Source organism: Bos javanicus, chromosome 16, assembly GCF_032452875.1.
Source record: "Bos javanicus breed banteng chromosome 16, ARS-OSU_banteng_1.0, whole genome shotgun sequence".
NCBI classification, from domain to species: Eukaryota; Metazoa; Chordata; class Mammalia; order Artiodactyla; family Bovidae; genus Bos; species Bos javanicus.
Window position 1 is genome coordinate 79,027,035 of NC_083883.1, and position 65,137 is coordinate 79,092,171.

The 65,137-nt window shown below is 42.1% G+C and overlaps 1 long non-coding RNA gene across 1 annotated transcript; it reads left to right on the forward strand.

Annotated features, from left to right (window-relative positions):
• The first annotated feature begins 35,587 nt into the window (after positions 1 to 35,587).
• On the forward strand, positions 35,588 to 54,483 carry LOC133228207 (uncharacterized). Its single transcript, XR_009730126.1, has 2 exons — positions 35,588 to 35,774; positions 54,182 to 54,483. It is a non-coding gene; the product is annotated as an uncharacterized LOC133228207 (long non-coding RNA).
• The last annotated feature ends 10,654 nt before the right edge of the window (positions 54,484 to 65,137 follow it).

A 65,137-nucleotide genomic window follows, 5' to 3' on the forward strand; every position in this document is an offset into this window, starting at 1 on the left:
TGTGATCAAAGAGTTGTTCACAATATTCCTTCATGTCCATGGGACCAACAGGGGTCTCCTCTTTCATTTCTCGTTTTAGTCATTTATGTCTTCCCTCTTTTTTCTTAGTTTATAAGTTGATCTTTTCAGAGTATCAGCATTTGGTTTAGCGGATTTTGTCTATTGAGTCTTTGTTTCCAATTTTATTGATTTTTTGCTCTAAACGTTACTTCTTTTATTCTACTTGCTTACATCTATATTGCTTTTCTTGCTCGATTTTCCCAAGGTAGAAATCTATGTTATTATTTTCAGATTTCTTTTGTAACATATGCCTTTTATGTCCTAAATTTGTCTTTAAGCACTGATTGGACTGCATACCACAATTTTAGATATATTTTGTTTTCATTTAGTTTTTAAATTTTTTGAACCTTCTTTTCCCACCCTGTGTTATTTAGAAAATGTGTTATTTAATCTTTAAATATTTGGGGGTTTTACAACTACATTATTGTTATTTTTCAACTTTAATTCCATTGAAATCTGAAAGCACCCTTTGCATTATTTCTGTTCTTTTTAATGTCTTAAACTGTGTGTTATGGTTTAAACTGTGTTTTATGGCCTATCTTAATGAATGCTTCATGTGATCTTGAATGTATATTCCATCATTGTTGAATCCAACTGATTGAATGTGCTGCTAAAGTCAACTATGTCATTGGTAATTTTTGCTTTCTAAATCTATTAAAATTGAAAGAAGGATATTAAAGACTCCACCTATTCTTTATAAATTAACCTTATTTCTTTTCACATTTCTATCAATAGTTTTTGTGCTATATATTTTAGTGCTGTGTTGTTAGGATATGCATATTAAGTATTGTATTTTACTCTTGGAAAATTGATTCCTTTAACATTCAGTTCAGTTGCTCAGTTGTATGTAATGGTGCAACCCCATGGACTGCAGCACGCCAGGCCTCCCTGTCCATCACCATCTCCCAGAGCTTGCTCAAACTCATGTCTATTGAGTTGGTGATACCATCCAACCCTCTCATCCTCTGTCACCCCCTTCTCCTCCTGCCTTCAATCTTTCCCAGCATCAGGGTCTTTCCCAATGAGTCAGTTCTTCGCATGAGGTGGCTGAAGTATTGGAGCTTCAGCATCAGTCCTTCCAATGAATATTCAGGACTGATTTCCTTTAGGATGGACTGGTTTGATCTCCTTTCAGTCCAAGGGACTTTCAACAGTCCCTTTAACAGTATGTAACACTTTTCTTTATCCCTGATACTTTTTTCCTTATCCATAATTCTGCTTTATCTGAAGTTAATGTAGTTATTCTAGTTTTCTTTTGATTAGTGTTAGCATGTATCCTTCTCTGTTCCTTTACTTTTAAGCTATCTCTGCCTTTATATTTAAATGAATTCTTTTTAGACAATACTTGCTTTTTAAAAAATTGACTCTGATAGTCTCTGCCTTTGGTATATTTAGGCCATTCACAATTTAAATTTATTAGTATAGTTGAACTGATCACCACCATAATTATAATCTTATATTTATTTCTCCTTGTCCTTTTTTCTCCCCTTTTCTCTTTGCCTTACTGTCTGCTTATTGGAACACTTAATATATTTCTATTTCCTCTATTCTCTTAGCGTTTCAATTTTATTTCTTTTTAAAATTTTATTGGTGCCACTCTAGAGTTTGCAGTATATATTTACAATCTCAGTTCACTTTCAAAAATACTAGTGCTTCACAAGAAATGCAGGCACACTACAACTGAGTATTCACAATTCTCCCAGCCCATTTTGCAAAATTGTGCTGTCATTGCTTATCCATATAATATAATCACCCAATATATTGCTCTTATTAATATGAACAAGTCATTGTCTGTTAGAGCAATTAAAAATCAAAAAAAGAAACTTTTATTTAATTTTATTTATTCCTTCTCTAATGTTCTTCCTTTCATTTTTGAAGATATGTATTTTTTACCTGTATTCTTTTCTTTCTTTCTAAAGGCTTTTTTTTTTTTTTATCTTTCAAGGCAAATCTGTGTGAGCTAAGCTGCTTCAGTTGTGTCCAACTCTTTGTGACCCCATGGCCTGTAGCCCACCAGGCTCCTCTGTCCATGGGATTCTCCAGGCAAGAGTACCGAAGTGGGTTGCCATTTCCTCCTCCAGGGGATCTTCCTGACCCAGGGATCAAATGAGTATCTCTTACATCTCCTGCATTGGCAGGTGGGTGCTTTACCACTGGGCCACCTGAGAAGGCAATTCTGATGACAAATTGTCTCAATTTTTAGTTCTCTAAGAAGTCTGTATTTCTACTTCCCTTTTTAAGGATTTATTTTGCTGGATTCAGATTCCGGGTTAGTTTTTTTTCATCGTTCAATGATTTAAATATTTCATTCTACTCTCTTGTCGCTTGCCTGGTTTCTGATGAGAAGCCTGATGTAGTTATTATCCTTTTCCCTCTGTAAGTGTAGTAGTCTACTGAAGCTGCCATAACAAAGTATCACAGGGCAGCTGCTTTCACAACAGAAAATGACCTTCTCACAGTTCTGGACGCTCTAAGTCCCAGATCAAGGTGCTGGCAGGTCTGATGTCTCCTGAAGCCTCTCTCTTTGGCTTGCAGATGGCCATCCTCTTGCTGTATCCTCACGTGGCCTTTTCTTTCTGCATGTGCATCCTTGGTGTCCCTGTCTCTTCTTAGAAGGGCACTGCTGCTGCTAAGTCGTTTCAGTCGTGTCCGACTCTATGCGACCCCATAGACGGCAGCCCACCAGGCTCTGCCGTCCCTGGGATTCTCCAGGCAAGAACACTGGAGTGGGTTGCCATTTCCTTCTCCATTGCGTGAAAGTGAAAGTGAAGTTGCTCAGTCACGACCGACTCGTAGCGACCCCATGGAATGCAGCCCACCAGGCTCCTCCATCCATGGGATTTTCTAGGCAAGAGTACTGGAGTGGCTTGCCATTGTCATACTAAATTAACTGTAAGTGTGAGTCGCTCTGTCGCGTCCAACTCTGCAACCCCATAGACTGTTGCCCAGCAGGTTCCTCTGTCCATGGAATTCTCTAGGCAAGAATACTGGAGTGGGTTGCCATTTCCTTATCCAGGAGATCTTTCTACACTTAAAACCTCATTTAACTTTAATTTTCTACTAAATGCAGTCACATTGAGCGTTAGGACTTCAGCACATGAATTTTGGAGGGGACACAATTCAGTCGGTAAAAACAAGTAATCCTGGCTTCTTTTAGGATTTTTCTCTTTGTATTTCTGCTGTTTGAATATCATAAGCCTAGATTTAGATAGTTTGCTATTTATTATCTTTAGTGTTGTCAGAGTTTCACACACGTGTGATGTTTTAATCTGTCACTAATTTTGGAATCTTGACCATTCTTACCTTAAACATTTCTTTTTTTTCTTTGCTTCCTCCTTCTTCGCCTCCTCCTCTCTTCCTTTCCTTCTCTTTTTATTTTCCCTTTCTCTCCTTATTGTGGGATTGCAATTGCGTGTGTATCTTTTGTAATTGTAAAGAATTCTTGATTGTATCATCCATATTTTTTATTATATTCTATTTTTTGAAATTCTCTTTCCCCTTTGCATTTTATGTTAGACAGATTCTACAGACGTATCTTCAGGTTCACTGCTTCTGACCACAGCTCTGTTCGGTCTGTGGTGAGCCCAGAAAAGGCATTCTTCATTCGTTAGTTTTTGTAGCATTTCCTTCTGTTTTTTATTGTTTTTAAGTTTTCACCTCTCTGCTCGTATTATCTGTTCTTGCATATTGTCTGTTTTTTCGGTCAGAGCTTTATGATATTAATCATTATTATTTTAAGTTCCTGTCTGATAATTCTGAAGTCTGTATCAAATCTAAGTCTGGTTCTGATGCTTGCTTTGTTCAGACTGTGTTTTCTGCCTTTAGGATGCCTTGTATTTGTTTGTTGAAAGCTGGAGACAGTATATTGTGTGATAGAACTGAGGCAATTAGGCTTTCAGTGTGAGGGTTTATATTATTCTGGCTAGGAACTGAGCTGTTTACTGTTTGCTGTGACTGCAGATGCCAGAGGAGTCAGTATTCTCTAGTTTCTTCATGTTTTTTCCCCTGGTGTTTGGATTTGCCTGAGAACGTCTTCTTGAAGAGTCTGTGTCCTGAAGTTCTTTCCACTGTAACTCATTGTGACTATTCTGCATCCCTATCAAAATGTTGGGAAGGAGAAGTCGTGACAGTTCATCTTATAATTTGATCTTCTGATTAAAGCTGTTATTTAGTGAGGCTGGTCTTCAGAAGGGCTTCTTAGCCTTTCGTGCATGTCTGTCCGTATCTGAAATGGGAAGGACGGGGGAGACCAGAGCTGGGCAGTTGCCCCATTGTAACCATGAGAACCTAGTTGAGTTTTGGACCTTAGACTCACTTGAGTGTGGGAGAGCCCTCACCTGGCCCCTGGAGTTTTTTATCTCATGCTGGCCTACTCTCACCCTCCAGCACTGCTTCAGAATGACCATTTAGTTGTTTCTTCCAGCTGCTGACTCCAAAACCTTCTGAGTCAGGTGTGCTGAGCTCCACTTGCTTTTCTGTGCACACAGGCCTCCACATTTTGGATCGGCAGCCCTGTGATCTCAGCTCTCTGATGAATCTAAACAGGAGTCACTGACTTTTCTGTTCAGCACTCTCATCTTTGTGAGGGAATGATAAGATCTTTGTGTACCGAGCTAAAACCAGAAGTTTCCCCTTATTTATTTTTAATTCTGATTCATGTTTTTATTTTCATATCTTGTATAATTTTCTTAATTTTCCCTTAATTTTGAAATATGAGCTTAGTTTTTAACCTATCAACCTATTAAAATAGGTAATACTTTTTCACCTATTTTGTGAGCATGCCTTTCTGTCATTTTTCTCTTATTAAGGGTATTATCTTGTTTCTTATTCTTTTACCTATAGTGAAATTACTTAGGATTCAAGCACAATTATTTTTGGTTGTTCATTTCTGCTTTCTAAATGTTTAAAAGGGAGAGAATGTGTTGGGATAGCCCTTTTAACTTTATGACCCTGAGATTGTGTTCTATTTTTTTAATGAAGTATTAAACTTTATATGGTATATAAACGTATGGCCCTGGACTTCCTGGGATTTTTTGTCTTTGTTCTCTGCACGTGTTTTCTAGGACTTCTCTTTCCTTTGACCTGTGAACTGGATTGTGTGGCCCATCTGAATTCACCTCTTGAAGCCCTAACACCCACAATGGCCGACTTCAACGCAGGCCCTGTAAGAGGGTGATGAGGGCTAAGCGAGGTCGTGGCTGGTCCTGTGCGAACGGCACTGCTGTGCTCACGCCCAGTGACAGGCACCAAGGCTGTGTCCCCTCCGTGTGCTCTTAGAGGGAAGGCCTGGTGAGGCCCCAGCAAGCCAGGGAGGGGACTCGCATCAGGACTGAACTGTCCCAGCGTCTCCATCTTGGGTTCCAGCCTCCAGAAAACAATCCCGTCGTTAAGCCACTCTGTCTCTGGCATTTAGTTACGGCAGCCCCAGCTGACTCATACGGCCCCTCATCCACGTCCTAGTCAATTTATGTTCTGTCCCTGTGACTTTCTCCCTGGTGTACGATTTTGTCTTGGAGGAGAGATTTGGAGAGTTAGTTTTGGGGACATCATAGGGCCTGTGCTGCTTTTGTTTCTGCATGTCTTATTCACAAAACCCCGCACATTTTTCAACACTACTAAAATGGGCCCATCACACTTTTCAGTGGGTAGCTTTGGCCATTTGGGGCTCTCCAATTTTCATATTTTTCTGATACTCAGTTGCTTCTTTTTCATGCATATTACCTGGGTCCCTCCCTATCCCCTACCCCCAGTCTAGTTAATATGTTTGTTTTGACAGTCAACTTGGAAACAAAAAATGATACCACCACTCCTGTTTTCCCAGAATTCATTTTTTTTTAAAAAGAAACACTGGAAATTCATTTTTACTAGATTTGATATTTATATCTGTGGATACTCTAAAATTGAATATTAAATATCATTTCTAAGCACAGATCAAAAGAAGTAGACATTAATAGGTTCTAGGAGTTTTTACACTAAACTTATTTTAAGATGGTTATCAAAACTATTAAAATACTTTCATCAAAGTGTTCTTGATGTTTTCAGTACTATATGAAAAGAAAATATTTCATTATCTCAATGATGGCATGATGTAGCAGTCCAGACTATTTAAATTTCAAGGGACAGAAATTTAACTCAAGCTGGCATAATAGAAAGATTTCTGGGCTCAGGAAACCACGTTGATTTTCCTTATTGTGAGCTAGGTCCCTGTAGGGATCTTAGAGAAGGAGACCAGAGACAAAATACAAAGAGGACTCTCCCTCTTGTATACATTTGCCTTTCCTTGACTTTCTGTACTCAGAATAAATTTTCTTGATATAATAAAAGACGGCTAGCAGTTCCCAATTTACATCTTTCTGAGAAAACACTCAGAGGAAGTTCCTTTATCTCCAACTCTAAATAAAACAATGCTGGAGAAACACTCTCTTGGCCTGGATTGAGTCACCTGCCCGTGCTGAACACTCACCGAACAAAGAAGGCCAATGCTTTGGTTAGGCCTGGATCAGGGGTCCAAACCTGTGTCTATGGAGGAAAGGTATTGCAGGTCGATTTAGCACCACAACCATAGACAGAGAGGAATAGGTTTTGGACAGGGACAGTTTCCGAATAGAACTAGGCATGACTGAGTTTTCAGCCAGCAACTAAACATGATGAATTTGAGATTAACATACTAATTGTACATGGAAAGAATCTGTTAGGACTCAGGACCTGCTGGAGGTTAAATTCTAGTGGTGACCAAAGTGATACAGTGCTCACCAAATCTGATTCCAAAACTTCACTAACTACAATGGAATTCATCATGATGTTTGGATAATTTGCAGAAGCTGCAAACCTTGAGGGGGCATAACTGGTGTGCTTGTGGAGATAGTGTTCATTTTTACATTCATCAGCAGAGATTGATATTTATTCATTGAAGTATAAATACAGCAATAATGGGCACATCTTAAATATACAGGTTAATAAGTCTTGACAAACATAACTCAAACTTCAACCAAAATACCCAGGGTTTCTACAACCCAGATGGAGTCCCTTCTGCCTCAGTCCTTTCAGTTCCGGTTGTGAGAGCAACGACTCCTGCAGTTTCCATCACCATCGACTCGTTTTGCCTGTTTCTGAACTTCTGTACCAGTGCAGTTATATGTAAGCACTATTTCGTGTTGGATTCTTTCTCTCAACAGAATTCTTTTGAGATATATGCATATTATTCTGGGTCAGTTGTTGACTCATTTTTATTCCCCAGTGGCTCAGTGGTGAAGAGTGTGCCTGCAGTGCAGGAGACACAGGAGACATGGGTTTGATCCCTGGGTCAGGAAGATCCCCTGGAGAGGGCAAGGCAACCCACTCCAGTACTGTTGCCTGGAGAATCCCCAAGGACAGAGGAGCCTGGCGGGCTGCGGTCCATGGGGTCGCAGAGTCGGACACGACTGAAGCGACTGAGCATGCCTGCATATTCTTATAAATTTTGTTTCTCTATTTTCTAATTGTTGGGTGCAGAAGCTGTTTCCATTTGGGGGCAGGAGCTTTTAATAATACTTCTTGTACATGTCTTTTTGTGGAAAAATGTCTTCACTTTTCCAGGAGTAATATTGCTAGGGCATGTGTATGTTTACTTCATAAGAATCTACCCAACGGTTTCCCAAAGTGTTTATACTCCCACTAGCAATATTTGAAAACTCCAATCGCTTTATATTCTCACCAACATTTCATGTTGCCAGTTCTTTTAATTTAGCCATTCTTGTGAGCATGAAGTATCTCATTTAGTTTTAAATTGTATTTATCTGATAACTAACATTATAGTATACTGTATTGAGTACTTAGTAGCCATTTTATGTCTTTTTTGGGTGTGTCTATTTAATTGCTTTATTTTCTCATGAGTTATTTATTTTAGATATAAGTTCTTTATTAGATATTTGTAATGTGCGTTTTCTTTTGGTGGGTAATGAATTCTTTAAGGTTTCATCAATTTTAAAATGTCTATTTTCAAATGATATTTTTGCTAGGTATAGAATTCTAGTGGATATACTTTCTTTCTTTGACACTTAAAAGATGTTTCTTTGGCTTCTAGCTTTCATTTTTCTGGTGAGAAGTTAGCTATCATTTTTATCATTGTTCACCTAGAGGTGAGGTTTTTTTTTCTCCTCCTCTGATTTCTTCTAAGATTTGCTCTTTATATCTTATTTCCAGAAACTTGATTATGATGTGCCTTTGCATTAGCCAAAAGCGCAGTTACTTCATTCCTTGAACCTCTGAGCTGATATTTTAAGTTGAGGGCACTCCTGGCTGACACTTTTAGGTCCTCTTTTCCACCCTCATTCGGTTCCTCCTCTCCTTCTGGGACTGCAGTTACCTGTGCCAGGCTGCGTGACATCAGCTCACCTGTCTCTGAACCTCGTTTCGTTTTCTTCAGTCTTGTCTTTCTCTTTGCTTCAGCATGAACGTTTCTGTTCGGTGGGTTTTCTTCTAACATCTGTGTCTCGTCTTGGTGATAGCTCACGCTTTCCTGCTCTTTGTGTGTCTCAATTTTTAGATTATATTGTGTATAAAAGCTAGTGGATATTCCCATACAGTTTTGTTCTACTTATTTCATAAAAGGATGCCAGTCTTCCTCTCAGTCTAGGGCTGAGTAAGGGTCTAGGAGAGCAAGTGCCCCGGGGACTGGGTCTGAGCTCTGCTTGGGCCGAGCACACTGACTGGCCATGCCGAACCCCTACAGCACTGCCTCCACTGTTTCTGCGAGTCAGAGCAGAGAGGCAACTGGGTGTCAGAGTTTCATTTTCTTTTGCTCTCTCTGGGTTCAACTCCTCACAGTCTAAGAACCGTGCAGATGTAGGGACTACTGCTCCTTCCCTCCGCTTCTAAGCCCACTGTCCACTGCTCCTGTTCTGGAAAATTCAGGGCTTGCTTAGGACAAGGACTAGTTGGGCCACACAATTTGTCTGGACCCTCACCACTCTTTCAGATCCCTCCAAACCCCACCGGCCTTCATTCCCACAAAGTCTCTTTGTTTATGGAGATTCAGCCCACCACCATCCACGTGTTCTCAAACTTGAGAACTCAGTCTTAGCAGGAGCTGAGGCCCTCTCCTCACTATGAAGGGCTCATTTCTGCCTACAGTTCAGTCTAGCTAGGATTCTCCTCATCCTCTTCTTTAATATACTCATAGCAAAGTATTGTTTTGGTGTTTCTCCAGAAACCTGTGTTTCTTATGATTACCATGGAGTTACCGGTATTTCACATTCTATACCCTAGCTGGAAGCAGAAGTTTGGTGAACAGTATAAAGATTTTAAGAGATCAGAGTGAACTTCAAATACTGCCAATATCACCAAAAATAAAATTTCCTATGTGAAGACACTTTTTTGGATTAATAGTATTAACAGAAAGTTTACAGAATACAGAAAAATTAGAGTAAACCTGGTATAATCCATAATCTCATCTTGCTAATAAATCATTCTTAATATTGTAGTTCAATTCAGTCACTCAGTCATGTCCAACCCTTTGCGACCTCATAGCTGCAGCACACCAGGCTTCCCTGTCCATCACCAACTCCCAAAGCTTGCTCCAACTCTTGTCCGTCGTGTTGGTGATGCCATCCAACCATCTCATCCTCTGCCATCCCCTTCTCCCCCTGCCTTCAATCTTTCCCAGCATCAGGGTCTTTTCCAATGAGTCAGCTCTTTGTATCAAGTGGCCAACATATTGGAGCTTCAGCTTCAGCATCAGTCCTTCCACTGAATATTCAGGACTAATTTCCTATACGTTTGACTGGTTGGATCTCCTTGCAATCCAAGGGACTCTCAAGAGTCTTCTCCAACACCACAGTTCCAAAGCATGAATTCTTCAGCACTCAGCTTCTTAATTTCTTTAATATCTGTAGCAGGTTCATCTAACACAGGCTTCCCTGATAACTCAGCTGGTAGAGAATCCACCTGCAATGCAGGAGACCCCAGTTTGATTCCTGGGTTGGGAAGATCCACTGGAGGAGAGATAGGCTACCCACTCCAGTATTCTTGGGCTTCCCTTGTGGCTCAGCTTGTAAAGAATCCACCTGCAGTGTGCGAGACCTGGGTTCGATCCCTGGGTTGGGAAGATCCCCTGGAGAAGGGAAAGGCTACCCACTCCAGTATTCTGGCCTGGAGAATTCCATGGACTGTATAGTCCATGAGGTCACAAAGAGTCAGACACAACTGAGTGACTTTCACTTTCACTTATCTAATATAAAAACACAGATACATACAGCTACATGTTTATAAAAAGTTGGATTATATTCTTACAATGTTAATATTTATTAAAATTTAGTTCAATTTAATTTGTTTTTATTAAATGTTTTAGTGCAGTTATATTAAAGAACTAAGAATGGAAACATGTGCAGGAGCCAGATCTTAATCTCCAGGATTTTGCCATCTGGTAGGAGATAGATAGGGGGATCCCTCATAGCTCAGTTGGTAAAGAATTCAACTGCAGTGCAGGAGACCCTGGTTCAATTCCTTGGTATGGAAGGGATAGGCTACCCACCCTAGTACTCTTGGGCTTCCCTTATTGCTCAGCCGGTAAAGAATCTGCCTGCAATGCGGGAGACCTGGGTTTGATCCCTGGGTTGGGAAGATACCCTGAAGAAGGGAGAAGCTACCCATTCCAGGATTCTGGCCTGGAGAACTCCATGGACTGTATGATCCATGGGGTCGCAAAGAGTCAGATGTGACTGAGCGACTTTCACTTCACTTCACTTTGGGAGATAGATATGTGTACAACAAAGTATACGACAGCATTTGTCCTTGTCTATCTCAAGGACGTTTGACTAGACTTGATGTCACATTAGGATTCCATGAGCGTGGGTGTGAGTGTTGTATTGTATGTATGTGTGTGTGTGTCTGTGGCTACCTGTGTGGTGAGCAGTTGCTCAGAAGAGGGATGAAGACATTCCAGCTGGAGTGAGTGATGCAGAGGCAGAAACATGGAGCATGCACTCAAGGAGCAGCTGGGGCCCAAAGAGCAGGACGTGACTGAGCACAGATGGGGCAGCGTGCTGGGCCCAGCCTGGCTGCAGGGGGGCATCCAAGGAGGGGCTGGGAGGAACATGGTGGGTGAGAGTGGACAGGAGGCGGGTGGAGGTGGGCTGGGGGGGGACATGGAAGGCCAGCCAGCGATTACAGACCTTAGAATAAAGCCTCTGCGTCCCTAAGGAGACATCTGAAGGGTGTAAGCCCAAGAATCATGTAAATGAATCTGTAACCCAGAGCTGTAGCTATGCTGGCAGTGTGGATGGCGAGGTCAAATGGGAAGAGACCAGCCTGGAGGCAGAGGGGCTCATACTCAGGCTGCCCCATTAGCTGAGGGTGAGGATCAGCAGAAACTGAACTGAGAGGCCATGGGCATGAGGGTTAGGATGTCCTCAGGGGCAGACTGCCTGGTCTATACCCATACACTAGACTGTGACATCGGGAGTCTCATGAGCCTCTCTGTGCCTTGAGGATAATAATAGGGCTGCTCCTCATGGGGTTGTTGGGATAAAGTGAGTTGGTGTCTTTATAGTGTCACTACAGGTGGTGAACAGTGGCTGACACTCAGTCAGAGTTCTGCATTTGCTGAACAAAAAGTGGACAGAACTAAACACATAAGGCAGGAGATATTAAACAAGTCAGATACGGGGCAATCTCAGGAGGTCTGACAGTGTGTGTTGCTTTTTGCAGATCCGGCCACGACCCTAAATTTGCCAGCTTCAGGTGTAGATTGTTGCACTGGGGCATGAGAAGGAGAGCAGAGCATCCATGGTTTAGAGGGAAAAAGTAAGTTCAGCGGAAAATACTGTTTAGATTTGGTTTTGTCTGTTTTTTTAAATCAGTCCTACAAGACCAGGATTGAAGAGACTTGGTGTGAAAATAATTTATATACAAAGCCAGAGGAGCTGGGTGACCCACAAGCTTATGTGGGCATCACTGAGGCTTGGGTTAGTCTGAGTTAATAGACTCGCGATGCTTGCCCTGCACTCAGCCCGAGCCGGACTGCATTCTAAGGTGCAGTGTTAAATTGCCAGCCCCCCGTGAACTCTGGCGTTTACGCTCTGAAACGTAGCCAGAGAACGGGGACACAGTGAGAAAGGACTCACAGCCGCGTCTGTCCCTAGTTCGAGGTCCCGGAGTTTTTGGTCTCTGTGTCCCCACAGCACCTCGCCGCTGCTGCTTGTGTAACGTAACGTACCTCACACTCTGGTGGAGATAATTACACCACTTCCAGTATATCACAGTCCTGTTTTTCATTAGTGAGCACCTACTGTATGCCTGACATAGTCAGGGGTAGTTCACAAAAATTACTGCATTCAGTTCCTATAGCAAACTTAGGTGGAAAGTATCATCAATAATCAGTCATGGAATGGACTGTCTCTGAGTATATAAATATAAGATAAACATAGGACACTAGAACTGAGATGGGCAGTTCAGCTCAGTCGTGTCCGACTCCCTGCGACCCCATGAATTGCAGCACGCCAGGCCTCCCTGTCCATCACCAACTCCCGGAGTTTACTCAAACTCATGCCCATTGAGTCGGTGATGCCATCCAACCATCTCATCCTCTGTCGTCCCCTTCTCCTCCCGCCTTCAATCTTTCCTAGCATTAGGGTCTTTTCCAGTGAGTCAGTTCTTCCCATCAAGTGGCCGTCTGAAAGAGGTAGGGGGCTATATGGGCCTTGTAATTAATACACTTAGATAAAATTTCAATTCGAAGAAAGCTTGATCGTTTGTAGAGGCATAGGAAAAGAAAGCCCGCAGAAATGAGCAAGTCTTGAATTTTCTGGTCCCGGCAGCCCAGGCTCTCATCAAGGGAGAGACGATGGAAAGCTGGCAGCACCGGGCTCCCACTGTTTCTGCTCCCACGACAGAATCAGCTTTTTGGCATAGTGAGTGCGTCCAGATTCTTCCAGGGGTGGGACGCTGTTAAATACCCAGTTCTTTGCACTGCTTCTTTCTGTTTGCGTACTCAACACCGCGTTCTCACCCCACACGAGGAAGAAGCATTGATTGTGAAGGTACTTTCATTGCACTTGACAGCAGTTTTTCCTGAGGAGTCAGTGCACTGTTTCCTGATGAGGTTTTGGCTCTGCGAGCAGCTTGACTGCAGGAGCGCGTTGCTGTGCAGATGGCCAGCACCCGCGTCTGGTCTGGGTGACAGGGGTCCCCCACTGTAAATCGCGAGCCAGCACTCCAGCGCCTGAGCCCATCTTGTGGATGCTTCTGTGCTCATGAATCAGGCTGGCAAGGTCTGCTCACCCCTTGATATGACAGGAGTTAGTCTTCCAAGCAGTAGGCCAGACCACACTGCTGGTTTCTTTTAGATCACATTGATGTGGTGTATACATATATACACATGTATATATATGTATATTATATTTTAAACTTATTGTTTGCTAAATGTTTATTATAGTTGATTTATAATGCTGTGTTAGGTTCAGATGTACAGTGAAGTGAATCAGCTGTACGTATCCACATATCCACTCTTTTAGATTCTTTCCCATACAGCTCATCACAGAGTATTGAGAAGAGTCCCTGTGCTACGCGGTGGTTTCTTGTTAGTTGCCTGTTTTACATATAGTGTGTGTATGTGTCAATCCTGGCTTATCCCACCCCGCCCCCAGCTTTCCCCCGGAAACGCTGTTTGTTTTCTACATCTGTTGCTCTATTTCTACTTTGTAAGTTTATTTGTACCCTTTTTAGATTCCACATGTAGGTGATATCCTATGATATCTGTCTTACTCTGTCCAACTTACTTCCTTCAGTGTGACAATCTATGGGCCCACTCGTGTTGCTGCAATGGCTTATTCCATTCTTTTTCACAGCTGAGTGTATTCCACTGTGTATGTGTACCAGTCTTCTTCATTCATAACTCTGCCAGTGGACATTTAGGTTGCCTCCATGTCCTGGCTGTTGTAAATAGTGCTTCAGTGAGCATGGGGCATGTATGTTTTCAAATTATATTTGTTTTGTTATGTGAAATAAAGCATGATGTACACTCTAAGCTGCATGAGATCCACATCTTTTTTGTTCACCACTGTTTATGGTTGGTGATACCCTGACATGTGTCAGAAGCTTCATGACTGACTAATCAGCACATTTTGCCAAAGAAAAACTGGAGAATGTAAGTGAGCAAGAAGACAACAGACAGGCTCAGATACGTGGAGACAAGACTAGAGACAGCCCTGGCCAGGGGCAGTGAAACGTTTCTGTAAAGAGCTAGTCAATATTCTGGTCTTACCAGCCTGCAATATGGTGTCTGTCACACTGCTCAGTTCTGCGGTAGTGATGTGAAAACTGCCGCAGGTAATATGTAAATGAAAGAGCAGGGCTACATTCCAGTAAAACCTGAAATAGGTAACGGGCCACATTGGGCTCATGGGCTGTAGTTTGCTGACCTCTTATCTAGACTGCTACACTCTGGAGGAAGGATGATGAGATATTGAACCTTATATTCCTAAATGCTAAATACACACTGCATTGGAAGGAACCCAAGGTTGAAGAATGTTGGGGACTATTTATCACATACAATCTCGTATCTACGCACTCCCTTACCTCCTCTCTCCTACCATGAGTAAGTTCCCTCAGAGGGTCCAGAGGGTACTTCACAAAGACATTGAGAAAGGCACCAGGGAGGGTCACTGACATTCTTGAGAGACTGCAGGGCTGTGCTCTGTGGATGGAGGATCTGCTTTGGGGGTGGGCTCTTTACCTCAGGGGTATCGTGGGGGCCTGGAGAGGCCAAGACCAATGTGGAAGCACTTCACTGCCAAGAACGTGATGGCACAGTGACCACAAAGGGAGGTGGGGAGGACATGGCAATCAGAGTTGTGACCTTCAGCAGCCCACCAGGCCCCTCTGTCCATGGGATTCTCCAGACAATCATACTGGAGTGGGTTGTGAATCCCTTCTCCAGGGAATCTTCCCACCCAGACATAGAACCTGGGTCTCCTGCATTGCAGTCAGATTCTTTACCATCTGAACACTAGGGAAGCCCTGTGGTCTTTTATGCTGGCTAGTTAAAAATGCAGGGTCTGAAAGCAAATAATTAAAGTTGGAGAATCACCTCTTGTTATTATATAAAATGGACCATTTGAATAACTTAGACTTCCCAAATCTGGAACGTTAGGCTCTCGTGATTTTGATATCTTAGTTCTCAGGAAAGAAAAGTTTCTACCCGGAGACTCAACAGTGCAGTTGCACTGAGTCGGGAATCGAATTTCCACCTAACGATACTGGGCTCCTCGTGACACTGAAATCACAGGCAAAGAAGGGGAGGTCTCTGCTGGAGTTACTGACTCTGATTACTAAGGAGAAAGTGAATGGTTGAAGCAAAATGGGAGTAGGAAACACTATATCCAGATTCCAGGAGATATTAGGTCAGGAACGTCTTAAGTCGTTGCTTGTTCCTTTTTCTGTAGTAAAATTTAAAAGAACACTGGAGCAACAGAATAAACACAATGCTTATAATTATTCATATCCTGGCAAATAAAGTTGTGTGCACGCTAACAGGTATAGATCTGTTAGGACAGGTATAGACTGGCTGAGGACCAAAGGACAAGGGATAGACAGAACAAGAAAGATATGAACATCATCTGTTTTTGTACACTGAAATTTACAATTGACCATAGCAACTAAGCTATATTTTCCACACAGTTTATATAGAATAATTAAAATTTCCATTTATTAGCCTTTCCCCTACTCTTTTATGTAGTGGTTGCTTTTAGTGGTAAACTTCATCTTTATGTTATAAAATATTCGGGTGGAGGTTTGAGTGAATTAGAAGAGGAATAACATCATTCAGAGATGGGTATGGTAACTTCTGGAACTTTGTATCTGCTCTTTTGGGGGAGATAGAGTTTTTGTTTTTATGAGTGATCATTGCATCTTGCCAGGAAGATGCATGAAGCTGTGGGCTGCTACAGTGGTGTGTGTGCGCTCAGTCGTGTCTGAGTCTCTGCGACCCCACAGACTGTATGTAGCCCACCAGGCTCCCCTGTCCAAGGGATTTCCCAGGCAAGAATACTGGAGTGGGTTGCCATTTCCTTCTCCAGGAGATATTCCTGACCCAGAGATGGAACCCATGCCTCCCGCGTCGCCTGCATTAGCAGGCAGATTCCTTATCACTAGACCATCTGGGAAGTGTTGCTATACGGATGTTTAAATAAAGGTGAGAGAATACATAGGTATGCTGAGGAGCTAAAAAAGTAGATTTTGCTAGTTATCTGTCTGTTGTGTCTTAGCATCAGCTTTACCTTTACTTTACTTTATGAAGCTGGGGTTGGGATTCTGTAAGTTACATTTTCCAGACTACTTTGTAAACCTCTTTCCAGTTGGTTTTTGCCAATGGCAGTCACTGACAGCAGGCAGGACGGAGAGGGAAGAGGAAGAAGGATTTGTGTTCTGTTCTGAGTTCTGACAGCTTTCCGCAGGCAGTCAAGGATCAGATCAGATCAGATCAGTCGCTCAGTAATGTCCGACTCTTTGCGACCCCATGAACTGCAGCACGCCAGGCCTCCCTGTCCATCACCAATTCCCGGAGTTCACTGAGACTCATGTCCATCGAGTCAGTGATGCCATCCAGCCATCTCATCCTCTGTCGTCCCCTTCTCCTCTTGCCCCCAATCCCTCCCAGCATCAGAGTCTTTTCCAATGAGTCAACTCTTCATATGAGGTGGCCAAAGTACTGGAATTTCAGCTTTAGCATCATTCCTTCCAAAGAAATCCCAGGGCTGATCTCCTTCAGAATGGACTGGTTGGATCTCCTTGCAGTCCAAGGGACTCTCAAGAGTCTTCTCCAACGCCACAGTTCAAAAGCATCAGTTCTTCAGCGCTCAGCCTTCTTCACAGTCCAACTCTCACATCCATACATGACCACAGGAAAAACCATAGCCTTGACTAGACAAACCTTTGTTGGCAAAGTAATGTCTCTGCTTTTGAATATGCTATCTAGGTTGGTCATAACTTTCCTTCCAAGGAGTAAGCGTCTTTTAATTTCATGGCTGCAGTCACCATCTGCAGTGATTTTGGAGCCCAGAAAAATAAAGTCTGACACTGTTTCCACATCTTTCCCATGAAGTGATGGGACCAGAAGCCATGATCTTCGTTTTCTGAATGTTGAGCTTTAAGCCAACTTTTTCGCTCTCCTCTTTCACTTTCATCAGGAGGCTTTTTAGTTCCTCTTCACTTTCTGCCATAAGGGTGGTGTCATCTGCATGTCTGAGGTTATTGATATTTCTCCCGGCAATCTTGATTCCAGCTTGTGTTTCTTCCAGTCCAGGGTTTTTCATGATGTACTCTTCATATAAGTTAAATAAACAGGGTGACAATATACAGCCTTGACGTACTCTTTTTCCTATTTGGAACCAGTCTGTTGTTCCATATCCAGTTCTAATTGTTGCTTCCTGACCTCCATACAAATTTCTCAATAGGCAGATCAGGTGGTCTGGTATTGCCATCTCTTTCAGAATTTTCCACAGTTTATTGTGATCCACACAGTCAAGGATAGCTAAGGCCCTATTCTTCAGCCTCACTGCACTCTCATCGGAGAAGGCAATGGCACCCCACTCCAGTACTCTCGCCTGGAAAATCCCATGGATGGAGGAGCCTGGTGGGCTGCAGTCCATGGGGTCGCGAAGAATGGACAGGACTGAGCAACTTCACTTTCACTTTTCACTGTCATGCATTGGAGAAGGAAATGGCAACCCACTCCAGTGTTCTTGCCTGGAGAATCCCAGGGACGGCGGAGCTTGGTGGGCTGCCGTCTATGGGGTCGCACAGGGTCGGATACGACTGAAGTGACAGCAGCAGCAGCACTCTCATAACCGGTTGTGCTAGGCCCCTTCCGGGTTCCAGAACCAGCCGAGTACTCCACTTCCGGTCGTCAGGCACCATTACTGAGCATCGTCACCCCAGGGACAGCTGAGCACCAACTGCGCTGTCCTGCCCGCAGAGGTCTGCGCACCCACCACCAGGTGGCGCAATTCTCTTGGCTCCGCCTCTTAAATGGCGACCCCTGCTTCCTGCCGTTGCTAATGTCTGGGTTAGCTGAGCCCTAGGGGCAGTCCATGGGGTCGCTCAGAGTCGAATACGACTGAGCGACTTCACTTTCACTTTTCACTTTCATGCACTGGAAGAAGGAAATGGCAACCCACTCCAGTGTTCTTGCCTGGGGAATCCCAGGGTCGGGGGAGCCTGGTGGGCTACCGTCTATGGGGTCGCACGGAGTCGGACATGACTGAAGGGACTTAGCAGCAGCAGCAGAGGTAGTAATGCTTCCTGCAGATACTAATAACTGGTGACGCAGCATCCTAACCTTTTAGCCTTTCAACTCTTAGCAGTCAATTCTCTGTATTAAACCCTACTTGCTTGAGATTCCCGGAGAAGGCAGTGGCAACCCACCCCAGTACTCTTGCCTGGAAAATCCCATGGATGGAGGAGCCTGGTGGGCTGCAGTCCATGGGGTCGCTAAGAGTCGGACACGACTGAGCGACTTCACTTTAACTTTTCACTTTAATGCACTGGAGAAGGAAATGGCAACCCACTCCAGTGTTCTTGGCTGGAGAATCCCAGGGAGGGCGGGGCCTGGTGGGCTGCCGTCTATGGGGTTGCACAGAGTCGGATGGGACTGAAGCGACTTAGCAGCAGCAGCAGCAGCTTGAGATTCGTACTATACTTAGCCTCAGTTTTTAACTTGCAGGGCTAGCGCCTGGCTGGTACTCTACTTGAGGACAGGCATTAGCTCTGTTTGGTCTTTGATTCTTGGCTCTTAGCCCAACACTTGACATACTGCTCTGCTGAATAAAGACAAAAGGTGAGGTGCAACAAGTTTTAAACAACATTGGAAGCACTGCCAAGTTGACAGAAGATGGGTTTTCAAGTTGTGTCTGGTTATACTAGAACTGGTGGTTCAGATGGTAAAGAATCTGCCTGCTATGTGTGGGAGACCCAGATTCAATCCTTCAGTTGAGAAGATCCCTTGGAGGAGGCCATGGCAACTCACTCCAGTATTCTTGCCTGGCGAATCCATGGACAGAGGAGCCTGGCAGGCTATAGTAAGTTCAGTTCAATCTCTCAGTCATGTCCAACTCTTTGCGACCCCATGGACTGCAGCATGCCAGGCTTCCCTGTCCATCACCAACTCCCAGAGTTCACTCAAACTCATGTCTATTGAGTCTGTGATACCATCCAACCATCTCATCCTCTGCCATCCCCTTCTATTCCTGCCTTCAATCTTTTCCAGCATCAGGGTCTTTTCCAGTGAGTCAGTTCTTTGCATCAGGTGGCCAAAGTATTGGAGTTTCAGCTTCAGCATCAATCCTTCCATGAATATTCAGGACTGATTTCCTTTAGGATGGACTGGTTAGATCTCCTTGCAGTCCAAGGGTCTTCTCCAACACCACAGTTCAAAAGCATCAATTCTTCGGTGCTCAGCTTTCTTTATAGTCCAACGCTCACATCCATACATGACTACTGGGAAAACCATAGCTTTGACTAGATGGACATTTGTTTGCAAAGTAATGTCTCTGCTTTTTAATATGCTATATAGGCTGGTCATAACTTTCTTCCAAGGAGTAAGTGTCTTTTAATTTCATGGCTGCAGTCACCATCTGCAGTGATTTCAGAGCCCAAGAAAATAAAGTCTGTCACTGTTTGCACTGTTTCCCCATCTATTTCCCATGAAGTGATGGGACCGAATGCCATGATCTTAGTTTTCTGAACGTTGAGTTTTAAGCCAACTTTTTCACTCTCCTCTTTCACTTTCATCAAGAGTGAAAGAGTAAAAATAGTGGACAGCCTGGCGTGCTGCAGTCCATGGGGTCGCAAAGAGTTGGACACGACTGAGACTGAACTATTTCATCAAGTAAAAATAGTACTTTCAACTCACTTTCATCAAGAGGCTCTTGAGTTCTTCTTCACTTTCTGCCTTAAGGGTGGTAACATCTGCGTATCTGAGGTTATTGATATTTCTCCCGGCAATCTTTATTCCAGCTTGTGCTTCTTCCAGCCCAACGTTTCTCATGATGTACTCTGCATAGAAGTTAAATAAGCAGGGTGACAGCATACAGCCTTGATGTACTCCTTTCCCAATCTAGAATCAGTCTGTTCCACGTCCAGTTCTAACTGTTGCTTTTTGACCTGCATACAGGTTTTGCAGGAGGCAGGTAAGGTGGTCTGGTATTCCCATCTCTTGAGGAATTTTCCACAGTTTATTGTGATCCACACAGTCACAGGCTTTGGCATAGTCAATAAAGCAGTAGACATTTTTCTAGAACACCCTTGCTTTTTTGATGATCCAACGGATGTTGGCAATTTGATCTCTGGTTTGTCTGCCTTTTATAAATCCAGCTTGAACATCTGGAAGTTCACAGTTCACATACTGTTGAAGCCTGGCTTGGTAAGTCCATAGAGTTGCAAAGAGTTGAACATTACTGAGTGACTAGCACTTTCATTTTTCATACTAGAAATTAAGATTTCAATCCAACATAAGGATAAAATTTCTATTTCCATTAGCTGAATAAGCTGCCTACAAAACACCAAACTGCCCATTGCTGGAATTATTGAAGCAGAAGTTAAGTGCCACCTTGTTAGAGATGCTGCAGAGGACAGTTCTTTAAAGGTGCTGAAGATTAAACAGCATGATGTTTGGATTACCTTCTAGAACTAAGATTCCATGATCCTTGTCTATGAAATAAGTTCTAGTTCAACTCCAGTATGTTCTTTCTCTTGATAATGACAGACGCTCTTACAGCACAGGAGAATGGTAATCATTTATATATTTATATAGTGCTTGACCATTTGCAAAATGCCTCAGATTCCTGTTCTTTAAATTTCACCAGTTTGTGTGAGTAAAAAGTATAGTAATTATGTTTCAGATGGGAAAACTGAGGCTCTGAAGGTACAGAGCCTTGTTTATCTTTAAAAAAAAGTCAAGATTGTAACTAGAGCTCTGTGTTTGGACTCTTTAAACTCTGTCCTTGTGTGTGTGTGTGTGTGTGTGTGTGTGTGCATATGTGCACACGTGTGTGAGAGAAAACTCAGAGGGCACCAAGATAGACTCTGGAACTTCTGAATCCCTAGAGGCTTTGAACTTTGATTTGTAAAAAATTTTAATGTCACTTTGCAAACGATTATTCCTGTTTCCTAGTACAAAATATATTTTAAAATCTAGCCATTTGCCCAAAATTCCAAGAACAGCTGAGTTTTTAAAAGAATGTTTTCTTTACTAAAAAGCAAATAACCTACTCTGTACTGGTGGAATACCCATTTCTGAAATTTTGAGGTTAGGACTATTCCTGGCTTTTGACCTTTCTTCTGCCTTTGGCTCAGTGGTTCTCTGGGTTTAGTTTTACATGTGAGAACGAGATGGTGTAACCTTCTGATTTTATGTGTGCAAAAACAAAGGAGTGACACCAAGCAAATACTTCTGCTAAAATGTGGAGGTTATGGGAGCATTCTTTGGCACCAGTATCTGGAGAAGTCAGACTTTTCTGACCCCCCAAAACAATGTGGCATTTAAACACTGAATGCACACAAGCGCTTAGTGTTCATTAAAATTAGTAACAGGAAGCACAGAGCTTTGGAAGTCTGCTCGATGCTGAACTCAACACCAGGAGCTTAATATGCATTTGAACTAGGTGTAGTTTTAGGCCCAGGAGACATCTTGTACACTTATAAATATTCTCTGGTTCAGACATACCCTCCTAAATTTAAACACTGAACTACATACGATTATATTTTGTGTATTTACCATGGCAACAAACAAATATAAGCATACACCTCTATTCGGTAACATTTTCTGTGACATTATTAGAATTAATGAGCACTGATTTCAGGGGGAAAAAAAAACAGTAGGCCCAGATCTATTTTCCACTTGCTGGGTAATATTTGAAACTGCTTCTCCTACGTGTGTGCAGTGATGTAACAAATACGCAGCACCGCCCGTCCCCAAGGGCCTCCCTCCGAGGGGCAGGATGACTGGCCTCTCAGGTGGAGCAGGGGTAAGGAAGCCACCTGCCAATGCAGGAGACGTGAGTTCCATCCCTGGGTCAGGAAGATGTGCTGGAGAAGGAAAGGCAGCCCACTCCAGTATTCTTGCTGGGAAAAATCCCATGGATAGACGAGCCTGGTGGGCTGCAGTCCATGGCGTATTAAAGAGCTGGACACAACTGAGCGGCAAAACCAGTACTAAGAGGAGGATGGGTCTCTTGGATGTTCAGTCAGCACCCAGACCAAATCCATGGAATGAACAAAAGATAGAACAGGAGTTAAACCAAAGGCTTGAGAGGTCCCCAATAACTTCTGAGTTATTCTGCCATACTCAAGAAGTTCATCCATCTATTTTCTTAAATTATCAAGCAAATAGCCATTGCCTCTTCCCATTGAAAAGTAAGTGATTTTGGAAGGCTATGCTGGATAACACTGGAGTTATCATTCTAATTCTTCCCATTCTGGAATTACCTTTACATCTTTTACTCATTTTTATATATTGAGTGCCTATTCTTTTTGACACTAAGGTTATGCTATGGGATAAAATAGATCAGGGAGAGGGAAAGAGGCCAAGATGGCAGAGCAGGAAGACCCTGAGCTCGCCTCGTCCCATGGACACACAAAATTACAACTCTTTACAGAGCAGTTATTAACAAAAGTGATGTAAAGACCAGCAGAAGAGATCTTCTATAGCCACAGTTGTAAAGAAGCAGCCACGAGGAGATGAGGAGGCAGGCTGGAAATGCAGTACAGTTGTGACCCAGACCCCTGGATATGTGGCCCACAAATGAGATAAGAGTGTTACTCAGTTGTGTCTTTTTTCCGATTCCATGGTCTATAGCAGCCAGGCTGCTATGTACATGGGATTTCCAGGCAAGAATACTGGAATGGGTAGCCATTCCCCACTTCAGGGGATCTTCCTGACCCAGGGACCAAACCCACGTCTCCTGCATTACAGGCAGATTCTTTACCGCTTGAGCCGTTAGGAAACCCAGACCCTTGGGAAGGTGGCCCACAAAGAAGAGGCTAAGAACAACGGCAGAAGTTCTCCCAAAGAGCCAGAGGTCTGAGCCCCACATCAAGCTCCCCAGTCGGGGCGTCTTGCACCAGGAAGACAGTCCCGGGACACTTGGCTTTGGGTCCAGCAGGGCGTGCTTTCTGAGAGCCGGAGGGCCATGGGAAGTGGAGACCCCACTATTAAATGGCTCAGGATATCTTGTGTGGGGAACTTAGTCTTTCCATTCTCCTTTTTTCTGTAGTAAAATTTAAAAGAAAGCTAGAGCAACAGAATAAATACAGTGCTTCTGATAATCCATATTCTTGAAAGAAAGTTGTATGTCACTCTAACAGGTTCAATCCCTAGGTTGGGAAGAGCCCCTGGAGAAGAGAATGGCAACCCGCTCTGGTATTCTTGCCTGGAAAATTCCATGGACAGAGGAGCCGGGGCTTGGGCTACCATTCACGGGGTTGTGAAGATTCAGACGTGACTGAGTGACCAACAAAAACAACCAATAGGTAAGAACATGACCAGAAAGAGCAAGGAAGAAGTGAGCATCATCTGTGTTCTTGAGACCAGAGTTACAGCTTATGACTGAAGCAGCTAAGCATTTTTTTCTTCATACTATTTCATATATATGAACAAAAATGTCCTTTTTATAACCTGTCCCCTATCTTTTTATGTAATGGTTGCTCTTAGTGGTAAACTTGGTCTTTGTGTTACAGAATAACCAAAACAATCTGGAGAATGAAGAACAAAGCTAGAGATATCACACTCTTGATTTCAAACTACACTACGGCTAAAGAAATCAAATGGTAGTGCAGAAAAACAGATACGTCAATCAGTAGAACAAAGTGGAGAGCCCAGAGAGGAACTCAAGCTTATATAGGCAATGAATCTATGACAAAGAAGGCAAAAATACACAATGGGGAAAGGACAGCCTCTTCAATAATGGTGTTGAACAACTACATGTGTGTGACCCTATGGACTCCAACACACCAGGCTTCCCTGTCCTTCACAATCCACTGGAGCTTGCCCAAACCCATGATCATTAAGTCAGTGAAGCCATCCAGCCATCACATCCTCTGTTGTCCCCTCCTCCTCCTGCCTTCAAGAAGCCATCCAGCCATTGCATCCTCTGTTGTCCCCTTCTCCTGCCTTCAATCTTTCCCAGCATCAGGGTGTATTAAAGTGAGTCAGCTCTTCAAAACAGGTGGCCAAAGTATTAGAGTTTCAGGTTCAGCATCAGTCCTTCCAATGAACATTCAGGACTGATCTCCTTTAGGATGGACTGGTTGGATCTCCTTGCAGTCCAAGGGACTCTCAAGAGTCTACTCCAACACCACAGCTCAAAAGCATCAATTCTTCAGCATCCTGCCTTCTTTATAGTCCAACTCTCACCTGCATACATGACTACTGGAAAAACCATAGCTTTGCCTAGATGAACTTTTGTTGGCAAAGTAATGTCTCTGCTTTTTAATACACTGCCTAGGTCTGTCAGAGCTTTTCTTCCAAGGAGTAAGCGTCTTTTAATTCCATGACTGCAGTCACCATCTGCAGTGATTTTGAAGCCCAAGACAATAAAAACTGTCACTGTTTCCATTATTTCCCCATCTATTTGCCATGAAGTGATGGGACCACATGCCATGATCTTAGGTTTTTGAATGCTGAGTTTTAAGCCAGCTTTTTCACTCTCTGCTTTCACCTTCATCAAGAGGCTGTTTGGTTCCTCTTCACTTTCTGTCATTAGGGTGGCGTCATCTGCATATCAGAGATTCTTGATATTTCTCCCAGCAACCTTGATCCCAGCTTGTGTTTCATCCAGCTCAGCATTTCACGTGATGTACTCTGCATACAAGTTAAATAAGCAGGGTGACAATATACAACCTTGACATACTCCTTTTCTAATTTTGAACCAGTCCATTGTTCCATGTCTGGTTTCTAACTATTGCTTCTTGACCTGCAAACAGATTTCACAGGAGACAGGAAAGCTGGTCGGATATTCCCATCTCTTCAAGAATTTTCCACAGTTTGTTGTGATTCACACAGTCAAAGGCTTTAGCCTAATAAATGAAGCAGAAGTAGAGTGTTTCTAGAATTCTCTTGGTTTTTCTATGATCCCAACCAATGTTGGCAATTTGATCTCTGGTTCCTCTGCCTTTTCTAAAGCCAGCTTGTACATCTGGATGTTCTCGGTTCATGTACTGTTGAAGCCTGGCTTGGAGGATTTTGAACATTACTTTACTAGCATGTGAGATGAGTGCAACTGTGCGGTAGTTCGAGCATTCTTTGGCATTGCCTTTCTTTGGGATGGGAATGAAAACTGACCTTTTCCAGTCCTGTGGCCACTGCTGAGTTTTCCAAATTTGCTGGTACATAGAGTGTAACACTTTAACAGCATCATCTTTAAGGATTTGAAATAGCTCAGCTGGAATTCCATCACCTCCACTAGCTTTGTTTGCAGTGATGCTTCCTAAGGCCTCCTTAATTTCACATTCCAGGATGTGTGGCTCTAGGTGAGTGATCACACAATCATGATTATCCGGGTCATGAAGATCTTTTTGTATAGTTTTTCTGTGTATTCTTGCCACCTCTTCTTAATATCTTCTGCTTCTGTTAGGTCCATACCATTTCTGTCCTTATTGTGCCCATCTTTGCATGAAATGTTCCCTTGGTATCTCTAAGTTTTTAAAGAGATCTCTAGTCCTTCCCATTCTATTGTTTCCCTCTATTTCCTTGCATTGATCACTGAGGAAGGCTTTCTTATCTCTCCTTGCTATTCTTTGGAACTCTATGTTCAGATGGGTATATCTTTCCTTTTCTCTTGCCTTTCATTTGTCTTCTTTTCATAGCTATTTGTAAGGCCTCCTCAGACAAGCATTTTGCCTTTTTGCATTTCTTGGGGATGGTTTTGATCACTGCCTCCTGTACAATTTTATGAATCTCTGTCCAGATTTCTTTGGGCACTCTGTCTATCAGATCTAATCCCTTGAATCTATTGTCACTTCTACTGTATAATCATAAGAAATTTGATTTAGGTCATACATGAATGGCCTAGTGGTTTTCCCTACTTTCTTCAATTTAAGTCTGAATTTGGCAAGAAGGAGTGAACCACAGTCAGCTCCCGGTCTTGCTTTTGCTGACTGTCTAGAGCTTCTCCATCTTCAGCTGCAAAGAATATAATCAATCTGATTTCAGTGTTAACCGTCTGGTAATGGCCATGTATAGAGTCATCTCTTGTGCTGTTGGAAGAGGGTGTTTGCTACAACCAGTGTGGTCTCTTGACAAAACTCTGTTCACCTTTGCCATGCTTCATTTTGTACTTGAAGGCCAAACTTGCCTGTTACTGCAGGTTTTAACTTCCTACTTTTGTATTCCAGTCCCCTCTGATGAAAGAAAGTGAAGTCGCTCAGTCGTGTCCAACTCTTTGCCACCCCATGGACTTTAGCCCACCAGGCTCCTCCATCCATGGAATTTTCTAGGCAAGAGTACTGGAGTGGGTTGCCATTTCCTTCTCCAGGGCATCTTCCCAACTTGGGTCTCCCACATTGCCAGCAGACGCTTTTCCATCTAAGCCACCAGGGAATCCCTCTGTGATGAAAAGGACATCTATTTTTGGTGTTAGTTCTAGAAGGGCTTATACATCTTCATAGAACCATTCACTTTCATTGTCATTAGTGGTCAGGGCATAGACTTGGATTCACTTGTGTGGGATCTTAAACTAATGGGAAACAATCTCAGATACACAGAACAAACAAGTGGTCCCTGGGGGGATGGGGAAACGAGAGAAATGGATGAGGAATATTACGAGGTACAAACTTCCAGTTATAAAATAGTTCACTGCTAGCAGGTACCGATGTGCGAGTTGGCCGAGTGCTGAAGAATTGATGCTTTTGAACTGTCATGGAGATGACTCGTGAGAGTCCCTTGGACTGCAAGAAGATCAAGCCAGTCAATCCTAAGGGAAATCAACCCTGAATATCCATTGGAAAGACCGATGCTGAAGCTGAAGCACCAATACTTTAGCCACATGATGAAAATAGCCAACTCATTGGGAAAGACCCTGATGCTGCATAAGATTGAGGGAAGGAGAAGGAGGTGACAGAGGATGAGATGGTTAGATAGCATCACCAAGTCAGTGGACATGAATTTGAGCAAGCTCTGGGATATAGTGAAGGACAAGGAAGCCTGATGTGCTGCAGTCCATGGGGTCACAAAGAGTCAGACTTATCTTGGCTAGTGAACAACAAAAAATCAAGTGTACATATGGCAGTACAGTCAATAATTATATATTTTATCTAAGATAAGAAGTTTGCTGCACAAGCAGGTTAGACATAACTTGCCATGAGAGGGATATCCTTTGTAATCTTTTCTAAACATATTAACCATAGAAGTCTTCTGATATGAAGCTGTTATTAAGATTCATTTACAAGACATATATATGCTTTGAGGAATGCTGTTCTGGGTTTTATACTTCCTGGTAACACATGACGTCACCCCTAAATGCAGCCCCAGTCAAAGCACTGGCATACCCCACTGAGCAAAGAATGGCTGTAAAGTCCTCACTTGACTTTTTTAGTTGCTGTGGGAGGCAGTTGGCTTTTGAGTGCATGTGACAATGAGTATCAGGAGGAATTCCACATGTGTGAAATCAGTTGAGAATTGGTTCACTCACTTTTCCAGTCTTCAAACCCAAACTGATGGCAGCTATTTTTACTCTGTTTTCACGGTTCTCTGGAGTAAATACATTAGTGATAAAGACAGAGATGAAGTCTAAAATGGGAGACAGCACAATGCTGGATGCCCTATTGGCATTCTCCATCCATCTCCTTAATGCTTCCCTTCTCCTGTTTTTAATTTAGTCTAAAAGAGGAAGTCCTCTATTTTTCAAGGATGAAGCTCCATCTCCTTTAAACCAGAGAAATTTATTTGCTTTTTATGTAATTTTCCTGCTCTTTGAAGCACTTAAGCCATGCTTAATTTAGTATTTCCCATTTTCTTATTGTCAAAATAATGCTGCAAAAAGATGTTACAAAAAGATGTATTTGTCAGTATATAAAGTAAGGACAATATGGTCAAAATCATGTGAAAATTCTTTACAACATTCTTTACAATGTATATGTGGAGCCATGCATAAATAACATTTCTATTTGTAGCCAAAGAAGTTGAATAACAGAGGACTTAAAGGACTTGCTTTAGGTCAAACAGAAATGTGCAATGCACACCTGACCTGCCGCAAGGGAGGGCTGTGACATACAGAACAAAATGATGAGTAATTCACCCTGTGTCCTGCTGTTAAAGCAACACCCGAGCTCCTAATATCAACCAATTAGAGAGCTAGAATATTAAATAATGATTTGTAATTTTAAAAGTGAGGCTTAAGATGGGTCTTTAAATAGGTCATTCCCTTGTCTGCTTTAAAATCTATTCAAGATAATGGAGCCAGCAAATACCAGATTTAAAGGGAACTGTCCCAGAGGCAGAGAAAACAGAATGCTCTAGGGGGACAGCCCGTGGGAGAATGAGAAGAGCATCTCTAGGAAAGAGTGGACGGTGCAGAGGGGGTGCAGCAGCGTTCAGGCAGCACTGTGAGCGTCCGGGGTGCTGTTTGCCATCCTAAGCTCCTGGGATCCTTAACCAACCCTGAGTGCTACATGGCAGAAGTCGTGTAGAAACTTCAGGATTCATTTGGCTTCGTATTGCTTCTTAAAGTGGTGGAACCAAGCTTCTAATATTTGTTCATAGCAGCACAGTGACTTTCCTTTATTGATTTCTTTCAGTATTAGATTTTGTTGCCATTTTGCGTTTTAATATTTTAGCTTTATTCACACATCCAGTTTATTGAATTACAGACACTTAATGCCTTAAGAAAACAGATGGAATCCAGGTCTACTTGACAGTCTGTGAAAGCAGGAAACATATGCTGTAGAGAAAAATCTATCAATAGAGATACATGTCTTCTCCTTTAGATTTATGCTTAAATCACTGATGTCAATATTACAAATACCTTCACAATATTTACTTAGCAGGTTTAGTTCAGCCTGTGAAATTCTGCCAAAAGATCCTCTAGGGGAAGATTTTGAAAATTCTCTTTTATGAGGAATTTCTAATGAAAGCAAAACTTTGTAGGATGGAAGGCAGTTTTGGTCACTAAACTGTTATGGGTGTGTTTTTCTCTGGTTTATGTGAATTAAAAACTGTATAAATGTGCTAAGCTGATGACCCTCTAGAGATGTCCATGTCCTGCTCCTCAGAAGTTTTGACTGTGGTGTGTTACATGGCAAAGGGGGATTTCGGTAGCAGATGAATTAAGGCTGCTGTGCGTGCGTGTGTGCTCAGGTCTGTCCCACTCTTTGCGACCCCGTGGACTGTAGCCACCAGGCTCCCCTGTCCATGGGATTTTCCAGGCAAGATTATGGATTTCTAGTTAGCTAAATTTCTTATAGGTAGATTATACTGGATTATGTGCCTGGGCCCAATGTAATCACAGGGGTCTTTACCTGTGGAAGAGAGGCTGGTGAAGAGGTCCGAGTGATGAGGTGTAGGAAGGACTCAACCTACTGTTGCTGACTTTAAAGATGAAGAAAGAGGGTTAAGAGCAGCCTGCTGAAGCAGAAGAGGAGGATAAAGGAACAGTCCCTTAGGTCTCCAGGATGCAAAGCAGGTCTGCATCACCTTGAGTGTGTTCAGTCACTCAGTCGTGTCTGACTCTGCAACCCCATGGACCATAGCTTGCCAGACTGCTCAATCCTTGGGACTCTCCAGGCAAGAACACTGGAGTGGGTACCCTTTCCCTTCTCCAGGGGACCTTCCCAACCCAGGGGTCGAACCTGGGTCTCCTGCACTGCAGGCAGATTCTTTACCATCCGAGCCACCACAGAAGCCCTCTTAGTCACCTCGGTATGCCTAATGAGACTGCTTCAGTTTTCTGCCCTCAAAATTGTAATAAGATAATAAATGAGTATGTGTTTTAATGGAACTACAATTGACATGTAATGTTAGTATCGCGTGTGCAGCATGGTAGTTCCACATTTAGACATAACAAGGTGATCACCGTGATGTCTAGCACCATCTGCCACCATGTAAAGTCGTTACTATGTTATCGACTATATTCCACGTTCTGTGTTTTACATTCCCATGACTTACTTATAACCAGAAGTTTGTGCCTCTGGATTCCCTTCACCTGTTTTGCCCAAATCTGCCCCCTCTCTGACAACCACCAGTTTGTTCTCTTTATCTATTAATCTATTGCTTTTTATTTTTTAAAATTGTTCATATAAGTGGTATCATATGGTATTTGTCTTTATTTGTCTTATTTCTCTTGGCATAATGCCCTCTAGGTCCATGCATGATGTTGAAACAAGGGAAGATTCATTCTCCTCCATGTCTGAGTAATGCCCCGCTGGGTGTGTGTGCCCTTCGGTGTGTGCCTGTGTGTGTGGGCATCGCCTCTTTATGCATTCATCCCTCAGCGGGCCCTGAGGTTGTTTCCATGTCCTGGCCGCTGTACACAGTGCTGCAGTGAGCATGGGGTGCATATATCCTTTTCAAATTCACGTCTTTGTTTTCTTAGATGAACCCCCAGGAGTGGAGCGTCTGCTCATATGGTAGTGCTCCTTTCATTTGCAAGGGGAACCTCCATACTGTTTTCCAAGTGGCAGGTATGAGATGGGATCTCACCACAGGTTGACTTGCATTTCCCTGATTAGTGATGTTGAACATCTTTTCCTGTGCCTGTTGGCCATCTCTCTGTCTTTGGGAAAACGTTCTGGTCCTCTGCTCATTTTTAATATTGTTTATCTTGGGTATTAAGTTATATGAGTTCTTTGTATATTTTGGGTATTACCCTCTTATCAGACACATTGATTGCAAATATCTTCTCCCATTCAGTAAGTGGCCTTTGTTTTGTTGCAAAAGCAACACCATGCAAACGCTTTTTACCTTGATGTAATCCCATTTGTTTATTTTTGATCTTCTTGCCCTTGACTGTGGAGTCAGATTCAACAAAGTATCGCTAAGACTAACGTCAAAGAGCATCCTGTACCTATGCTTTCTTCTAGTTTTATGGATTCAGGTCCTACATTCAAGTCTTTAATCCATTTTGAGTTCATTTTTGTATATGGTATAAAATAATGGTCCAGATTCATTCTTTTGCATGTAGCTGCCAGTTGTCACTGGAGAAGGAAATGGCAGCCCACTCCAGTGCTCTTGCCTGGAGAATCCCGGGGACGGGGGAGCCCGGTGGGCTGCCATCTCTGGGGCCGCACAGAGTCGGACACGACTGAGCGACGCAGCAGCAGCAGCAGTTGTCACAATGCATTTGTGGAAGAGGGTGTGCTTCCGTATTGTGTGTTCTTGCCTCCTTTGTCATAAATTAATTGTCCGTATAAGGGAGGGTTCTTTTCTGGGCTCTGTATTCTGTTCCGTTGATCTGTGTCTGTTTCCATGCCAGTACCATATTGGTTTGACTACTGTAGCTTTGTATGTAATATAGCTTGAATTCAGAGCATGCGATATCTCCAGTTTCCTACTTCTTTCTCAGGATTGTCTGGCTGTCCGGGATCTTTTGTGATTCTATACAAATATTAGGATTATTTGTTCCACTTCTGTGAAAACGCTATTGACAGAGACTGCATCAACTCGTCATTGTATTTGCTTTGTGTAGTATACATATTTTAACAATATAAATTCTTCCAATCCATTCAGAATCTTATGGTTTTCCAAATGTAAGTCTTTTACCCCCTTAGTTAAATTTATCCTGAGGCATTTTATTCTTCTGAATGCAATTGTAAACAGAGCGATTTTCCTTTCTCTCTCTGGTAGTTTGCTGTTGGTGTATCAAAATGCAACACTTTTCTGTGTGTTACTGCTGTACTCTGACTGTACTGAATTCACTTACTCTAATGGTTTCTTGGTGGTGTCTTTAGGGTTTTCTGTACATAATATGTCATCTGCCAACAGTGTCCGTTTTACTTCTTCCTTCCAGTATGCGTGCTTTTATTTCTTTTTCTTTTATCACTCTGTGGCTTGGACTTCCAATAAGAAGTTAGAAGTGATGGGAGCGGGCAAGCTTGTCTTATTTCTGGTTTTGAAAGAAAAGCTTTCAATTTTTCATTGTTGAGTATGATGGTAGCTGTGGGTTTGTCATAAATGGCCTGTATTATGATGAGATATGTTTCCTCTATACTAACTTTCAGAGTTTTTATCATAAATGGTATTGAATTTTGTGAAATGCTTTTTCTGCATCTATGGATATGCTCATGATTTTTATCATTTTTTTTGCTAATGTGGTATATCCTGTTGATATTCAAGTGTTCAACTCTCCTTGCATTCTTAAATGATATTTTTTATATTATTGAATTCAGTTTGCTAATATTTGTTAGAGGATTTTTCCATCTGTGTTCATCGAGGATATTGGCCTGTAATTTTCTTTGTATTTTTGTAGTATTTTGGCCTATTTTTGGTACCATGGTAATGCTGACCTCATAACGTTAGTCTAGAAGCTTTTCTTTTTCTTCAACTTTCTGGAAGAGTTTGAGGATAGGTATTAACTCTTCTGTTGACCTGGACTTTTGTTTGTTGAGAGTTTTTTGATTACCTATTTAATTTCATAACTAGTAAAAGCGCTATTCAGATTTTCTCTTTCTTAGTCTTAGAAGAGTGTGTGTTTCTAGGACACTTTTCCCCCTAGGCTTTCCAAGTTTGGGGCATATAACGATTTGCAGCAGTCCTGTGATATCTGTATTTCTGTGGTATTAGTTGTAACTTCTGTTTCATGTCTGATTTTAGTTTTTAGTCCTTTTCTTTTTTTTTTCCCCTTGTTCAATCTGTTTAAGGGTTTGCCAATTTTATCTTTTCAAAGAATCAGCTCTTAAGTTTCATTGGTCTTTTCACTTTTTTAGTCTCTGTTTATTTCCATTCTGATATTTTTTATTTCCTTCCTTTGGGCTTTGTCTTTTCATTCTTTTTCTAGTTCCTTTAAATATCAGGTTAGACAGTTTATTAGAGATTCTTCTTCTTTTATAAAGTAGATTTATGTCACTATAAACTTCCCTATTTGAACTGCTTTTGCTGTGTCCTACATACTTTGGAAGGTTGTGTTTTCATTTTTCTTGAGGCTTTTTAAATTTCCTCTTTATGTGTTGATTCGTTGATTATTCAGCAGTATTTCGCTTAGCCTCCATGGGTTTGTGCCTTTTTGAGTTTTCTGCTTGTAGTTGCTTTCTAGTTTTATACTGTTATCGTCATAAAAGGTGCTTGATATAATTTCAGTCTTTTCAAATTTCTTGGGACTTGTATTGCAACCTAATATTTGATCTTTACTTGTGAATGTCTCATGTGTACTTGAATGTGTATTCTGGTGTCTGGGGATGGACTGTTCTGTATGTATACACACACACACATATATGTGTGTGTATATAGATAAAGTTCATTTGGTGTAATATGTCATTTAAGGCTGTGTTAAGTTGCTTCAGTGCCGTCCGACTCTTTGTGACCCTATGGACTGCAGCCAACCAGGCTCCTCTGTCCATAGGATTCTCCAGGCAAGAATACTGGAGAAGGTTGCCATGCCCTCCTCCAGGGGATCTTCTGGACCTGGGGATCAAACCCACATCTCCCGTGGCTCCTGCATTGCAGATGGATTCTTTACCACTGAACCTGGGTAGCCGGCCAGTGTTTCCTTATTAATTTTCTGCCTGGAGAATCTTATCCTTTGCTGTAAATGGGGTATTAAAGTTCCCTACTATTATTGTTTTCAATTTCTCTATGTCTGTTAATATTTCCTTTATACAAGTAGATGTTCCGATATTGAGTGATTGAGTATTTATAATTGTCATGTCTGATTGTTGGATTAATCCATTTACCATTATGTAATGTCCTTTTTTGTCCCTAGTACAGTCTTCGCTTAGAGCCTGTTCTGTCCAAGTATTACTACTCCAATTTCTTTTTGCTTCTATGTGCATGGGATGCTTTCCCCTTGCCTTTATTTTCAGTCCGTATGTGTCTTTGGATTTGTAGTGAATCTTTTAGGCAACATATATATGGTCATGCTTTTCTTTCTTAACCCAGTCAGCCACCCTGTGGTTATTAATTGGACCATTGATTCCATTTATCTGGGCTTCTCAGGTGGCTTAGTGGTAAAGAGTCTGCCTGCCAATGCAGGAGACGTGGATTCAATCCCTGGGTTGGGAAGATCCCCTGGAGAAGGAAATGGCAAACCGATCCAGGATCTTACCTGGGAAATCTCATGAACAGAGGAGCCTTATGGGCTACAGTCCATGGGGTCACAAAGTCAGACATGACTGAGTGACTGAGCATGCATGCACACATTCCATTTACATTTAAATGTGTACTTATTTCCATTTTCTTAACTATTTTCTGGTTGTTTTTGTAATTTTGTCTGTTCCTTTTTTATTTTCTTGCTCTCTTTTTTGATTAATGACTTTCTTTAGTGTGTTTGGATTTCTCTTTATTTTTGTGTATCTGTTATAGATTTTGTGTTTATTGTTTGCATGAGTTTCATGTATAATAATCGATGTATATATTAGTCTATTTCAACCTGAAGTATGAACACATCCTAAAAACATTGCATTTTTATGTCTCCCTCCTTGTATTTTGCATTTTTGATATTATAGTTCACATCTTTATATTTTTGTGTACCCTTTAACTAATCATTGTAGTTACAGCTGATCTGACTGCTTTTGTCTTTTAGCTTTGCAGGCAGTTGATCCACCACCTTTACTGTCTGTTTGCTTTTACTGGTGAGATTTTCCCTTTCATATATTTTATTATTTCTAACTATGGCCTCTTTATTTCTGCTTAAAGAAAACCCTTTAACTTTCTTATATGACCGATTTAGTGGTGATGAGATCATGTAACTGACGCTCTGCTGGAAAACTCCATATATTTCCTTTAAGTCTGTATAATAGCCTTTCTGGATAGACCACTCTTGGTTTAAGTTTTTTATTTTTATTTTCTATTGGAGTATAGTTGATTACCAATGCTGTATTAGTTTCAGGTGTATAGCAAAATGATTCAATTATACACATTCACATACCTATATTTTTTCAGATTCCTTTCCTATTTAATTTATTGCAGAATATTGAGCAGAGTCCCTATACTGTACAGTAGATCCTTGTTGGTTATTTTAAATATAGTAGTCTGTATACGTCAGTCCCAAACTCCTAATTTATCCCTCCTCACCCCCAGTTTTCCCCTTTGGCAGCCATAAGCTTGTTTTCTGAATCTGTGTATTCCTGTTTGTTTGTTTTTTTTCAGGAATAACTCACTCAGGGCTCTTTATTTTATAGCCAAAATGAAATGAATTCTGCCAACAACTTGAGTGAGGTTGAGCCTTTGCATGAGGACACAGCCTACCAACACCTTGATTGTAGCCTGTGAGCCCCTGAGCAGAGGACCCAGTTAAGTCACGCCTAGACCTTTGACCACAGAAACCATGAGATAAAACATGTGTATTGTGTTAAGCTGCTCACTTGTGGTCATTAGTTACACAGCAACAGAAAACTAACACACCTGGGAAGACGGCCCCTCCCAGCAGCAGCTCCGTGCTGGGAAGTCAGTTCTGACCCTCATTCAGTGGGGACCTGACCTTTGTTCTGCAGGCCTTGCTTCAGCTTCACTTTGCTTCCCAGCATGGTGCCCCTTCTGCCAGGCTCCTTGGTCACTCTGCAGCTACTTCTTGATCTCATCTGTGCCGCAGAAGAACCAGGTAAAGTTGCTCAGAAATACTAAATTTTAGTACCTTTCTTTGTCTGACCAAACCACCCTGGCAGATTGACATCACCCCTCCTCGAGTTGGTGAGAGCCACACGAGGGTCATCATTTTCAGAAGTCTGAAACAAAATGGGGTCAGGTTTTCCTCTGCCTTCAGTGTTATCTTTACTTGTTCAATGCACAGAAATCAGGGCACACATTCTGGTAGTCTTTCTCCTTCTTTTCTCTTCCTCTATAATCTCCTTGGGGAGATAAAGGTGAAACCTCCTTCCTGCCCCCTCCTCTCCCAGAAGCACATTCTTTCTTTCATAGAAGAGGCCTTCATTATTACAGAAAGTTTTATTTTCTACTCTAGGGGAGAATTCCATGAATTTGGCAACTCTAGGTTGAATTGGCAGCTCCAGGCTTTGTTTCTGATGTATTAAAGGAGGAGATAAAGATATTAAACTCCCTTGTTCATTTGTTCATTCGTCCACTAAATATTTGTTGAATGTCTGCTCTTTGTTGAGAGTCTGTTACTGGGCTTTATTCACAGGGGACGCGGCCATAAACAAAACAGAAAATACCTATTCTCCTGGAGATTATAGTCACTCAAAAGGAATGCCTGACATTCAAAGTTATTTCTTGCTGCTAATCTTATTTTGCATACTAGAAGCTGGAAATCACTTCATTCTTCCTCTTTGCATCCTTAAAGAAACAATGTATTTGTTTCTTTTGGCTGTGCTGGGTCTTTGTTGCTGCTCGGGTGTCTCCTCTAGCTGTGGCAAGCAGGTGCTACTGTCTAATACAGTGGACGGGCTTCTCATTGCAGCGGCTTCTCTTGTTGAGCATGAGCTCTCGGATGCACAGGCTTCAGTCGCTCTGGGGCACAGGCTCAGTAGTTGTGGCGCATGGCTTTGCTGCTCTGCAGCATGGGGGATCTTGCTGGATCAGGGATCAAACCTGTGTCTCCTGCATTGGCAGGTGGAGTCCTTACCACTGAGCCTCCAGGGAAGCCCTTATTTGCATCTTTGAGTGAAAAAATCCTTCTCTCTACCTCCTCCCCCAGCCAGATCTCAATCAATATGATGGTCTCCTACTCAAAAAGTCAGAGTAAAAAGCACATTAATGGCTTTCAAAATACTGCAATCATTGAAAATGGTTCAGTTCAGTTCAGTCGCTCAGTCGTGTCTGACTGTTTGCGACCCCATAGACTGCAGCACGCAAGGCCTCTCTGTCCATCACCAACCCCCGGAATTTACCCAAACTCATGTCCATCTAGTCGGTGATGCCATCCAACCATCTCATCCTCTGTCGTCCCCTTCTCCTCCCGCCTTCAATCTTTCCCAGCATCAGGGTCTTTTCTGATGAGTCAGTTCTTCACGTCAGGTGGTCAAAGTATTGGAAGTGATTATTCCTTGTAAATTTAGTGTTAGAAAGTGTTTTTTTTAATGTTTTTATTAAAAAATTTTTTTTCATTCTTGTTTCTTTTAATATGTTTTTTTAAATATAAATTTATTTATTTTAATTGGAGGCTAATTACAATATTGTAGTGGTTTTGCCATGCATTGATATGAATCTGCCATGGGTGTATATGTGTTCCCCATCCTGAACCCCCCTCCCACCTCCCTCCCCATCCCATCCCTCTGGGTCATCCCAGTGCACCAGCCCCAAGCATCCTGTATCATGTATCGAACCTGGGCTGGTGATTCATTTCACATATGATAATTTACATGTTTCAATGCCATTCTCCCAAATCATCCCACCCTCTCCCTCTCCCACAGAGTCCAAAAGACTGTTCTATACATCTGTGTCTCTTTTGCTATCTCACATACAGGGTTATCATTACCATCTTTCTACATTCCATATATATGTGTTAGTATACTGTATTGGTGTTTTTCTTTCTGGCTTACTTCACCCTGTATAATAAGCTCCAGTTTCATCCACATCATTGGAACTTATTCAAGTGTATTCTTTTTAATGTCTGAGTAATACTCCATTGTGTATGTGTACCACAGCTTTCTTATCCATTCATCTGCTGATGAACATCTAAGTTGCTTCCATGTCTTGGCTATTATAAACAGTGTTGTGATGAACATTGGGGTACACGTGTCTCTTTCAATTCTGGTTTCCTCGGTGTGTATGCCCAGCAGTGGGATTGCTGGGTCATATGACAGTTCTATTTCCAGTTTTTTAAGGAATCTCCGCACTGTTCTCCATAGTGGCTGTACTAGTTTGCATTCCCACCAACAGTGTAAGAGGGTTCCCTTTTCTCCACACCCTCTCCAGCATTTATTGCTTGTAGACTTTTGGATCGCAGCCACTCTGACTGGCATGAAATGGTACCTCATTGTGGTTTTGATTTGCGTTTCTCTGATAATGAGTGATGTTGAGCATCCTTTCATGTGTTTGTTAGCCATCTGTATGTCTTCTTTGGAGAAATGTCTGTTTAGTTCTTTGGCCCATTTTTTGATTGGGTAGTTTATTTTTCTGGAATTGAGCTGAAGGAGTTGCTTGTATATTTTTGAGATTAATTCTTTGTCAGTTGCTTCGTTTGCTATTTTCTCCCATTCTGAAGGCTGACTTTTCACCTTGCTTATAGTTTCCTTTGTTGTGCAGAAGCTTAAGTTTAATTAGGTCCCATTTGTTTATTTTTGCTTTTATTTCCAATATTCTGGAATATTGGAAGATGGGTCATAGAGGATCCTTCTGTGATTTATGTCCGAGAGTGTTTTGCCTATGTTCTGGAAGTGTTTTCCTATGCTCTGGAAGGTGGAATATCTGGGAGGTGGGTCATAGAGGATCCTTCTGTGATTTATGTCCGAGAGTGTTTTGCTTATGTTCTCTGGAGCTGTTGTGGACAGTGTGGGGTCAGTTCATTTTCAGATAGTTCCTTGATCCAGCTTATACTTCTCAAGATCTGTAGGCCCCTTCCTATGTAGTCGGTGCTAACTATAGAGTTTTAATCTGTTGCACCTGTCACTTCCAAAGCGGTTCCCTCTGTTTGTTTTAACTACTGTTTGCTGGCCTCTTCAGTGTCTAATTTCCGCCCTGACACAAGGGGGCGGTGGTGGTCACTTTTTTAGGCTCACTTGTTCGGTTGTGCTGTGTGGCGGGAGGAACACTGCAAACAAGCATCACCGGCGTGTGTGGGGAGTGCTCGCAGCGTCTCAGCCGCACCGGGTTTGCCCCTGCTCACCGCGTGTGTGCTTTCATGGTCTACACTGCTCAGGCTCTAGGTTGCTCTGCTGGAAACTGTCTGAGGCGGGCCCTGGGTTGCGTGCACTTCCCAGATCTAAGCCGCTCAGCTTCAGGTTCTCAGGTACTCCTCAAAGGCGCAGACTCGGTTGGGTCTGAGTTTTGTGCCCGTCCCAGGTTGCCTGAGCAGCTCAGGCGACCAGGTGCTTGGCGAGCGCAGTCGCCCCCAGGTCGGGGGTGTGTCTTATCACCTCCCCAGTCCCTGCCGCTCGGTTTTCTGGGTGTAAAACCCGCTCACCTTCTCAGGTGTGCCGTGTGTGTCTTCTGGGGAGCTGATCTCTGGCTGCAACCCTCCCGGCAGATGTCGACCATCCAGAATCCCAAGAAGTCTTGGTTAGCAACAAATCCTGCTTGCAGTTTGGTAAAGGATGCCTCTCTGGGGCCACAATTGCCCACTTCCAGCTCTGACTGCCCCTGCCTGCCTGTCTCCGGCCCTGACTGGCCGGTTGGCAGCCGGCTAGCTCTGCTCAGTCCTTTGTTCTGTGAGCGGGCCTGGCAGTGTCTTAGGTTAGGGCTTTTCGCGGGATAGCTATCCCACAGTCTGGGTTGCTACCTCTAGTTAGTTCACTCAGATTGCCCCCGGGGCATTTAGGCCCGGTCCTTACCCTCTGCAATGCAGCCCGCGCCTCCCTGTCCAGCCCCCACTTGCTAGTGGCGGATGCGAGCGTCTGGGCTGCTTCTCAGCTGGGAGTTGCCGTTAGGCACATAATCTGTGGGGGTTTATTATTTATTTATTTATTTTTCCTCCCCGTTACGTTGCCCTCTGAGATTCCAAGACTCGCCCCAGACCTGCCGGTGAGAATGTTTCCTGGTGTTTGGAAACTTCTCCCTTTTTAAAGACTCCCTTCCCTGGACAGATTTCCATCCCTGCCTCTTTTGTCTCTCTTTTTATCTTTTATATTTTGTCCTACCTCCTTTTGAAGACAATGGGCTGCCTTTCTGGGTGCCTGATGTCCTCTGCCAGCATTCAGAAGTTGTTTTGTGGAATTTGCTCAGTGTTCAAATCTGTATTCCTGTTTATAATAAGTTCATTTGTATACTTTTTTTTAGATTCCACATATAAGCAAAATCATACGATGTTCGTCTTTCTCCATCTGACTTCAGGAAATATGATACTTTCTGAGTCTATCCATGTCATTGCAAATGGCATTATTTCATTCTTTTTTATGGCTGAGTAATATTCCAGTAATATTCCACATCTTAATCCATTCCTCTGTTAATGGACATCTAGGTTGCTTCCATGTCTTAGTTATTATAATAGTGCTGCGGTGAACAGCTGGGTACATGTATATTTTCAAATTATGATTCTCTCCAGATATATGCCCAGGAGTGGGATTGCTGGATCATATGATAGCTTTATTTTCAGTTTATAAAGAAACTCCATACTGTTCTCCATAGTACATAGTAGATGTACTGATTTACATTCCCACCAACAGTGTAGGAGGGTTCCCTTTCCTCCATGTCCTCTCCAGCATTTATTTGTAGACATTTTTATGATGGACAGTCTGACTGGTGTGAGGTGATAGTTCACTGTAGTTTTGATTTGCATTTCTCCAATAATTAGAGATGCTGAACATCTTTTTGTGTGCCTGTTGGCTATCTGTGTGGTTTGTTATTGTTGTTGTTAAATATTTATTCAGGTCTTCTGCCTAATTTTGGATTGGGTTATTTGTGTGTGTGTGTGTGTGTTTTTTTTTTTTTGACCTGCATGAGCTGTATGTAAAATCTGGAGATTAATCCATTTTCTTTTGCATTGTTTGCAAATATTTTCTCCCATTCTGTGGGTTGTCTTTTAATTTTTTTATGGTTTCCTTTGCTGTGCAAAAGCTTTTAAATTTAACTAGGTCCCATTTGTTTATTTTATGTTTTCATTTCCATTACTCTAAGAGATGGATTGAAAAAGATATTGCTGTGATTTACATCAAAGTGTGTTCTGCCTATATTTTCCTCTAAGAGTTATAGAGTGTCAGGTCTTAGATTTAGCCCTTTAATCCACTTTGAGTTCATTTTTGTGTATGTATTAAAGAATGTTCTACTTTAATTTTTTAACGTGTATAAGTCCAGTTCTCCCAGCACCATTTATTGAAGACACTGTCTTTTCTCCATTGTATTGTTTTGCTTTCTTTGTCATAGATTAATTGACCATAGGTGTGTAAGTTTACATCTGGGCTGTCTATCCTGTTCCATTGATGTATATTTCTGGTTTTTTTGTGCCAGTACCATATTGTTTTGATGACAATAGCTTTGCAGTATAGTCTGAAATCAGGGAGCCTGATTCCTCCAGCTCCATTGTTCTTTCTCTGTATTGCTTTGGCTATCTGGGGTCCTTTGTGTCTCCATAAAACATTTAAAACCCTTTATATTTTTTAAGCTCTGTATGATAACCTGAGTAGACTACTCTTGTGTGTACATTTTCTCTTTTCAACACTTAGAATATATTGTGCTACTCCCTTCTGCTCTGTAAAGTTTCTGCTTAAAAATCAGCTGATGGTTTCTTGGAGGTTTCCTTGTACTTAACTAGTTATTTTTCTCTTGTTGGTTTTAAGAATCTCTCTTTATGCTTAACTTTGAAGTTTTAATTATAATGTCTCTGTTTCCTGGACTTGGATGCCTGCTTCCTTTACCAAGTTAGGGAAGTTTTCAGCCATTATTTCTTGAAATAAGTCTTCTGCCCTTTTCCCTCTCTCTTCTCCTTCAAGGAACCCTATAATAAAAATGTTAGTATACTTGATGTTATTCCAGAGATCCTTTAAGCCAGGTCCCCAACCTCCAGGATCTAAGTCCTGATGATCTGAGGTGGAGCTGAAATAATAATAATAGAATAAAGTGCACACTGAATGCAATGAGCTGGAATCATTCTGAAACCACCCCCTCCCCAATCTCCCCAATCCATGGAAAAAGCTGTCTTCCGTGAAAGCCATCCCTAGTGTCTAAAAGGTTGGGGATCATTGCTTTAAATGACCCCCTTTTCTTCTGTTTTGCTTTGCAGCATGGTGATTTCCTCTACCCTTTCTTTGGGATCACTGATCCATTCTTCTGCATTATCTAACTGCTGTTGATTCCATGTAGTGTATTTTTCATTTCAGTTATGGTATTCTTCAACTCTTATTGTTTCCTTTTTTTTTTTTTTACTCTTGGTTCAAGATCTTACCATGTTTATCCATTCTTCACCCAAGCTCAGTGAGCATACTTATGACCATTATTCTGACCCCTTTATTGGGAGATTGCATGCATGCTCAGCCACTAAATTGTGTCTGACTTGGCGACCCCACACACTATAGCCCACTAGGCTCCTCTGTCCATGGGATTTCCCAGGCAAGAATACTGGAGTGGGTTGCCATTTCCTTCTCCAGAAGATCTTTTCAGATTATGTATCTCTATTTTGTTTAGTTCTTTTTCTCTGGGGTTGTCTTGCCCTTTCATTTGAAATATATTTCTTTGTCCCCTCACTCTGCCCATTCTGTGTGCTTATTTCTGTGTATTCAATAGTTGAGCTACATCTCCCATTTCTGAAGGGGTGGGTTTATGTAGAAGGTTCTCTGTGGGGCTCAGGAGAGCAATCCCCCATGGTCACCAGAGCCAGGTACTGCAGGGTGTCCCTGTGTGGGTTACAAGCACCCTCCTTTAGTGGTGGTGCGTGGTTACTGTAGGTGTGTCGGTGGGTGGGGCTGGCCAGTGTGACTGTCTGTGAGGCCTGGTTTCTCCAGGCAAACTGGTTGCCTATAAGCATGTTCTTTTAAGCCACTATCTTCGTACTTACTAATTACAGCAGCCATAGAAAACTAACATAATGCATGATCTTCAAAATGACATTGATTATAACTTTAAGTAGAAGTTCATAAGGGAGTGTTCCCTCATGAATAAAGATGTATATATTTTAAATAATAAAGTGTTTCCTCATGATTAAATCCTATTTTGTCTGAGTTACAATTAAACTATCATGTATAGACCTTTGACTAAAAAGTTTTGTGCGCTCTGTAGTTTAATACTCTTCTTTTGGTTCAGAGAAAGTTAAACTTCCAAATCTTATATCCTTTTATTAGTAGTAAAATTTAAAAAAATTGTCCATATATATTTCTCCCTTGATAATAACAATTTCTAGTTGCTCTTTCTTGAACTAACTCACCTACTTCCCAGGAATAGAAAATAGAAAATTAAGCAAGGGGAACTCTGAAATGTTATAATTAAGGTATTCACTCTATTTCTGAACTATCATTTCATTTTTTTTTAAAGCAAGCAAAGGTAGATTTCCTTTAGTTATTTCTTTTAATTCATGGTTTCAAAATATCACAACTACCTAAGCAATCCTGTTTTGAACCTCGAAACTGACTTAGGAATCCCTTGCACACTGAGAGTATATTTTTTGGATGTTGTACTCACTAACAAATTTTCTAAAAAATTGAGGGAGTGTTTACCGATAAAAAGCACTTTTTTCTCACATTTTCATCCTGCCCCTCTGGGACTGAGAAACTTGGACCCGCTAGCTCCAGCTCTTGGATAAAATTGTATCGGTGCCAGGAGGGAGCAGCCCCTTAAAAGAGGCTGTGTCAGCGGTTCTACGTGCCTTCTTATTTTTAGTGATTCCTAAGTGTGCCATAAAACATCTATTGTAAGCTGAAACTTGACACACCAAAACCTCAGCCTAGGAGCAGTTTTATTTTTCTTCAATTTGGAGGAAAGCATCTCAATGGATTGAATTTCCAGAAACATTAGAAGTTAGGTGTTACAAAGCTTCCCTGTGTTTTCTTATAATAAGGTAGCTCACTTCTTTTAATTACAGAAAAGAAGGATGATGCTATTTCTGTGGCTCCCTCCCACCCAGAAAAGGCCATAGGTTGACTTATTTGTTGGTTAACCAGTGGCTGTGAAAACACCACACTGCTGTCTGTTAAAATAATGATTAAATGACGTGAAGTTGCAATTTACAAAGAAAGTCTTTTACAGCAAACACTCCCCCAACAAGACCATACAAAATCCTGTCTAATAATCTGTCGGGCCAAATGAAAACAGCATCTAAAATGAAACACAACCATATTACCAACTTGAACTAAGTGACAAGGGGCAAAGGCCAAACTGAATTCGTCTGAACTTGCAATCTTTTAAAAGAGATGAACATCATTAAAAGGGGAATGAAAGCTCAAAATAAGCAAGAAGATTAAAAGAGACAATTGTTTTAAATGAACTCAAAACTCTAGGTCTACACAGATGACACACCAGAACAATGAAAAAACGTAGAGATGGAATTGTAAAACCACTCTGTATCTGAGGAAACGTGGATGTTGCCAGAGCATTTAAAAGGGCCAGTGTTGCCCAGGCTTCACAAAAGGAATAGATGGGTTTAGAAAATTACAAAGCAGGAATAGGTTGTCTGTCTTCAGAAATATTACAAGAAAAAAATTGGCAAAAAATTGTGTGACCTTAGAAAATAATCAAAGGAAAGCGTTACTGTCAGGAGTCAGTATGAACGGTCCACCTGCTCCTCCACTGTGCCCTTCCCCACCTGCTCACTTGCAGTTCCTTGCCTGCCACTCTGCTGTACCGGAGTACATTTCTCTGGATGGACTGTCATCCTCTGTTTCAAGGCTCAAAGCCAAGTCTTCCTTAACTTCTTCTCCTTCTCTGTATTCATGTCAAATTGCTTGGAAGACTTTTGGAGAGTTACATGATCCAGGGTCTTAGAGGACATTTTTTAGAATGTTTTAGGACAACTCATGGAGAAGGCAATGGCACCCCACTCCAGAAAACCCCATGAACAGAGGAGCCTGGTAGGCTGCAGTCCATGAGGTCACCAAGAGTCGGACACGACTGAGCAACTTCACTTTCACTTTTCACTTTCATGCATTGGAGAAGGAAATGGCAACCCACTCCAGTGTTCTTGCCTGGAGAATCCCAGGGACAGGGGAGCCTGGTGGGCTGCCGTCTGTGGGGTTGCTGATGGGTCGGACACGACTGAGACTTTCAACTTTTGCATTGGGAAATGGCCAGTGGCCTGTAGGCCGTCTCGCACAGAGTCGGACACGACTGAAGCGACTCAGCAGCAGCAGCAGCAGGACAACTCACAGAGTCGGACACGACTGAGGCGCCTTAGCAGCAGCAGCAGCAGCAGGACAACTCAACTTTTATTCTCTTTGTGGAAATTTCAAAGGCAACAACGTCTGCATTTCACAAATTTTATTGTGGGCCCTTGAAAATGTTATTATGCTAATTATTTGTCATGACCATTTGAAGCCTTCCTGGGTTTAGTTAAAATCAACTTTTGTGATTCTTTATGAACCTAAGAGAACACGTAAGCAACATTTCCTTAATAAGAGTCCTTCTTATTTTTGAGAGGAGAGTAAGGAAGATCCCCTGGAAAAGGAAATGGCAACTCACTCCACTATTCTTGGCTGGGAAATCCCATGGACAGAGGAGCCTGGCAACCCCTCCATCCATGGGGTTGCAAAAGAGTCAGACACAACGGAGTAACTAAACAACAATTTAATTCATGGCACAGAAACTTTACCTTCATCAGTAGTCTTTCACTCACCAAATCTTGCTGATATTTTAAAGTCATATAGATCCTGGATGGCTGCTGTTTAACCTCTAAGTTGTGTCCTACTCTTTGCAGCCCCATAGACTGTAGTCTGCCAGGCTCCTCTGTCCATGGGATTCTCCAGGCAAGAACACTGGAGGGAGTTGTCATTGCCTTCTGCTGGGGATCTTCCCGAGAGAAAAAAAAAAAAAAAACCTCTATCATTTACCTTTGTTCAGTTCAATTCAGTCGCTCGGTCATGTCCGACTCTTTGTGACCCCATGAATCGCAGCACGCCAGGCCTCCCTGTCCATCACCAACCCCCGGAGTTCACTCAGACTCACATCCATCGAGTCGGTGATGCCACCCAGCCATCTCATCCTCTGTCGTCCCCTTCTCCTCCTGCCCCCAATCCCTCCCAGCATCAGAGTCTTTTCCAATGAGTCAACTCTTCACATGAGGTGGCCAAAGTACTGGAGTTTCAGCTTTAGCATCAGTCCTTCCAATGAACTCCCAGGGCTGATCTCCTTTAGAATGGACTGGTTGGATCTCCTTGCAGTCCAAGGGACTCTCAAGAGTCTTCTCCAACACCACAGTTCAAAAGCATCAATTTTTTGGCACTCAGCTTTCTTCACAGTCCAACTCTCACATCCATACATGACCACTGGGAAAACCATAGCCTTGACTAGATGGACCTTTGTTGGCAAAGTAATGTCTCTACTTTTGAATATGCTATCTAGGTTGGAAGCATATGTTAGATTTTGTCAAATGCCCCTATAGCCATCTAAATGATTATGTTTCCTGTTTATTCTATTTAATGTAAAGAACTACATTAATTTTTTATTTTTGTTTTTATTTATTGATTTATATTTTCTCTTTATTCTGATAATGTGGTTAAATACATTAATTATTGATGTGTGGCTGTTTTGAATGTTAATATTGTATCAATGGGATAAATTCCATCTGGTCTTGAAACCATAAATTGTATTGTTAATATTTTCTTTTCTTTTAATATCTTTCTCTGGTTTTCAGTTTGGTTCAGTTGCTCAGTCATGTCCGACTCTTTCTGACCCCATGGACTGCAGCACACCAGGCCTCCCTGTCCATCACCAACTCCCAGAGTCTACTCAAACTCATGTCCATTGAATCAGTGATGTCATCCAACCATCTCGTCTTCTGTCATCCCCTTTTCCTCCCGCCTTCAATCTTTCCCAGCATCAGGGTGTATTAAAGTAAGTCAGCTCTTCAAAACAGGTGGCCAAAGTATTGGAGTTTTGAGAGAGTCATTTCCTAGGCAGGTTGATAGGAAATCTAGGGGTCCCCAAGGAGAGAGGGGTCTGGAATTCTCAAGGAGGAAGAAAGGACAAACTTTTCACAGTCTTTGTAGACCAGGACCTGGGGACTGGAGTCAATGAAAATGAGAGGGTAACAGGCAGGAAGGCCAGGGGTCTCCAAATGGAGGAAATAGCCTGCAAGTGTCAGACACTTTTCTCTCTTAAGCGGCAGGAGGAAACAAACTAGCAATATTTTTTCCTTCTCTATACAAATTTAAAGGGAGGTTTCTCTTAAAATACTGTGTGGCCATAATGACACCTGGTTTCACCTGAAGTTAGCTATTCTTGAGCCTAGAGATAACCAATGCCTTTTTCTTATGGAAATGTTTGTCTTAAGCTATGCTAATGTGCTATGCCTTTACCCCAAACTCTGTCTCCAAGTCGGTTCCGCCTCTTGGCCCAGAACCTACTTGACAAACCAGTATGTTATACTCAGATATTGTTCCCCTAATCTATGTAAGTGAAACTATTTGTATGGTGGTCTGCCCTTCTTCAAGACTCAAGTTAATCATTTTATGGACCAGGATAAACCATTTGGTGCCAAGATTATCCCAAAATGCATCTTATGGGTGAGGGGTCTGGTGCCATTCTAAATTTTAAGACATTCCTTTCTTTCATTAACAGACTGCTAGTGACTATATAACATCCAGCTGAAGACTAGCAGGGGGGTACTCTTTCTGCCCCCTTCTGATGTCTATGTCAGAAGCTTTCTCTATCTCCTTTATACTTTAATACAACTTTATTACACAAAAGCTCTGAGCGATCAAGCCTTGTCTCTGGCCCCGGATTGAATTCTTCTTCTCCGGGGGCCAAGAATCCCGGTGTATTCGCATGATTCAACAACAACCTTTCAGTTTCAGCTTCAACATAAGTCCTTCCAATGAACATTCAGGACTGATTCCCTTTAGGATGGACTGGTTGGATCTCCTTGCAGTACTGGGATATACAGAGTTGAGAAATGTTTCCTTCTCCTCTATTCTCTGAAAGAGCTGATGAAAGATCTTTATAATTTATTATTTAAATGTTTGGTAAGTTTACAAGTGAATCTACCTGGACCAGAAGTTATTTTGAAAGAAAGTTCATACTATGAATTCATTTTTTTCTTAGGTATGTAGCTAGTGAGAATTTCAATATTTTATCTTCCAGTTTGTGCAATTTATATTTTTTAAGAAATCTATTTATTTTATCTAAGTTGTCAAATTTATTGGGATAAACTTAATAAACTTAATAAAACCTCTTATCCTTTACATGTCCATAGGGTCTGTAGTGATGTCCCGTCTCTTATTCCTGATATGAGAAGTAACATGTTAGAAGACTTGGTATTGTTCTAGAACTTACCAATGCTCTATTCACTATTTTTTCCAGTTTTCTTTTTTCCCTTCTTTGTGCTCCAGCTTGGTTAATGGCTATTATAAAATCTTTAACCGATCTTTTATTTTGAAACATCTAACCTCCTATTAATCCCATCCAGCATGTATTTGATTTAAGCCTGCATTTTTTCAACTCTAGAAGTTTCATTTGGTTATTTTGAATATTTCATTTTCCTCCAAATTGTTAATCTTTTCCTTTTAAATCATAGAAATTTATAGAAGTTGTTCCTTTCATTCTTTCTGTGTCTAGTGACTGATTTTTCTTCAAGCTAAAATGAGTCCCATGCACGTCACGTATCTAGCAGGTTTTGGATTAGATGGTTGACATGTGAATGTTTTGATCTGTTTGTTGTTCCCTTTTAAAGATCTAGACGGTTTTTGTTTGATAGCTATGTATTATAACTTCTTGGTCTGTCCTGTTCTGTTCTGTTCAGTCACTAAGTCATGTCCGACTCTTTGTGTGGACTGCAGCATGCTAGGCTTCCCTGTCCTTTACTATCTCCCAAAGTTTGCTCAAATTCATATCCAATGAGTCTGTGATGCTATGTAACCATCTCGTCCTCTGCTGCCCCCTTCTCCTTTTGCCTTCAATCCTTCCCAGTATCAGGGTCTTTTCCGATGAGTCAGCTCTTTGCATCAGGTAGACAAATATTAGAGCTTCAGCTCCAGCATCAGTCCTTGCAATGAATATTCAGGGTTGATTTCCTTTAGGATTGACTGGCTTGATGGCCTTGCTGTCCAAGGGACTCTCAAGAGTCTTCTCCAGCCCCACAGTTCAAACGCATCAATTCTTTGGTGCTCACCCTTCAACTTACTTGTGCTTAATTGTTCAGTCATGTCTGACTCTTTGTGACCCCTTGGACTGCAGCCCGCCAGGCTCCTCTATCCATGAGGATTCTCTAGGCAAAAATACTGGAGTGAGTTGCCATGCTCTTCTGCAGAGGATCTTCCCAACATAGAGACTGAACCCAGGTCTCTCACATTATGGTTGGATTCTTTACCATCTGAGCCACCAGGGAAGCCCTAACTTATTTGTGGATCACCCTAATTTTTGAGGCTTATTTTTAAGCTGTATTAGGAAGGTGCTATAACAGTCTTTAAAAATAGTTTAGCTCTATTAGGTTTATCTTTTTAGATTCTCTATTTAGTATCCTGCCAAAATTTCAAGTCTCCTCTGTGTGATTTTGGATTTTTTTTTTAAAGTATTGCTTTCCTTTCTGGTGGCTCTGCCTTATAAATTCCAGCCACGTTGGCTTCCCCACATACTCATTTCTCTGCTGTGTGAGATGCACTCTGCTTAGATCATGCTTCCTTGCACTTAGTCTGGAAGGTGCCTCTGGCCAGAAAGCCAGAGTAATATTAGGGCTTGTTTTTCCTCCCATCTCAGCAATCACACACTTTGTGCTGCTTGTCGTTCGTGGCTGTAAACAATTGTTTCATATTGTCGACTGAAACAAATAGACTGTCAGAAATTCCTCCAGCAAAGATGGATTTATTTGGAATCAGCAAAGAACTGCAATTTGGGATCTGAAAACATGGTGAGCCACCTGTAAGTCCCCGCATGGCCAGGGAAGGAGAATGCTTTTAATAGAACACAGGAAGTCAGAAGTCAGGAGGGCTGTGCAAACAGAGTCCATGGCTTTTCATTGGCTGAGTCCTTGCCAGTTAGGACTCCTTCTTCTTCCCATTGGCTCTGTTCTTGTACCAGGGCATGAGAGCTTCCCCTGCTGGTCTCCCAATTCTATTTAATTGAGGTTTTTATTAATTTTTTAGAGTATTTAGTCCTGTTTTCTAATCATTTCCTGTCAGGCAAATCTGGTGACAGTTACTCCATCATGACCAGAGGTGAAAGTTAAGGTTATCTTTTAAAAATATATACTTTTAATGATGCTATTAGGAGGAAAACAAAACAGCTCATAAAACTATTTTCATTTGTGTAACAGTTTATTAATATATACTCCTAGAAAGGAGACAAGTGTGTAGATTTAAAACATGGCTGTGGGGATTGGTAGTGAAATCCTTGCCTGTAGCTTTATTTTACAAATTTTCAATAGCCAATATGCATTTATTTTTAAATTAGAAAGATGTTATTTTTCATTGAAGTGTAGTCGATTTACAATGTTTCAAGGTATACAGCGAAGTAATTCAATTATATAAATTTTTTCAGATTCTTTTCCTTTATAGGTTATTACAAGATATTGACTATATTTCCCCATGCTGTATACTAGGTCCTTGTTTATCTATTTTATATACTGCAGTTTGTATCTGTTAAACCCAAATTCCAAATTTATCCCTTTCCCCTTGGGTAACCTTAAGATTATTTTCTGTATCTGTCAGTCTGTTTTTTTAAATAAGTTCATCTGTATTATTTGAGATTCCTCATATAAGTGATGTGCTATGCTGTGCTTAGCCACTCAGTCATGTCCAACTCTTTGCAACCCAATGGACTGTAACCCCCCAGGCACCTCTGTTCATGGGGATTCTTCAGGTAAGAATACTGGAGTGGGTTGTCATGCCCTTTCCAGGAGATCTTCCCAACCCAGGGATTGAACCCAGGTCTCCTGCGTTTCAGGCTAATTCTTTACCGTCTGAGCCACCAGGGAAGCCCACATATAAGTGGTATCATATATTTGTCTTTCTCTGTCTGACTTCACTTAGTATAATAATCTCTAGGGAAAATGTTATTGTAAAAGTTCTGTTTAGAATGTTGTATGATATAGAAAATGGTATGGTCTTTCTATCCCATATACTTTTTCATAAGCCTTATTAACATGACATTAAATAAATGCATGCTTATGAATTCCAATTATTAAATTTAGGGAGACTTTCTCTACACACCACATTTGAAAAGTTGGGTCATTATTAATTTAAGACTTAATAATGGCCATGAACCTTAGAGTTGACAGGAACTTCAAAAGCTTGTCTGGTTCAGTCTCTGTAAGTATCTGATATTTTATAAAGTGATTTTGTAGAGGTTTGATAGTTAATTAATAACAGAATCAGAACTAATTTCCATTATAGGGGTTTTCTGAAACTAGTCCAAGCTGCATCCTTCTTTGAAGAGGTCTGGAGGTAACATACGTTAACAGGTCATTTCTAAATTAAAGATTTAGGTGTTCATTAGAATTAAGAAAGAAAGCAGGACTTAGATGATACTATTAATCTAAGACTGTAAAACTGGGTAGAAAATTAAGTTTTCTGTTGAGACAAAATTGGAATATACTTCCAGCTAGAATAAGGATGCATTTTTATATTTATAGGGGCACACATTTATTTATCATAAATAGGATTTTACTGTGTGAAAATGCACTCATATATATATTTGCTGCTGCTAAGTCGCTTCAGTCGTGTCCGACTCTGTGCGACCCCATAGACGGCAGCCCACAAGGCTCCCCCGTCCCTGGGATTCTCCAGGCAAGAACATTGGAGTGGGTTGCCATTTCCTTCTCCAATGCATGAAAGTGAAAAGTGAAAGTGAAGTCGCTCAGTCGTGCCCAACTCTTAGCGACCCCATGGACTGCAGCCTACCAGGCTCCTCTGTCCCTGGGATTTTCCAGGCAAGAGTACTGGAGTGGGGTGCCATTGCCTTCTCAATTGATCCTGTTAATTACCAATGAGTCATTTAATGTGTTATATATATTTATATAATATATATATTTATAAATATATATATATATTTATAACACATTAAATGACCCATTGGTAATTAACAGGATCAATTTAACTCATTTATGTGAAAATGTCATGGAAAGAGTACTTCTAAGTAAGTTAAACATCTGCAATATCATTTATATTAATAATTTGTTAGGCAAACCTTACCTTCATATACCATAAAACAGTAAGCTTTAGTTCAGCTCAGATCAAAATAAGACAACTTCTCTATTAATTTGTTCAGAATAAATGAGGTTTTATTAAGGACAGTCATGATTCATATTCTGGGATACACTTAATTCTCTTTGTATGTTCCTCTTGTGGCTTTTATACTAACCTCGACAAAGTCGGGCAAAGATTGACAAGGCGGCAATTAGAATTGATTGTTCATCTCATCTCAAAATGCAATTATTGTCTTCATCCAAAGTTACTTTAATCTTCATAAGAAGCCCAAGTTGGTGTTCAGTTGCTAAGTCATGTCTGACTCTTTGCGACCCCATGGACTGCAGCAGGCTAGACTTTCCTGTCCTTCACTTTCTACCGGAGTTTGCTCAAACTCACGTCCATTGAGTCAGTGATGCCGTCTAACCATCTCGTCCTCTGCTGCCCCCTTCTCCTCTTGCCCTCAATCTTTCCCAGTATCACAGTCTTTTCAAGTCAGCCCTTCGCATCAAATGGCCAAAGTACTGGAGCTTCAGCTTCAGCATCAGTCCTGGCAAAGAATATTCAGGGTTGATTTCCTTTAGGATTGACTGATTTTATCTCCTTGCAGTCAGGGGAGTCTCATGAGTCTTATCCAGAACCACAGTTTGAAAGTGTCCATTCCTCAGCAGTCAGTCTTCTTTATGGTCCAACTCTCACATCCATACATGACTACTGGAAACACCATAGCTTTGACTATATGGACCTTTATTGGCAAAGTGATACCTCTTCTACTTAATATGCTGTCTAGGTTTATCATAGCTTTCCTTCCAAGAAGCAAGTGCCCTTTAATTTAGTGACTGCAGTCACTGTCCACAGTGATTTTGGAGCCCAAGAAAATGAAATCTGCCACTGTTTCCCAAGATTCAGTCTCAAAACCTCCCACATCCCCAAACCCCTCCACTGTGCCTTTGAGACACGTTACTTTTCAGACGTAAAATCCCAGTATGCCCATCCTCTTCTGCGAAAGTATCATTACCTTCTGTTACTTAAGTGGGGATGCTCCCTGAGGATACTGATTCCACAGAAAATGCCTCTCCTTTCACGCTCACATCCAGGTGAGGCAGGGACAGGCAGTCAGTGCTCTTATTCCTAGATGCTGCTTTCTTTTCCATAAAATGCCCACAGCCTGAATCTCCGTCCCCTACTCCAGCCAGATGATGCAGGGGCACAGAGTGCCTGCAGGGTAACTTCCAACCTGAGGGCACACTGGACCTCTTCCTAAGCCAGGAGCCCTTGCTCAGAGGTGGAACCATGTGTGAGTGAGGTTCTTCTTTCTTAGGGGCTCAAAACACCCTTCACTTCCAAGCTGACCTTCTGCACAGCAGCGTCTGTGTGGAGGGCTTGCTGGGGTGTGTGTTTTTCTCATCTGCATATAGGCATCCTACAGGGTGGTGGTCTTGGCTTGTCATGCACAGATGTCTGGGTCCCTCCCCGTCATTCCTCAAATCATTTCCTATCTGGTTTACGGCTACTCGCTCCAAAACTGCCATCATCATAATCTCGGTGATTCTTCAGTTCAGTTTTTCCCTCCTATAGTTTTTATCCAGGTGTATTTATTACCAACGAATCACTGCAGTGGTTCCACAATCTCCTTTCACACATTCCCCTTCTCTGACTCCAGCTGCCTGCTTTTTAAGCTTGCTCACTCCAGAATCTAAACTCCAAAAATGTGCGACTCCACTGGGGTTTCCAGTCCATCAACTGTTCTTTACCTCATGCCCTCTCTTCCCTCCTTACTGAGTTTAGATTCCATGACCCATCATAGAAATCACTCCTTAATGTGGCTCTCCAGTTATCTTACCACTGTCTCTTTTTTGTCCTGCTTTCTGTTTGAGACCCCAACCCTGGCTAAAATTCAACTCTCCACTTATTCCACCCTTTCACCCAAACAACTGAATGTAACTGAAGAGAAACAAACTCTGCTTGACCCTGCTTTAAGATGAAGACCACAAACTTTACAGAGTCTAAGGGTTAACTGTGCTCCTACTGCACTTTCTTAGTCCAGAGATCGGCCCTCTGCTAGGTGACTCTTTCCCGTAATCCCCAACCCAGCAGCTCCTCATCACACCTTCATATGTTCAACTTCTTATTTCAGGGGAAGACAGGAGCCATCAGATGAAAATTCACACAAGTTCCCACCGATAAACATGTAAACCACACACAGGGCGTCTTTCCACAAGTTGCAATGCCCCGCTCAGATGTGAGTCCAGCCTTTCCACTTGTGTGCTGTGGAAAAGGTCTTATCCCATCACCTGCTAAGGGCTTTACAGGAGCAATGACCTATGTAATCTATGTTCCCCAATACACGGGATAATTTCCCCAAGAATGCAAAAATGTGATACATCTTATTTTTGTACTCAATAAATGTGTTACTATTTTTAAGTAAGCTAAAAACAATGCTTGTGGTAAGTGCTACACTGGAAATAAACAGGTTTCTAGGATAGACGATTGTGGGGGAGGAAACACATAAAGCTACAGGTTTTAAAAAAATTATTATTGGATGAGAATTGCTTTGTGGTGTAAATATGCTGGTTCCTGCTGAACAACAACGTGAGTGAGTTACATGCATACATACGTTCCCTCCCTCTCGAGCTTCCCTCCCCGAACCCCTCTAGACCGTCACAGAGCACCAGGCTGAGTCCCCTGCGCTCTACAGCAGCTTCCCACTGGCGGCTTTTCTCCTTCCCCCACCGTGTCCAGAAGTCTGTTCTCTCTGTCTGTGCATCCTGCCCTGCAAATAGGTTCACCGGTTCCATTTTCTGGATTCCATACATATGCTTAGTACACAATATTTCTTTTTCTGATTTTCTTCTCTCTGCATAAGAGGCTCTAGGTTCATCCACCTCAGTTCAACCGACTCAAATGTGTTCCTTTTATGGATGAGTAATATTCCACTGTGTATATGTACCACAGCCTCTTTATCCATCTGTCAAAGGACTTTTTTTAATTGAAGGAATTTTTAAAATTACCATCAGTTCAAAAGAGAGCATGGAATATCAAAGAGAAAAAGTGGAACTAATAGAAAACCAAAAATAAAATGATGAAAATAAGATCAAAATAGTATTACTATAATAATTAGGCTAGACTATAAAACTCAGATATATCACGTTTAAAAGCACCAACTCTAGGACATAAGACTGTCCATATAAACGTTCTACATAAAATTATAGGAAAATATCTATCAGAACAAGGCATACAAAAGAATGAGTTAAAATCTTTCATGCTGCTACTGCTACTGCTGCTAAGTCACTTCAGTCGTGTCCGACTCTGTGTGACCCCATAGACGGCAGCCCACCAGGCTCCCCGTTCCTGGGATTCTCCAGGCAAGAACACTGGAGTGGATTGCCATTTCCTTCTCCAATGCATGAAAGTGAAAAGTGAAAGTGAAGTTGCTCAGTTGTGTCCAACTCTTAGCGACCCCATGGATTGCAGCCCACCAGGCTCCTCCATCCATGGGATTTTCCAGGCAAGAGTACTGGAGTGGAGTGCCATTGCCTTCTCCGAAATCTTTCATGAGGATGCAATAATCAAAATCCAGAATATGGGAAAGTATATAAGACAAACAACACAGTTTTCACCAATTAAAACTCATGGGAAAAAAGAAGTTGGAAGCAGACACCTTAGACTAAACGAGACACGGAGACATGTTAAGCTATTGCTAAAAACCCTTTGTATTACCACGAGGCTGGGTGAGGGGAACATGGGATCTCTGCAAATTTTGCAGCACTTTGTGCATCTACTGTCATTTCAAGATCAAAAGTTCAAAAATAGTCTTTCTCTTTACCCAAATCTGTGTCTGGCTGCACCTTATTTATCTACTCCTTTTATAGTAAATCTCCTATAAAGAACTGTATACACTTAGTATTTCCACTATTCCTTCAAATCTTTGGAACACACTCCAGTGACTTTAGTCCCCACTTCTCTATTGACATTGATTATGTCAATGACCACTTCATCACCAAAGTCAATCCATAATTCTCCATCTTCATCCTAACCTGCCTTTCAGCATCTTTTGATGGAACTGACCACCATCTGAAAACTCCTATCTACTTTGGCTACCTGGACTTCAGCAGTAGAGGAGCAACACTTTTTCCTTTTTCTCCATCCTCTTCAACTTGGGGCTTCCCCGATGGCTCAGTGGGTAAAGAATATGCCCGCAGTGCAGGAGACATGGGTTCAGTCCTTGGCTCGGGAAGATCCCCTGGAGAAGGGAACGGCAACCTACTCCAGTATTCTTGCCTGGAGAATCCCAAGGACAGAGGATCCTGATGGGCTGCAGTCCATGGGGTCACAAAGAATCAGACACGACTGAGAGAGCACACATTCAACTCTTCCACTTGTTCTGACAAAACACTGATGTGCCCAGGCCACATCCCTTGATCTCTGTGTGTAGATTCACTGTGTAACCTCACCCCACCCATGACTTCGAGACCTGCATCTCCAGTCTCTCATTCTCCCATCCACTGCTGACTCCTGGAGTCACCTGTCCACACCCAACCTCTATGTCAGAGACACCTGTGAATAAACACGGTGACGGGGTTCATGCATCCCGAATGAGGCACCTTGGCGTGTCAACTGCCTTAAACGGAAAGAATTTCCTCACATGGCAGAAGCAGGAAGGGCACTCTGACCAGCCTCCCCCCTTCTCTGGACTTCAGAAGTAGACGGGCACCTCTGGTCATCAAACGCCCGTGTGAAAGCTCCCATCGCTGTACCAGGAGGAGGGACACCTTATCACCAGGGACTGGGAATTCCTGACCAAAAAATTTGTACAAGCAGACCTTGTTAAACTAACCTTCATCTCCTTAGCTGCCACTTCACGCAAACGCCTTTGTCTTGTCAATTCTTCACAATGGCTTATTTCCTTGTCTGGAAGGTATAAAAGCTTCCTTCTATGGCCACTTCTTCATGTCTTCATTCTCTTGTGAAGATTCCCATATAGGTAAGATTTTACTAAAATGTATCTACTTTTCTCCTGTTAATCTGTCTCTGTCAGTTTAAATTTTGGACCCAGCCAGGGCCCCTCAGAGGGTCAAGGAGAGCTTCCCTCCTGAGCACTGTCCAGAGCAGGGCTCCTCTTTCACCCACACCCACAAAATAGCTCTGCCCTCTGCATCCTCTTCTCAGGATGGAGCAGGACCACTGACCAAATTAGTCAAGCCCCAGATTCTGAAGGCACCCCTAATCTGGACGTGCATCTCAACATCCACCCCATTCTGTTAGGAAATGCTGTGGGCTTTGCCTTCCAGACGCTTCCAGAATCAGTCCACTTCTCAATTCAGTTCAGTTCAGTCACTCAGTCATGTCCGACTCTGCGACCCCATGAACCGCAGCACACCAGGCCTCCCTATCCATTACCACCTCCCGGAGTTCACCCAAACCCATGTCCATCAAGTCGGTGATGCCATCTCATCCTCTGTCGTCCCCTTCTCCTCCTGCCCTCAATCTTTCTCACCATCGGGGTCTTTTCAAATGAGTCAGCTCTTCACATGAGGTGGCCAAAGTATTGGAGTTTCAGCTTCCAATGAACACCCAGGACTGATCTCCTTTAGGATGGACTGGTTAGATCTTCTTGCAGTCCAAGGGACTCTAAAGAGTCTTTTCCAACACCACAATTCAAAAGCATCAATTCTTGGGCGCTCAGCTTTCTTTATGGTCCAACTCACCCATACATGACTACTGGAAAAACCATAGCCTTGACTAGACGGACCTTTGTTGGCAAAGTAATGTCTCTGCTTTTGAATACGCTGTCTAGGTTGGTCATAATTTTCCTTCCAAGGCAAGCCCAGGTCTAAGCCCCCAGCAGCTCTCCTGCACTGTCTCAGTGGTTAACCAGGGTTCCTGCATCCACCATGGCTCCATACAGGCTTCTCCACCACAGCATTCAGAGTGATACTCTAAACACTGAAAGTGAAAGTCGCTCAGACGTGTCCGACTCTGTGACTATGCAGTCCGTGGAACTCTCCAGGCCAGAATACTGGAGTGGGTAGCCTTTCCCTTCTCCAGGGGAGCTTCCCAACCCAGGGATAGAAGCCAGGTCTCCTGCATTGCAGGTGGATTCTTTACCAACTGAGCTACCAGGGAAGCCCTATTCCAGGGCATTAAAAACTAAAGCCATGTCAATTGTGACTTTATGTCATGTCAATCTGATGTTCCAGAACCTTCTGACAAGCTTCTATCACACTTAAAATAAAATCCAAAACCTCTGTCAAAGACTTAAATACCTGCATGAAAGACTTTCCAGATGTAACTAGCTGCCCTCCCCTTCTCTGCTGACACAGCTTCACCACTGTCCCTTAAGCACAGTGGGTACCATTTTGCCTCAGAACCTTTGCATTTGTTGTTTCCTCGGCATGGAATGCCCCCCGGCCCCCCCGATACCCACATCACTGTTTCCACGAGTCCTTCAGGTCTCTGCCCACATACAGTCTTACGTGAGGTGGTCAGGCCTTTTGGAATTGGCCTCTGTAAAAGACAGTACCCTCCTATCTGCCTCCCCCCTTAACCCGTTTCTCCACTTTGCTTAATTTCCTTCAGACCACTGATCACAACCTGATATTTTCTCTGTTTGTTATCATCTTCATCCTTTATTAGAAAGTAATCTCAATGGGGATTTTTTTCTCTTTTGTTCATGGTACTAAAGCTAATGCCTAGACCGTGCTTAATTAGCATATAGTAGGTGCTCAAGGAGTAGTTTTAGATGACTGACTGGCTCGTTGAATGAATGAACTTTTTTTAAAATTTAAATTTTTTTATTTTAATTAGAGGCTAGTTACTTTACAATATTGTATTGGTTTTGCCATACATCAACATGAATCTGCCATGGGTGTACACGTGTTCCCCATCCTGAACCTGGGCATACACACCAAGGAAACCAGAATTGAAAGAGACACGTGTACCCCAATGTTCATCGCAGCACTGTTTATAACAGCCAGGACATGGAAGCAACCTAAATGTCCATCAGCAGATGAGTGGATAAGAAAGCTGTGGTACATATACACAATGGAGTATTACTCAGACATTAAAAAATGAATGAATGAACTTTACGGCCCAGCTCTACAGAACACAGTTTACTCTTTACCTGCCCTTCCCCCCGCCCCACAGTGAACCTTTAATGAACATCCAGGTGCTGCGCTAGACATCAGAAATACAAAGGTAAAAAAATGGTAAGAAAAAACAAAAAAACTGTAAACAGACAATAGTAGACAAAAAGACAAAACTAGACATCTATTGAAATAAATGCAACTCGTGATTCATTCTAACAATGAGACAAGGCATTTGGAAAGCCTATGGAAACAGACCACTAACTCAGCCTGAGGAAGGAAGGATCCTGAGAGGAACAAATATTTGGCAGACAAAGTGAGTTGATGAAGATGTATATTGCACACAGAGAAAATAAGATATAAAGGCATTCTTCCTGCTCATAAGGGTCGCTAGGGTCTCATCACACTTACGATAGTCAGAAAAATAAAGTAAAATCCGTGCTGAAACCAAAGCAGCCAAATAGGATTTGGTCTTTGGCCCGTTTATTATTCTTCCCCCGCTCTTCTTATCTTCACCCTTCTACCTGTTAGTTGCAGAGTCTAGCTGTTGAGAGACCTGACTTGGAAAAAATTGATTTTCAGAGTCAGAAAAGTTCAAGGTCATTTGGAGAAAAGCCCTAAGAGACATAATTGTTTAAGATTTTCTTTACCTCCATTTCAGTTCAGTTCAGTCAGTCAGTCGTGTCCGACTCTTTGCGACCCCATGAGCTGCAGCACACCAGGCCTCCCTGTTCATCACCAACTCCCGGAGTTCAACTGAAGTATAGTTGATTTACATTATGTCATTTTCAGGTATACAGCATAATGATTCAATATTTTTATAGATTATGTTCCATTTAAAGTTATTACAAAATAATGACTATTTCCCTGTTCTATACAATATAGTCTGATTGTTTATTTTATGCACAGTAGTTTCTATCTCTTAATGTTACGCTTATATTTTGCCCCTCCCCTATTTCCTCTCCTCACTTATATCTACTGGTTCGTTTCCTATATATATATATATATATTAGTTTGTTATACACATTTGCTTCTTTTGTTTTTAGTTTCCACATATAAGAGATGAAACCATATTTATCTTTACCTATCTGAATTATTTCATTAAGAAACATACTTTCTGGGTCCGTCAACATTTGCAACATTGCTGCAAATGACAGAATTTCACTCTTTTTTATGGCTAGCATTCCACTGCGTGTGTCTGTGTACATCATATCTTCTTTATCCATTCATCTGTCCATGGACACTTGGGTAGTTTCTATATTTAGGCTATTATAAATAATGCTACAGTGAACACGGGGGTGCATGTATCTTTTGGAATTCATGTTTTTACTTTTATTTTTGCATATATATGTAGCAGGAATTGCAGGATCATATATATGCTGAAAATAAGGTATTCTATAAAATATAAAGCTCTTTTAAAATGTTGTTAAGACTTAGCATGACCCATAGTTAAAACTCAGTCATATTTAGTGAAGTATGAAAATAAGAACCAGGGTTTTATACCTGTTTTTCCTTATACTTCTTAACCTTCCTGCAATTTGAGTACTCAGGCCATTAATATTGAGATGTATTAAGAAAAAGGTCTTACATAATATAAAGTGAAGGGAAGGGCCATTTCTGACTTCTGCTTGACAAAAGCAAAAGCCTCAAAGAGAAGGGGGCCAAGTTGGACCACTCAGTCATGTCCAACTCTTTGCGACCCCATAGCCTGCAGCACACCAGGCTTCCCTGTCCATCACCAACTCCCGGAGCTTACTCAAACTCATGTCCATCAAGTCAGTGATGCCATCCAACCGTCTCATCCTCTGTCATGCTCTTCTCCTCCTGCCTTCAATCTTTCCCAGCATCAGGGTCTTTTCCAATGAGTCAGTTCTTCACATCAGGTGGTCAATGTATTGGAGCTTCAACATCAGTCCTTCAATGAATATTCAGAACTGATTTCCTATCAGTTTGACTGGTTTGATCTCCTTGCAGTCCAAGGGGCTCTCAAGAGTCTTCTTCAACACCACAGTTCAAAAGCATCAGTTCTCCGAAGCTCAGCTTTCTTCATAGTCCAATTCTAACTCTATACATGACTACTGGAAAAACCATAGCTTTGACTTGATGGACCTTTGGTGCCAAAGTAGTCTCTGGTTTTTAATATGCTGTCTAGGTTGGGCATAGCTTTTCTTTCAAGGAACAAGTGTCTTTTAATTTCATGGTTGCAGTCACCATCTTCAGTGAATTTGGAGCCCCAGGGAATAAAGTCTGCCACTGTTCCCATTGTTGCCCCATCTATTTGCCATGAAGTGATGGGACCAGATGCCATGATCTTAGTTTTCTGAATGTTGAGTTTTAAGCCAACTTTTTCACTCTCCTCTTTAACTTTCATCAAGAGGCTATTTAGTTCCTCTTTGCTTTCTGCCAAAAGGGTGGTGTCATCTGTGTATCTGAGGTTATTGATATTTCTCCCTGCAATCTTGATTCCAGCTTGTGCTTCATCTAGCCCAGCATTTTACAGGATGTACTCTGCATATAAGTTATATAAGCAGGGTACAGTATACAGCCATGATGGACTCTTTCCCCAATTTGGAAGTAGTCCATCATTCCATGTCAGGTTCTAACTGTTGTTTCTTGGCCAGCATACAGGTTTTGCAGGAGGCAGGTAAGATGGTTTGGTATTCCCATCTGCTTAAGAATTTTCCACAGTTTGTTGTGATCCACACAGTCAAAGGCTTTGGCATAGTCAATAAAGCAGATGTTTTTCTGTAGTTCTCTTGCTTTTCCACGATCCAACAGATGTTGGCAATTTGATCTCTGCTTCCTCTGCCTTTTCTAAATCCAGCTTGAACATCTGGAAGTTCTCGGTTCATGTACTGTTGAAGCCTGGATTGGAGAATTTTGAGCATTACTTTGCTAGTGTGTGAGATGCAAGCAGTTATGGGGTAGCTTGAATATTCCTTGGCATTGCCCTTCTTTGGGATTGGAATGAAAATTGACCTTTTCCAGTCCTGTGGCCACTGCTGAGTTTTCCAAATTTGCTGGCAAATTGACTGCAGCACTTTCACAGCATCATCTTTTAGGATTTGAAAAAGCTCAACTGGAATTCCATCACCTCCACTAGCTTTGTTTGTAGCAATGCTTCCTAAGGCCCACTTGACTTCATACTCTAGGAAGTGGGGCTCTAGGTGAGTGATCACACCATCGTGATTATCTGGGTCATGAAGATCTTTTTTGTACAGTTCTTCTGTGTATTCTTGCCACCTCTTCTTAATATCTTCTGCTTCTGTTAGGTCCATACCATTTCTGTCCTTTATCAAGCCCATCTTTGCATGAAATATTCCCTTGGTATCTCTAATTTTCTTGAGAAGATCTCTAGTCTTTCTCATTCTATTGTTTTTCTCTATTTCTTTGCATTGATCACTGAGGAAGGCTTTCTTATCTCTCCTTGCTATTCTTTGGAACTCTGCATTCAAAGGGGTGTATCTTTCCTTTTCTTCTTTGCCTTTCACTTCTCTTCTTTTCTCAGCTATTTGTAAGGCCTCCTCAGACAACCATTTTGCATTTTTGCATTTCTTTTTCTTGGGGATAGTTTTGATCCCTGCCTCCTGTATGATGTCATGAACCTCTGGTCCATAGTTCTTCAGGCACTCTATCAGATCTAATCCCTTGAATCTATTTCTCACTTCCACTGTATAATCATAAGGGATTTGATTTAGGTCATATATGAACAGTCTAGTGGTTTCCCCTACTTTCTTCAATTTAAATCTAAATTTTGCAATAAGGGGTTCATGATCTGAGCCACAGTCAGCTCCCAGTCTTGTTTTTGCTGACTGTATAGAGCTTCTCCATCTTTGGCTGCAAAGAATATAATCAATGTGATTTCAGTATGGACCATCTGGTGATGTCCATGTGTAGAATCTTCTCTTGTGTTATTGGAAGAGGCTGTTTGCAATGACCAGTGAGTTCTCTTGGCAGAATGCTATTAGCCTTTGCCCTTTTTCATTTTGTACTTCAAGACCAAACTTGCCTGTTATTCCACATCTCTCTTAACTACCTACTTTTGCATTCCACTCCCCTATAATGAAAAGAACATCTTTTTTGGGTGTCAGTTCTAGAAGGTCTTGTAGGTCCTTCATAGAACCTATCAACTTCAGCTTCTTCAGCATTAGTGTTTGGGGCATAGACTTGGATTACTGTGATATTGAATTGTTTGCCTTGGAAATGAACAGAGATCGTTCTGTAATTTTTGAGATTGTACCCAAGTACTGCATTTTGGACTCTTTTGTTGACTATGAGGTCTATTCCATTTCTTCTAAGGGATTCTTTCCCACAGTTGTAGATATAATGGTCATCTGAGTTAAATTCACCCATTCCAGTCCAATTTAGTTCACTGATTCCTAAAATGTTGATGTTCATGCTTGACATCTCCTGTTTGACCACTTCCAATTTGCCTTCATTCATGGTCCTAGCATTCCAGGTTCCTATGCAGCATCACTCTTTACAGCATCAGACTTTACTTCCATCACCAGTCACATCCACAGCTGGGCAGTTTCTGCTTTGGCTCCATCTCCTTTTTCTTTCTGGAGTTATTTCTCTACTCTTCTCCAGTAGCATATTGGGCACCTACAAACCTAGGGGGTTCATTTTTCAACGTCATGTCTTTTTGCCTTTTCATACTGTTCATGGGGTTCTCAAGGCAAGAATACTGAAGTGGCCTAACATTCCCTTCTCCAGTGGACCACGTTTTGTTAGAACTCTCCACCATGACCCATCCATCTTGGGTGGCCCTACACGGCATGGCTCATAGTTTCATTGAGTTAGACAAGGTTGTGGTCCATGTGATCAGATTGGTTAGTTTTCTGTAATTGTGGTTTTCATTCTGTCTGCCCTCTGATGGAGAACGATAAGAGGCTTATGGAAGCTTTCTGACTGGAGAGATGGACTGTGGGGGGAAATGGGTCTTGTTCTGATGGGCAGAGCCATGCTCAGTAAATCTTTAATCCGATTTTCTGTTGATGAGTGGGGCTGTGTTCCCTCCCTGTTGTTTGACCTGAGACCAAACTATGGTGGAGGTAATGAAGATAATGGTGACCTCCTTCAAAAGGCCTTGTGCACGCACTGATGTATTCAGTGCCCCTGGCCCTGCAGCAGATCATTGTTGACCCATGCCTCTGCCAGAGACTCCTGGACACTCTCAGCCAAGTTTGGGTCAGTCTCTTGTGGGGTCATTGCTCTTTTCTCCTGGGTCCTGGTGAGCACAAGGTTTTGTTTGTGCCCTCCAAGAGTCTGTTTCCCCAGTCCTGTGTGAGTTCTGTAATCAACTCCTACTGCCCTCCAAGGTCAAATTTCCTAGGGGTTCTCAGTCCCTTTGCCAGATTCCCAGGTTGGGAAATCTGTTGTAGGTCCTAGAACTTTCTTAACAGTGCAAGAATTTATTTGGTATAATTGTTCTGCAGTCCGTGGATTGTCTGCTTGGCGGTTCTGTAGTGGGGTTAATGGCAACCTCTTCCAAGAGGGCTTATGCCCCACACTGTGTGAACCAGGTCTGCTGCACCCAGAGCCCCTGCCCGTGTGGCAGGCCACTGCTGACCTGTGCCTTCACAGGAGACACTCAAACACTCAAAGGCAGGTCTGGTTCAATCTCTGTGGAGGTCCAAACAACAGATTAAAAGCCCACATGAACTCATAGCACAGCTCCTGTCTAGACACAAGTTTTAGTCTTCCCAGAATGCAGTGGGAAGCTCCTTAGCAGAAGACAGGAGAGTTTAAACTGCTGAGGTTTTGAGAAACTGCTGTCTCCTTGGGATGCGGGCCCTATCACCCAATGCAGACATGCAGAACCCTAGGTAGTTGTGCAGAGGCACAGAGAGCAGAGGCTGTGCCCCTGCAGTCTGCTGCGCCAGATGGAACAGGGCATTCAGTCATGCTCAGGGGTGACCTACACGCCAACAGACTTTTCATCCCACAGAATTTCCAGGGTGAGTGTTATCTGGGGGCAAGAAAATGATGCTCGTGCACCCAGGAGA